Source organism: Strigops habroptila, chromosome 18 (genome assembly GCF_004027225.2).
Source record: "Strigops habroptila isolate Jane chromosome 18, bStrHab1.2.pri, whole genome shotgun sequence".
Lineage (NCBI taxonomy): Eukaryota > Metazoa > Chordata > Aves > Psittaciformes > Psittacidae > Strigops > Strigops habroptila.
Genome location: NC_044294.2, coordinates 3969814 through 4025597, shown reverse-complemented (window position 1 = coordinate 4025597; position 55784 = coordinate 3969814). Strand labels below are relative to the sequence as shown.

Sequence of the window (55784 nt, the reverse complement as noted above, 5' to 3'; positions counted from 1 at the left end):
CGCCCGCCTCGGGCGGGGTGTCTCATCAGCGAGGAGCCGCGTCAGCCACGGGCCCCCTCAGCCGAGTTCCCCCTCAGTCAAGTTCCCCCCTCAGCCAAATTCCCCCTCAGGCAAGATCTCTCCTCAGCCAGTGCCCGCCTGGACCAGGACCTCTGGTCAGCCAAGATCTCCCCTCAGCCCGGAGTCCCTCTCAGGAGGTTCCTGACTCAGTGCCTGCCTGAGGCAGGGTCTCAGAGAAGAGCCCCCTCAGCCAAGCTCCCCCCTCAGCCAGAATCTCCTCTCAGTCAGTGCCCACCTCAGGCAGGGTTCTCTTATCAATCAGGAGCACCCATTCAGTCAGGATCTCCTCTGTCGGTGCCCAACTGGGGCCATGCTGTGCCGTGCTGCATGGCGGCGCTCTGCAGACCCTTCGCTGTGGGGATGGCTGCCCGCCTTCCCCTGCCGCTGTGCAGGTACCTCCCTGCACCAGCCCCGGTGCTCCTCACCGTCCTCCCCTCAGTCCCTCGGCGGGGTGTGCATGCACCTCTCCCTGCTGCCTCCCGTATCGGCATTCACTGCCTGCACAACACAACAGGCGCAATGGCCGCTCGCCACATGGCCCCCATCACTGGAGCCAGATGATTCAAAGCTAGCTGGAGCACCTTGGGCCAAAGAAGAGGTCAAAGTGATGGCTACAATTTAGATATGCCCATGAAAACCTTTCTTTTTGGACTGGAAAGCACAACTCCAACACATTTGCTCTCCACACGAGCTTTTTTATTTAGCTGTGTATCAAAGATTTCAGTGTAGCGATTAGCTCATGCCAGGTACAGATATTACACGCCAGGTATGTGCTATGAAAACCATGGCGTTTGGGAGCATAGCACAGCTGTTAAACAAATGAAACACTAAAAACTACTAACCACAGGAAAGTTCACTCCAAGTCAGTCACTGCTGTAAAAGCTGAAAATTAATCACAGAATCACAGACCGGTTTGGGTTAGAAGGGACCTTAAAGCTCAACCAGTTCCAACCCCCTGCCACGGGCAGGGACACCTTCCACTAGACTGGGTTGCTCCAAGCCTCATCCACCCTGGCCTTGAACACTTCCAATCCTTCAAAAGCTTTACAGTTCGAATTGCAAATTTCTCTGGCCAGGCCACATATATTGGTTTTCTCTTACTCAGAGGCTGAATTTCTACTGCAAAGTTATTTTGGACAGTGTTTTAGGAGTATCTCGAATGCTCCAGCTGTGCCATGTGGGCTGAAGTCCTCACTGAGCTGCAACAAAACCGGAGCCCTGAGAAGGTACAGAACTGATGTTGTTTGCAAATAAAGAGGTGTGACTTTGCATAACTCACATACTTTCCATAGGAGGAAGTGAAGAAGCCGGTATCTGCAGAGTCCAAAGAATGTTTGCTGAGCTGTGAAACAATGGATTTTTGTTGCCATTGTGTCCCTGTGTTCACCTCAGTTTGCACAACAGAGCAGGTTAGAAAGATCACATTTCAACACAGAATGTTTTGCAATGGTAAACAGCAGCAAGTGGTTAATTTCTGCCTAGTCCAGAAACCACTAAAACCTACTCATAACAAATACCGATAACTTCTGCTACTGGATATTTCCACGTTCTTACAGATTCCTCTGCCTTTAAGGCCTGTTAGTCTGTGACTTACACAGTAGCTGTTACCAAAAAAGCTAGAATGATTCCAAAGAAGTTAGAAGAACACCAATCATATAACAAAACTGTGCTTGCTGGGGTAAAACAATGTAATCTAAACTTGTCTGGGGACACAAACCAAGTGCTCCCAATACAGCTGAAGTGTAATGCCTCTGGCATTAATGGAGTTGCAACAAGCACAGGTTTAGCTCATTGTGCTTGGTGCTATTTGAGGTACATTGGGCTGTCTGACAACAGGCACGGAAAAAGCTGCTGGAGACAAATTTTCTTTCACACTCGCAGAATGGAAGCAAGGCTGAAAACTGTGTAGCATTCGCGATGTGGACATTACAAGGGATGCTGTCACGTTAATTAAAACCAACCTTCAAAGTTTTACACAGGAATTGTGACACCAGGCATGATCCAAAATGTATGAGCTGCTGACAGTGGCCTGTGCCAGATGTTCCAGAGAATACACACAATCACATGTAGACAGCATGGACATCTCAAGGAGGACGTGAGTGCCCTTTTGGCTCCAATGTTAGCAGGTATTCCATCTCCATAAACAGAAGGCTTGTCTACCCTTGGATTGAGATCCCTGCTGCGTTTACACACCTGAAATGGGTGACAGCTTCACAAATAACACTAGCTAGCTAAGAACACTAATCATAGAATCACAGACTGGTTTGTGTTGGAAGTGACCTTAAAGATCATCTAGTTACAATGACCTTAAAGATCATCTAGTTACAATCTCCTGCCATGGGCAGGGACACCTTCCACTAGCCCTGTTTTGTTATTTTTGTAACAAAAGTAAGTCATGAAGCTGCTGTTCCTTCAGTGAAAGTCCCGTTGTCTTTAACAGAAGTCTTCAGTATAAATTTGAAAGCAAAAAAACCCTTCCTGATCCTTTGTAAATTTTATGAAGCTCCCCCCACCTCCACAATGCAAGTTGTGCAGGTCAGTTGTACAGTGTATGAACGATAATCCTCTTCTGGAGCTGCACGTTTACCTTTCAGCCTCACTGTATTCTGAGAGAGTAAATAGTGCTTTTGAATGTATTTCAAAGCAAACTTCGAAACATGAACAAATTGCTTGGGAACCAACAGACAATTTTAATTCTCATCTATGCCACATGACAACAAGTACGTTCATCCTGCTTTCCTTCCTCCCTTCTGATTACTCATTGCAGCTCAGAAACACGTGAAGTGTCTGCACCGCCTCGCAATGCTCAGAAGGAGCGTGCTCTGCACCACCACCAGCCCCAGCCTACTGAGGTGTTGTGTGTTTACTGAGCACTAGCATTTAAAATCTCAACAAGCTGAAAAGGGCCATCAAAGAGAAATCAGTGCTGCATCTCTGGTTCATCACCCATCATGCCATGGCAGCTGCCATCCCACTCTGCTGTTGGCATCAGCACATATACAGATGCCACAAAAACAGGTTGCTGAGCTCCACCACACCAGAACTAAGGAAATAAACTGCTTCAAGGCACTGAAGCTTCTTGGTAGGCAGGAAAGCAGAGTTTGTTTATCACACTGCCAAAGTTCAAAAGCAATCAAAACAGCAAAAACATGTCAGACTGCTGTTGAATTACGGCATGAAGACACACTTTCTCAGAGAGCACAGAAAGGCAATTGTGGCATTATGTTTGGACCCCTCCAAAGTCCTTCTCTCAGTGCCCGGCACTTGCAATGCAACTGTCTGTGCTACATGCAGTTCATCATTCCTGTGCTCAAAGGGAAGAGACCCAGACAGGAGAAATACTCAGGCAACGCATACACACACACAAGAAGAACAGTTCCATCCTCAGCAAGGACGCAATGAAAGCAAGTTGCACCAATACAGAGATATGTGCAGAGATTTCTATGTGTGGAAGTGTGTTATTTTCAATCCTTCCAGTGACTGGGCACGCAGGAGCTCCGACTGTCTCACAACATTACCTGACCACAATGCTGTTAAAGCTTTTGGGAGAACCAGCAGTGATGGTTGGCTGCACTGCATTAACTGACAACAAAAATAGTTGCCAGGACAGAGCAGTAGGCACAGCATTCCTCCCTAACAGAAGCACTCATCTCAAACACAAATTATTCAGTAAGCTATGTGCCTCTAAGGAAGCATAAACAAATCATGGTTGGATAAAAGTGGTTCAAAGCCAGACACTTGCTATTCTGTGGACAGGCATATCCAGAACTGCCTATTTGAAAACTGTGTGACCCTAAGATACAGTTGTCTGAAGGCAAACTTTTAAACAGGTCATAAATTAACTTGTATAGGAGCAGAAGCTGCCATGGAAGCAGGTCTTACCAGGGAATTTCATCAAGTGCCAAAAAAGCTTAGGGAATAAACCCAGGTCTTAATAAAGATCTGTGTCAACCTGGGCTGACTAATCCCTGGTGTCTGCCCGGACTCCTCACCTGAGAACGGAAAATGTATCAGCCCCAGCAGGCTGTAGATCAGTATCAATGAATGCTTCACCCATACAAAGCCGCTCTATAAATCTGCCTGTATTTAATACACACGTCGCCACAGCATGCAAACAAGAGGCAATGCCAGCACGAACAGCTCTCATGTAGGGTTATGTCCTGCTCCTCTCTCTCTGCTCCCCTTCCACAAACAAAAACCCACCCTTGAGCAATGCAGATACTAGTGATCGGTACATACAACAGGCGTTGAATGTCTCATAAATAATCATGTAAAATTTTCAAACAACAGGAGAGTTGCTCTGGGAATTTACTGTGTTTTGGCCAAGACTTTACAATAAATTAATTCAAGTTGGATCCTCTGTATGCCTCAACTTCCCAGCTGCACATTCAACAATATTTCGCACCTGAACCACCACAAATTCCTTTAAACTAATGCTCATAAAATGAAAGAAGCCTCCATGGAAGGAGGTTGTGTGTAGGCAGATCCCTGCAATGGAGAATATGAAAGAAAAAAAAGAAATTACACCAAATGGTTTGTTTGCTTGACATAAGCATCTGCCAGCAGGTTAAAAGCTTGGACAACTGATGAGTCTGATCTTGACCTGTGTTGCTGTGCTTTGCACAATGACAGCAGTGTTTAGTTATCCTCGAGCTGGGAAAAGAAAAAGAAAATAAAGGAGGGGAGAGAAAAAAACCAAGGCACTGCTTGAAAGAGGGGAAATCATTCCCCTCAGCAGTTGTAATGCAGATAGGTCTGGAGCACACAGTAGTACACTCACAAGCACTTTTCATCTACTTCATTGTTTCCTGTGCAGTGCAGCCTCACGAGTCAAAACTTCCAGAATAAAACAAAACAGTAACTACAGAGGCTGCTCCACATAGCCTGCTACAAGTGTGGTTAGCCGCTGCTGTAGCTTTCTGTATAAGAGTTAACAAGATGAAGAAGACTTGTCAAAGTGAATAAAGCAGCAGCCTATGCAGATACCCCCCAGCCACCCGCTCTGGGATGCACATGAAACGTCTGCAGTGTGATGTGATCGAGCACTGCAGATGCCAGTGAGTGCACAGTGGGCATAAAGGCCCAGTCAAACAGTGAACTGAGAGTCATGCAGACGTATTGAATCACAGCTAAGCATGGGTTTGAAGTCTAAATGCTGGATTTAGAGCCTGAAAATAGTAATGGAGCATTTAAGTCTAGATCTAGAGCTTAGTGCTTTGCAGAAAAATCAAGGATGGAGAAAAACAGTGGGATGCTCTGACATGACTCGGGAAGGCAAAGAGGGCTGAGGGCTTCAGACAGCAAGGGCACAAGTGAGAGAACTGGCCTGATTTCTGCTGGTCCCACTATTTGGTGCTTTGGTGCTCTTCTACATCACTGAGGGGAGATGCCTCCACTTTACCATGCCGAGGCACTGGGACCGCTTCACAGGTAGCTACAGTGCTTTTCTGCTGCAGCAGAAGTCCTGTTCACCTTCTTGTGCAGAGGATGGATCACTGCTACTGAATTCATTAACTGGAAATTGCCTGTGCTGACAGTAGGATGCAACCCTGGTTAGTGGGTGCCACAGGCCATCTCTCCTTCGCATCAGAGACTTACTATCAAAGGACCTGTGTGCCCTCAGACATGAACACGTCCAAAGTCTGATACTTGCTGGGGTTATTGAGGCAAATCTTTACTTGTTACAGCACTTCCATATGCTGTATTGTTTAGGCTACTGCCAGCTCAGGAAGCACCTTTTGACTTGAACGAGGCAGCTTAGGAATTGAGAAAAAGGGTTGGTTTCTTGCTTTTTCAAGCTAGGCTTGTTTGTTTGTCTGCTGGAGGGAGGGCTTTTTGTCTGTGAATCCACGGTCACTCAGAGGAACAGAATTACCTGTTGCAAATGATTCCTCTTGAGAGCTTATCTAAACCAAATCAAATTCAACCACACTTGGAACTACTACTCCTGGTACACTCTTTAGATTGTTTATCAGAAACAGCAGAAGGTATTGGTTTGATGATGTTTTACTGTCATCAATGGTAATGAATGGATGATGTTCATCCATTCAACTATTTCTCTACGTTTGGGTGTGTTTCTGATCATCACTCTCTAAAATCCCCTGCTTGAACCTTCTCCCTGGTGTCAGCCTACTTCACCAACAGCCAAGTTAGCATCTATAAGTGGTTCAGCCGTGTCAGTGGTTTAACATCTTTAATAGGATCTGAAATATCTATAGCAGCCTTGTCAAGTTTTACAGCCCCGTTCACAGCGATTTGGGATAGATTACATGGTCCAAAAGTCTGTCCTAGTCTTTGCCTGATAAATGTCATCCCCAGCTCCTCTCTGATTCCTGCTCCTTTTCTCTTTCCTGACCAGGTATCAGCCGTGTGAGCAGCTGGGAAAACAAGGTGGAGTAGACTGAGCTCATGGAGCACTCTGTTAGCACTCTGTGTCCATACACACTCAAACTGCCCTGGAGAACACAGAAGAAAAATCCAGTTTCTCGAGAGCAGATGCCCACTCCTGTAAGTCATTGCCCCCCAGTTCTCCGAGAGTCCTACCGTTATTTGCAGTCTCCTGTTGTCTTTCAGAGACAAACTGTGTCTATCTCAGCAATGAAGGTGGATTTGAACCACTGATAGAGGGTGAGGTGCTGTCCTGCCCTCTCCAGTTACACCGATCCCGCTGAAAGAGGAGCCATCAGGGAGGGGAGGGGGCTTGACCTGCAACAACACGCTGACAGTTTTCTTTTTCTCTAGAAAAGAGGATGAAGGACGAGCAGTGGAGTGTTGGGACCAGAAAAAACATGTCTCATTCCCCTCCTTTGGAAGGAGAACTTACTGTTGGCCTCTGCGAGCTGCAGCGGGGTTGGTCCCTGATGTCTGAGGTGCCATTCCAGTCCAACACAACCAGCCTTTGTTTTGCTGCTATTGTAGATGTAGCTGGCTTTGTCACTTCGAGGAGCTCTTCCAACTGCACTAGCATTTGGGAAAGTTTCCTTTTGGCAAATAAACTTTGCCCAGCTGAAGAAGAATGGCTGATTTAGTTATTCTTAGCAACAGGATAATTCGTATCTGGTTACACTACTCTGTACAAAGCTATATGATTAATATGTTTCTCATCTTCCCATGATTAGTTTTTAAGCAGCAGCAATGACATGGAAGGGTTTTATCAGACTTATTAGAAAAGACTGTCCCCATTCTTCCTTTTTTAATGTTAATACTGTAGTTACAGTCTCAGTAGATCTGTCATAAAAAATGTTATCAAAGGAACCAAGATAAGTGCAGAATTATTTGCTGTTTGTAAAATCCAGACACATCACAGAAAGCAATAATAACACAAAATAACTTTGATAAAAGTTTTAAAGAAAGCTTTTTTACAGCCCCAGCAGTAATTACAGCTCATATTAAAATAAGCTTCTTACAGTGGGTTTAAGTTAATTTATATTTTAATACAAAAAAACAAAGAACAGTCTAACAGAACAGACTTCACCCCAAGGGAAGGGTTCATCCAGGTATTGCTACTTGGAAAAAACATACCCAGGGTCCAGAGAGCTGTAGGGAGACTTCTGGCTCCTCTGTTCTGCTCCTCAGCAAATGGCAGGCGTATAAGCTGGTGGAATGGTGACCCCAAGGATTACACCAGTAAAGCCCTCTCCTTTGGGGTTCTCGGGGATCCGGGGCACCCCCTCCCTAGCTGCCTCCAGGTGGGGCTGTGCGAGACTGCTGCTGCAGCTCCCCAGACCTCCCTGCACTCAAGACATAAAGGTCACGGGATCTTTCATGGCTACCACAGCGATCTTGCTGTGGGTACAGCGGCTGAGCATCCACTGACCGAGAAGTAGTCATCTTCCCACTGCGCCATGTGCAGCTCCTGGATCAGGTTTCTCCATTTGCCCCGAGGTTCTCAGCACATTTCAGAGGCTGTCTCAGAATCAGAGGCCATTTACAAATGTCACTGTTCCTTGAAGACCACTGGCAAGACACTTTCCCTAAGTTGGGTTTTTATTCCCTTCCTCCCTATGCCCAGTCATATTGGCCAGACAAAAATACCACCACTACATTATGACATCCATAACTCTGGAAGTTTTTAAATTATTGCTTTAACCACAGTGCGACTGGTTTTCTGGATTCTTTTTTCTGGCAGTGTTTATACAGCAATACATGCCACTATAGACCAAGACTTGATTAGTACTTCTAGATTTTGTTATCAAATTAATAGCAAAGGACTTTTTTAGAGTAAATGGGATACAATAGAAGCTACATAGGATTGCCATTACACTTCACCATTATCCTTTAGAGCTAGTTTCTTTTGTAGTTGTTAATGAATAATGACAATATAATGATCTTCAAAGCTCACTATTCCAGCACCAACTTTTCCTCTGATTATAATTAAGATGTCAAAATTAATTTCCCTCTCAGAAAGCAGGAACTTTTCTTTCTTTGCTGATGGATCTATTTTACAGATGCCAGTTCTCAGCCTCCACAGCTCAGCAAGACCTCACTGTGAAGGACAGTGTGGTAGAGTACATGGTACTGCCTTTTTCAGTGTCAGCCCTCAAAACCAGTTTCACTAAGAAAGGAAAGAAAGACCTGGTGGTAGATGGCCCCTGCAGGCTTGGGCACTATCTGTCAGGATCATAAAATCATTTAGAATCATTTAGGTTGGAAAACATCTTTAACATCAAGTCCAACCGCTAGGGTCTTTTTCTGGTCGCCAGAGCATGATATGGTGCCTTTCATTTTGAGGTGAATGAAATAAGATGTAGCAAGGACATGCAGGAGCAGCTCAAGGGCTCACAAAAGATATGAAGACAAGGAGCACACTGTCGAGGCGGTGCAGGCGCTGCAAGGCTGCAGAGCTGTGCCTCAGAGACACTGTGAGGGCTGCACATGTGTCAGTGTGTCTGACACACTCGTGAGCGCTCCTGCTCTCCACACATGCTGGCCCAGCCTAAGAGCAGGGATGTGGGTATCCTGGAGGATGCCCTCACCCAATTAAACATTCATGTCCTCTTGCTTCTTCTCATGTATTTGTATTACTAACAGGTTTCTCAGCTGATAACACACCAGCAAATACATTATTCAGCCTGGCTCACTGACTGCACTGCTGGCTGCCTCCAATACACTGATATTGTTCAACACTTACGAACTGGGAACTCAGGATTCACTGTGCTGCATGTGAGTGCCCCAGCAGAGCACGGCCAGTGCTGCAGAGGCAGAGCAGGCTGCAGCAGCGGGATGGGGTCAGAGCTAGGGATCCCAGTCCTGGCTCAGCACAGCATGGGATCACACAGCCCAGCTCCTCCAGCTCCCTGTCAGCCCCAGGAGAACTAGGTGAGGCAAGATGGGCCTCTCGGGGCTGAAGTAGCACTTGTGCTTCTGCCGTTACATTGCAGAGCCTCTACTGCCACGGCAAATCCCTTCCTCTCTTTTCCCACATGCACCATAAGCAGAGCAGTTACCTTTGCATCTCACAGGGGGGCTGTGAAGTTTAACTAATTTGTGGGTTTCGACACTTTGTGTTCTCAAAATGTAGTGTGTTTAATTCCTCCATTACTTCACAGTTAATAGCATTATTTATTTGAGTAAGGATGGTCCCACAAAGCCTGTTTGATGCCAGGTTCCCGATGCTGTACGGTGCATGGGCAGTGGGAGGAGTGGCCCCAGCACAGGGGATCAGGGTGGGCTTGGGATGGATGGGTGGTTCCCCCAGCACATCCAGCTGCAGCTTGAGGAGTGAAGCCATAAGGCAGCACTTGGCCCTGCAGGGTTAATGCCCTCCTTTGGTAAGCTCAGGGGTCCCCCGTGCTCTCTCTTGAGAGGACATCCCTGCCTGTCCCATCACAGTTCCCCATGCTCCCTGGGTACTCACTGGCACTGGCACCACACCTCATCACTGAAGGCACACGTGCCTGCTTCGACCATGAGCCAGCATCTCTGTGGCAGGGATGGGCCCTGGCCAGGCAGAGGATCCCCATTGTGGATGGGCCTGTGGGCCTGGGGCAGACCCTCCCCTGGTGGGTCTCTGTCTGTGCATGCCTACGAGCCACGGGGTGAGGAGAAGCCACAGCAGCACGGTCCCTGATGCCTGCACGTGCTGTCATCCATTGGGGAAGAGCATATCCGTGTGTGATGAGTGGGGTGGTACAAGGGGGATGCAGTGAACAGAAGTGAAGCTCAACCCCAGCTTATCACAATGGAGCCTTCGTGCTCAGCTGCTTATAGACCTAGCAAGAAAAAAATTAACCAGGCCATTAAGCAGCACTCCAGTGGATTAACGTTAGTCTGTCTCCCTTACACTGCAGGATTTCAAAATCCCTTTGAAGTTTGCATATTAGAAAATCACTTTCCAAGCCACATAACTTGGAGCTTTAGATGTTTCCTAACAGTTCTGTGGTTGAGGAACAGCTGACTAATCCTTTAGGATTTAATGAGGTTAACTAACATGCACGGCTTTGTAGGGGAGCTGTAGTCAGTATTTTGGGAGCAAACATGAGAAACAATGACAGTAAGTAGTGTGCTGGAAAGAACCATTATGGGAGCACAGCATCATTTCAGTAACTTTTGCCAAAGCTTCTTTTCCCTTCAAGAAGCACAGGTAGGGATTCTCGTCTTGTCTAGTGAACAGCACTATCTGTTTGTAACATTCACTGAAGTCAACAGGATTACACGTTTTTGTTCTCTGGGTTAATTTCTGGGTTTGTAGCTTGTTCTCTGGCTGTCCAGGGAACCCTTTCCACGTGTTGGTAGGGCACCAGCAGCCAGTAGCTGTTAGCAGCCAGGGTAGCTGGCAGAGGCTGGGCAGCATAGGGCTGGGACTGGAGCCCATGTCCTGCTGTTTGCCCAGCAGAGCCCAAATCTGTCCCTGGCAAGGTCTGGCACCGAGCCCTCCTTTTGAATGAGCACTTAGGACCAGGATGAGTCCACTGAGGAGCCTAAGCCACCTCAGTGCTCAGACGTGATGGGCTTTTTGTGCTGTTTATACTTCCCACACATTTACATGGCTGCTCTAGGTTTGTTCATCGAGGTGGCTGTGCCCGGCCTGGGGCTGGGGCATTGCCAAGGAGCAGGACAGCAGCAACAGCTCCACATCCTTCTCGTATCATGAGCATCGGGTGCTTCGGGTGCTGGAGGCTGAATGATGAACTCAATTTGGTATTTACAGAACATGCCAAAGTTGCACGTAACAAGTTGACACATAAATTCATTAGGATGCAATTACAGCGATCAGAACTTAGGCTACTCAGTTATTTTTAGTAAGAACATGGAATTAACTGCAGATTCACATCAAATGCTGCCTGGTGCCGAGAATCAGGTTCGGAGGATTGGCTTGCATGGGAAAATGCAGCAGTGTTAGATGGGGCTTGGAGCAACCTGCTCTAGTGGAAGGTGTCCCTGCCCGTGGCAGGGGCTTGGAAGTGGATGAGCTTTAAGGTCCCTTCCAACCCAAACCAGTCTGGGATTCTATGACCCATCAGTGTCCCCAGGACGTTCCTCCTGCCCAGCCCACACTTGCTCTTGCTCTTGCTCTCACACATTATAGTCTTACTCCAAGCACTCCCACACCCACTTGTAAGCTGTGGGAAGGACAAGGACAAGGACAAGGACAAGGAGCAGGAAAGCAGGAGAGTCTCCTGTGCAGGACAAGGAACAGACTTGTCCTGGCTGCATCAGGGATGTGAGCCCAGCACATCAAAACCACATCAGGTACTATTGCTTCTGCACCACTGCTGCACCACCATTAATATATATGAGTTATTATAGCTGCTTTAGAAAGATCTGCCTGTTATGGCTCATAGATCACAGTGGTGCAGGAAGAAAAAAATCCTATGCAAAACCGCTTGCCTGCTGCTTATTTGTAACTCTTTCCTTCAGCTCACAGGAGCCTGGAGCCAGTGGCCATGGCTGTTCCGGAGAAGCAGTTCCATCACCACCTCTTCCACTTGTCAATTGTTTCATGGGAAGAGTTCTTCTAATTACAAGATGGAAAATTCAGTGTGTCAATATCTTGGTCACCCTCAGGCCTTCACAGTCCCTGAAAAATACACATTACACAGGTAAAACCCCCCTAGAGAGCAGTAGCCAGGCAGCTGGCTGTTTAGGGGCTGTATGCGAAAAGAAGGAAGGAAAAAAAGAAAGCAAATCTTTCAGGATTTACTGGGTGCATGAAGCAGGAGAGTAACGTGGGTGTGAGTGGTGTAACAGGACCTGGGAGATGTGGCAGAGTCCTGTATGTTACTGACGTTAATTTGGTTAATTGTGGTCCCTCAGGCTCCCAGGGCAGTGCCTTGGGGTGCAGGAGTCCTCTCCCTGCTCCTGCCTCATCCTTTCAGGAAGAAGGCTTCTGCAAAGAGACCAATCTTCCCACATCTCATTTGCAACTGGACTTTTAGCAGACTCCTACTGTCTGCCAAATAATAAATAAGAAGCCTTTACTCTGCAACATTCAGCTTATTGCTTAAAGCCTAAGTAGCAGCTGATTTAAGAAATGGGGTTGGGGAGGCAGCACTGCTGCTCGCTGCAGCATGTGGGTGAGCCCCTGCAGGAACGCACAGGCAAATCCTCAAACACAAAATCTATTTCCAGGCTTGAAGCCATCACTGGAGAGCTTTTCATGTGTGCTGATGAAGTGAAGATATCTGAAGCATTACAAAAAATGCTTTATTACAGCAAAATCTGGACTTTATCGTTTACCTCTGGTTGGGTGGCACGGCAAGGACAGCACCTGCGTTCTGCTCCGGCATGGAGCCGCGGGGCAGCCGTGCCCTTCCCAGTGCAGAGCAGAGCCAGACATGCCCACGGAGTTCACAGGCCAGCGCCTGGGAACCACGAGGCACCAAACCGGAGCAGGATCCCGTGCTCCGACTTGCAGCAGCCAGAGCTGGGCTGGCAGAGGCAGGAGCATCGCGGGGTTCGTGGCAGCTTGGCACGGTGCACCCACGGGCACTGGTGCTGCTGAGCCCTTTACACACCTCTAACTCATGTACTTCCCTGCTGCATAATTCATACCTTTTTAGCAGAAGATAAAAACTTCACAAGTGTTAACGTGCGAGTGTTTATTAACGTGGTGGCTGCCAGACAGACCTCGACCTCGGATTTGGAAGGAGCTCTTGAGAAAAGAGCCAAAGTCTGTCCTCTGTATGCAGATTTTTCTTGAAAGTGACTGCCTCGTAGGTAACAGGCTCCAAGCGATTCTCTGGTGGCTGCTGAGCTGCTGCTTCATCTTGGGGCCCCTGAAGAACTTGGAGCATTGTAGAAGCAGAAAAAAATAAATAGATCATTTCCTTTACATGAGGCTGGGTGCTGGATGTGCCATATTGTGTGTGTTCCTCTCCTGCACAGAGCACTAAACCAAGCACAGAACCAAGCAAAGACAGGAGATAAGAGCATTCATTCCCACGAGAAACATGGATAGGATGAAAAACAAGTTTTAAGTCATGTTCCGTGCAAGGTTGTTTATAATGCCTGTAACTATTTTTAAATCTAGGAAATGAAGGGCTGCTATAGCTGCAGAGAGCTCTTGAGGGTAGGTGCATTGTGTTATATACCACTGTCAGGTGAACAGGAACGGACACCCTGTACCCAGCAGCTGGCACAGGGACATCGGTGACACCATCCCTCTCCATCCCCAGCAGGAGCTTGGCTACAGGCACTGCCCAGGCACCTGCTGTTGGGGTGACACCAACCTTCACAGGGACAATGTTACTGCAAAAAACCTTCCCAAAGTCACTGCTGGGGATAAAAAGGCAGTTTCTGGGTGTAGAGGAGGAGCATGGCAAAGCTTGCTGTGTGGTGCTGCCTGTTTGCATGGCCCAGGATGGAGGCACGCTTGGGCAGGACGGCTTTGGAAGCATGAGGCTGGAGGCAGGATGAGGGCAGCTCCCTGCCAGGCTGGCCTTGGGTGCTGGGGATGGAGAGCAGGGTGGGAAACACTGTGAGATGCTCCAGATCCTTCGCAGGAGAAGAGGAGGGCAGGACAGGCAGCCAGCCCCTTCTCACCGCCCGCCCCATCGCCAGTGTGCCAGCACACATTAACTCTTCGATGCTGACAGCAGCTATTTTGAATAGCCTCTGACACGGTAAAGTGAGAAATGAATTCTCAGAGCTAGAATTTCTCTCTCTAGAGCTTTGGAGAGATCTAAAGCCACCCAAGCTCATGCCGTAGGGTATCACCACAGTGCCTTTACTGAACTGTACCTTTGCAAAGAGCCTTCCAGGTTGGACGGGGCTTGGAGCAAGCTGCTCTAGTGGAAGGTGTCCCTGCCTGTGGCAGGGGGTTGGAACTGGATGAAATTTAAGGTCCCTTCCAACCCAAACCAGTCTGTGATTCTATGATTTCCATGGCCCCTGTAAGGCTGATCCCAATGCTTTGCCATGCCATGGCTCAGCTCCCCAACAGCTCAGTCTTGGCTTTCCTCAGGATACACTCTGTCATTTCCCAGAGGTTTGGTGTTCATCAAATCGAAAGGGATTAAAAAAGAAATGAATATCATCAATACACTAAATGAGTTGGATTTATAAACGCTTCCCTGGCACCACTAGCTCACTGTAACATTATTTAAATAATAAGTTAACAACTTTCGCCTGTAAATTAAAGTATCTTACTGAAATATATGCTGATTACAAGGCAAATACCTTTGTTCTAATTATCTTAATTATGGGGGTTTAATGGCAAGAAGCTGTAGAAATAAAAACACAACTAAATGGCAGCTTATAATGGTGATCACTGCACCTGCCAGCACTTCTCCTGTGTTGTCAGAGTAATTAATGCTTTGGTTCCTGTTGAAGGCGAGGAGAGTAGTGGGTTTGCAGGAAGGCTGCCCAAGGAACATGTACATACACGCCTGTAGCAGGATGTGATAGTGACACGCTCAGTTCAACATCCCTGTTTGTACAGCACCCACCACATGGGGACAAAATGGGGCTTTGCTGCGGTGAGCAGCTGCTTTTATAAAATCATAGATCCACAGGCTGGTTTGTGTTGGAAGGGACCTTAAAGCTCATCCAGCTCCAACCCCCTGCCACGGGCAGGGACACCTTCCACTAGAGCAGGTTGCTCCAAGCCCCTGTGTCCAACCTGGCCTTGAACACTGCCAGGGATGGGGCAGCCACAGCTTCTCTGGGCACCCTGTGCCAGCGCCTCAGCACCCTCACAGGGAAGAGCTTCTGCCTCAGAGCTCATCTCAATCTCCCCTCTGGCAGGTCAAAGCCATTCCCCTTGGCCTGTCCCTACAGGCCCTTGTCCAAAGCCCCTCTCCAGGTTTCCTGGAGCCCCTTTAGGCACTGGAGCTGCTCTAAGGTCTCCTCTTCAGGAGCCTTCTCTTCTCCAGGCTGCCCCAGCCCAGCTCTCTCAGCCTGGCTCCAGAGCAGAGCTGCTCCAGCCCTCGCAGCAGCACCGTGGCCTCCTCTGGATTTGCTCAGTCAGGTCCCTTTGGAGGGAGGGGAGCATGTGCCAGAGTGATCTGATGAGCACTGCAGTACATTGATATCGTCATCAGCCCATGCTCTCCGTGCTTGCCTGCCTGTGCCCCACTGCAGCCCCATGCTCATCCAGGCAAACCCCTCAGACTGCAGCAGAGACAACTCCTGCCAGCCCGGGTGATGACCAGCTCGGTGCTGCAGCATACTTAGTCCATTCATTTCTCATCATTTTGTCCTACCTGGCTGGAGCACTGATGTGAGTGCAGCATCCCTGGAGGAGGGTTTGCTGCGGACCAGCTTGGAGGGAATCCCTTCTGCTGTGCCCGCTCCTCCGTCAGGTCCAGCAGTGCTGGGGCAGAGCGTTCCTGGAGTTGAGTCCATCAGGACTGGCAGGCCGGAATGGGCAGGGCCATTTCCAAGCAGGGGACTGGAGCAGGTCTCTGCTTCACAGTGGATGGGCACCAGCTCCCTCTTCTGCAAAGACATGCAGAGAAGGAGAATTAATTTCCATTTGCTCTGGTTCAGGACTAGCAATTGCATTCAACCTTTTGAGCTCCTGACTCTACTCCATTACCTGTGCCTGACAAACTAATGAATTTCTGTTGATTACTTGTCTGCTCTGCCTCTCCTACCTTTATTCTATTCTCATTTTAGCTCCTTATCTTTCTTCACACTCATTTAACTTCAGCCTGTGAATGGCTTCATCCTTTCTAAGTGGGACTCCATGCCTCTCACAGGCTCTTTCTTATCTCTGAGAGCACAAGAAGTAATTACCCACTTGGTTCTATTGCTGGATGCCACAAAGCCCTCTCAGAGGCCGGACTGAACCCACTGGAGAATAATACCTGGATGATTAGTGGCTAAAAAAGCCCCAGCAATAGAAGCCCAAGCTGAGGGCTGATGTCTGCAGGCCTTCCTCACTGCATCACCATCCTCAGCAGCACCAAGTGAGTGGGAGAATACTGCATGGGAAACCATGCATGGGCAGCAAGAGAGCCACACACATGCAGGGACACAGGATTCACTCTGGCACTCATCTGTAGCCACACGAATAAATGCAGAGGTGCTGGGGCAGAGGCTCTGCAGGAGCAGCACAGGACAAACGACCCCATCTCTCCCTGCCGTAAACTGTGATTATGCAAAGCATAAACCAAAAATAGAACAGAATCAGGTTTTATTTACTCTCACATTTACGCAGGCATGACAGTTTTTGCTCTCCAGCTGTGCATTAACCTGCATAGCCTGGGAACATGAAGTCGTGCCCAAACAATAGAGATGGTGCAATTTCAGACTGGATTCCTGGTCTCATGGCTGCATGGTATGAGACTCCAATCTTCTCCAGCATTTGCTGGGTAACCTGCTGTCCTGGCCAAGCTTAGGTTTATTCTTGAATTACCAAAAGTACTTAATATATAAAATTCAGAAAATCTCAGCACTATCTGTTTACACTCAGCTGAACCAGGACAGTATTTTTCCTGGTAAGATATTTGAGAAGTGCATGAAATCAAACATGCAAAAGGTTAAGTCTATTATTCAGAAAGAAAACCCCAAACCAAACCCCAAACCCCACTGTGTGGTAACAAATGCAGCAACACTCAGCCTGGGGAGCCACTGAATTTTGTCCTCAAGATGAATATCACAAACCTTTTAGAGGCTCCTACAGGTCATTTTTTAACATCACATCCTAGGGAAGAGCTTCCCCAGCACTTTTCCTTGAGCTCTTTAGCTGCACTGCTGGCAGCAGGAGCAGGGCTGGTGCTGGGGTCCAGGATGGTGTTGGCTGTACATTCACAGAATCATAGAATGGTTTGGGTTGGAAGGGACCTGAAAGCTTATCCAATTCCAACCCCACCGTCCACTAGAGCAGGTTGCTCCAAGCCCCTGTGTCCAACCTGGCCTTGAACACTGCCGGGGATGGGGCAGCCACAACTCATTTACTTGGCTGAGACATACTTGCGGTGACTAAACCTTCACCTATGAAATATTGTAAGCTTGCAAAACGTTATTTATTACCCTAAACCCAGGATTTCTGAAATATCACAGGAAATTTCCATGTTCCTTTCACAAGTAAAGCCAGAAGTCAGTTTTTATTAGTGAGACCCCAGCACTGACTTCCTGTGTATCCATGATATTTTGCTCTGTCATCTTGTTCATTTGGATGGTGAGTGTCCTGCCTGGTCCTCAGCACATCGTGGTGCTCATTTGTTCCATCTGCCTGCAGAAATGCCTCCTGAAAAGGGTCTCTCCTTTGCACACAGCCTTGCAGTGCATTTTGAAGAAAGCCAGTGCATTGTAAGAGCAGACTAACAGGCAGATTTCAGGTTGTTTTTCTTTCCTCTCTGGACATATGGCTACAGGAAATCTTTGAAGACCTTGAGGAGAAAAAGTGCCTCCCTTTGAATTCCTAAACCACCGGCATCTCTAAGAATAGCCTCCGAAGGGAAAGGGAAGATGAATGACATGAGGAATTCAGCACCTTTTCTTACTGTGCAATCTTCTTGAAATGTAAAAAGTAAAATACCACATAGACTGAAGAGGAAGGGGAATAGCCAGTCACGCTGAGGACATTTGGAGGAATGTGCTATTATGTAAAGTGAGCCAGGGAAAGGTTAGCAAATACCACTCCTTCCCCGGGGAGCCCTTCTCTTGCAGGAGTCATTAGTGCCTTGGCAGGATAACAGATCCTTTCCACTAATTCTCTAGTTCATAAGCAAATTAAGACAGAAAAGCTGATCCTCTATCAATGTACATTAGGCTGAGCCGAGCGGCTCACCTGCCTGGGAGCTGCTTTATACTGAAAGGTCAGGACTGGAAATATGAAAGTCTTGTCATTAAATCAAGCACATTTTCTTCTTAGCTCAGCTATGCTGGGCAAAGGGGCGCTGTGGGATTACAGGGCTGCAGGATCAGGCTGCTCACAGCACACCTTCGGGTGGGAGCACTGCACCGGGTGTTCGATTCCCCATGCTCCAGGACTTCCACTGGCACCACTTCCCCCTTCTGAGAAAGTCCATGACTGTGGGCTTGCTCAAGAACTTGATCCTAGCTCACGCTAGTGCAGGTTGGGATTTGGGAAGGGACAGACCAGGAAAACATTGTTCATAGGGCGTTGGAAACTCCATCCCCCAGCAAGAGCGGGTGAAGGAGGGGGGCAGAGGCTTCCCTGGGAGCAGCCCAGGTCTCTCCCCGCGTGGGTGCAAAGTGCTTTTAATAACCTACAATGTAAACTGCTTGGTGAGATTAAAGCAACCCACTCATGGGGGGAATTAAGCACTGGTCTGGAGCTTCTGCCTTGCATGGACACAGCACTCCATGGATGAGTTTCCTGGGCACAGCGGTGTGCAGGGAGAGCCATCTCCTCCACCAGAGTCATCCATGGGAATCACCTCTAGTGTGAACACCAGACGAGACCCAGGTCTCTGCAGGGATTCAGCTTTCCGTGGTGTGCTGATGGACTGTCACCAGGCTGGTTCAGCAGAAGGGAGGTTTGGTCTCTGCCTGCTCCTGTTGCCCTTGCCCCTTCCCATAGAAGCGCTTCGCTCCAAGAGCTGTGCCCAGACTTTGGGCCACCGGCTGTCTGGGCCTCTTGCTGTGTCTCAGACCTTGTGCCACAGGGTGAGCAGGGAGCTGACAGCCCCGAAAGCATCCTGCTGCCGTCTCCCATCTGCCCTCCGACCACCACCGACCCACCCGCAGCACCCAGGGGCTGTGGCTGTGGGATCACAGGGAGCTGCACCCCGAGAGCACTCAGACCTCCTGTGCATGGGCACCCCCAGGGGTCAGCAGGCACTGGCGACTCCTTGCCTCCCCCTGGCAGCACAGTGGCCTTTTGGGGTCCCGGTTGGGAGGTGGCACTGGACAAGCTTCATGCAAGAGCTTTGCTGAATGGCTGCTTTCATGAGGAAACGCATTCTCTTCTTACTTTCAGCTCCATGAGTCATCTTGTGTTCAAGCTGCAGGAGGGCACAGCACAGGTGCAGCAAACCTGGTGGAGCAGCAGAGCCAACTTCAAACAGAAACGCTGCCTGTGAAACCTCCAAAGTCATATCTGCAGTGAACAAAAGCACCCACCCACAACACAGTGTTTCAAATCCTGCCTTTAATCTCAGGTTTCAGTAACAACCTTCTTCCCATCCAATTCCTTGTCTTACAGTTGACATTGCAAGATTAAATTCCTAAGAACTAATGTGCTTTGAAAATATAACCTACTTTATAGCAGACAAGATTTACAGTGGAAGTATTTACTTTCTAGGTCTTGACGCTATCGACGTCACTGATGCCTGATTAGCAGCACCTTGAAAGAGGCCTCCAGACACACGGTTGGGTTGGCATTTGCTGGGCACCATTTGCAGGCTAAAGCCCTGATGATGGTGGGCAACCTTCCAGAAGTTCCTGTCGTCTCAGCCTTTGGTGTTGGGTTTGGCTGGGCTGCAATTTCAGCACTCAAACTGCAGAAAATGCCTTTGCATTGCAGGGAGAGGAGGTCGATCAGCTGTCCTTTGGAAGGGAGTAACAGCAAGACCTGCAGTGGGGCAACAGCTAAGTGCCTGGGTACAATTTGTCCAGCCAAACAGTCTGAAAGTAAAGCACAATTAGCCACACGTTAGGCAAATGCTGCCAGAGCAGGTGAGTCGACCAGTACATATCACTACACAGTGACCTGTCTCAGAGGAGGACCCCGTGGTGCTGACCCCACCACCCCACAGCAACGTCCAGCCCTTTCTGCTTCTTCAGTGGTACCAAAGCAGGTCCTGGCTGAGCCCCTCAGGCTGTGCGGCAGCTGACAGCCTCATCACCACCCCCTATAGAGCTGCTGGTTCTGTTGATTCTGAAACGCTTCCAGTGCCTAAAGGGGCTACAAGAAACCTGGAGAGGGGTTTTGGACGAGGGCCTGTAGGGACAGGCCAAGGGGAATGGCTTTAACCTGCCAGAGGGGAGACTGAGATGAGCTCTGAGGCAGAAGCTCTTCCCTGTGAGGGTGCTGAGGCGCTGGCACAGGGTGCCCAGAGAAGCTGTGGCTGCCCCATCCCTGGCAGTGTTCAAGGCCAGGTTGGACACAGGGGCTTGGAGCAACCTGCTCTAGTGGAAGGTGTCCCTGCCTGTGGCAGGGGGTTGGAACTGGATGAGCTTTGAGGTCTCTTCCAACACAAACCATTCTATGGTTCTATGAAACCACGTGCAGCTGTGGTGCCCTTGACACCCTTCTCCTGCTGCCACTCGCAGACACCAGTGCAGCTGCGGGGTCTGATCCACACTCCTCCAGCCACTGCCCGAGGTGCAGAGGCTGCTGCACGCGGCTTTAGCACTGTGGGATCATTGCTGCACAGCTGGAGCATCCAGGAGCAGCTCAAACGTAAAATGGGAAATCTTTCCACCGCTGCAAGCAGCAAGGTTCAAGCCAGGCAGGCAGCAGGGCTCCTGGTACACATTTCTGCCTGGCCTCATCCCTAATCATAAATTGCTGTGCTAACCTAAATGGAGAGGCATTAACCTCCACTCCTGAAACAAGGTGCAATTAGTTGGACATAAAAGAACACTGAATTGATGCTAATTACCCTCTAAAAGACGAATAGAGTTAAGTTAGAGAAGCAGAAAATCACCTTTGTGGGAAATCAGCTTCAGAGTTTAAACCAAACCAGAAGTGGTGGCTGGACAGGCACCACGAAGTTCAGTGCTGCTTCTCCTCCTGCCCATCTCCAGATGGGTCACAAGCCCTCATGCTGGCTGGGCAGGACCCGGGGCACCACGGCGGGGTCTCCATCCCAATCCATCACCCTTTAGCCATGGGCATGGCCGTGGCCACCTGCTATAGGACAATGCAGCAAGAGGATGCTGTGCAGCTGCAGCTGCCTCATCTCAACCCCCAAAATGAATAACCTGCCTTTTAACAACAGTTAACAAGCACCTTGACTATCCCATTTGGTTTAATTCCTAGAAACTATCCGGATTTTTATTAGCCTTTACCTATTCCCTGCTCATTTAGCAGTATTCCAGGAACCTGCTCCTTTCCCATCTATCCCGCAGGTTCCTCCATGCAACTACCAGCAACTACCTCATGGCACTCTGCTGATCAGTAACTGCTTCTGATAACAGCATGTAATTCATCACCGACAAACTCCCCATTGCAGCCTGCTCGGAGGTGGGCAGCAGCTCTGTGGATGGGCTGAAATCCTGCTACCAGCCTTCATGGAAAGATACAGCTCCTCCAGATTTGCCACCAAACCACCGACCCCAGCCCATGTCCCAACCCTGCTCCATGGGGTGCTCCTGCTGCGTGAAGGGTCCCCAGCACACATGATGGTGACAGGACTCACAAAACAAACTGGGATCTGCCTCAGGTTTACTCTCTTGCAGCCATGAAGAAATCTGTCTATAGGGCAGCATGCCAGCCACTCAAGTCCAAGCCGCTTTCTGACTTCAAACCCTTCACTTGCAGAGGTCTGCTCTGCCCAAAGCAACCTGGAGCATCTGCTGGGTGCTAGAAACCAAACAGGGCAGCCTCAGGGCTTTCTGTGACCAACACGTGTGGCAGAGACGTGCCACGGACACCTCCGGTGGCAGCCCTCTGTGCAAGTGCTTTATGCAACTTTCAAGGCTGAGCAGCCAAGGTGAGGTGATGCTCTTGCACTTCAGATCGAGGCTGGTAGCTGCATCCAGGACAGGCCTCCCCAGCACACCCAATTCAGGGCTGGGTTTCCCCCAGAAAAAGCTGGGGGTTGCAGAGGGGTTTGTCCTGTGCAAAACCATCTGCATCTGAGACCTTGAGCAGCTTCAACCCCATCTGTTCCACACAGCCCTGTGTAGCCCCTGGGACTCTTAATAGTAATTTACAATCTGTTTTACCCAAATCTCACTGATGAGAGGCTAGGGGAAGCTGTCTGCTGGGGTCTGGAGGAAGGCACCTACCGGGATGGCTCTGACATGGATGCAAACGCTCCTGAAAAGTGAGACCCAAGGGCTGATACCTCCAGAGCCTCCTGCTTTCTCTACTGCTGAGTTCATACATACAAACCATTGAAGCTACTCCTGGATTTATGCTTATGGGAAAAGCTCATGGAATATGTTGTGGGAACTAAAGGTTTAAAAAGGCAATCTGAAAAGCAGTCCAGGAGCAATCTGCTTCCATGTACTGCTGCCACTTGCTCTCCCTGCTGCACAGGACTTGCTGTACCTGCAGCACAGGCTGTTTGTTCCAGCCGGGGTTTGAATGCTCTTTCTATTCAGAAGATGCATTATTTACCAGTCTGACATGCAGCTAATTTAGAAACAAGATTTATCAGCAAAAAAGTACCGCTTGCTCTGGTGGCTTCCGACAACACAGTAGTTTAGCTTGGCTCATGCTGAATCTGCAGATTCCTGCCCAATCCGTCACCAAAGGGTGCTGATCCTGCAGCCTCAGCCCTATCCCAGCTTGCGGAGCTTTGCTCCCACTGCCACCTGGATGCGGCCCACACTGGACTTTGGATTTCAAGAGACAAACCAAGGCGGAGGAGGCCCACACCAAGGGAATGACCTTCACAGCATCGCAGCGAGTTCGGTGCAAGCAAAGAGCCTGGATCACACAACCAAAGCCTTTTTGGATGATGCTCCCAAGCGATGTCAGCCCATCCTGCTCCACCTCACCGGCTGGGGATCTCTGTGTGGCTGCCTTGGAGAGAGGCTGAGAGAAGGGATGAGCATTGGCCATGTCCTTACCTGACAAGGGAGGGTATGAAATGTGCACAGGAAGATACAGGCACTTCCTGCAAAGCCTGTATCCCATCGGTACTCCCTGCCTGGATCCCTCTGGCTGGCCGAGCTGCTGCTTCCCACACTAGGAGCTAGGTCTGTCCTGCTCCTCTGTCCAGCTAGGCCAGTGATGGCCAAGCAGTGCCTGGTCCTTTGTGTGGCACTTTGTGGTTAGAAACAGCTCCCTTCAGCTGAACAAAGCCGGAGGAGCCACGCTGGTGCCAAGGAATTTTTAGCAAGCCGTGGGAAGTGTCAGTTGCTCTGCAAAGGGGCGACTGTTCATAGAGCAAAGAGTAACTGGAGCTCATCGGCAGATCAAGATCTGCCCCGGAAATGGGATATCAGCTCTCAGAGGACCAGTGTCCTCACCCCTTCCCAAGCAGCACCTCCTACCCTGCTCTTCCACCTCAGTTCCCAGGACCACTTACCCCGTTGGGCCGTTAACCAGTATTAACCAGTGCTACTCTGGGGCAGGGGCAAACTTCATCATGGCTGAGACCCTCTGAACACAGTCATGGGTCAGGGACACCCGTGTCTGACTCCAAAAATCACCAAAGAGCTGTTGTCACCTCCATCACACCTGCACCTTCAGTCCCAGACACGTGCACACGCACACGCTGCTCCTGGAACTGCTGCCCCTCCTCTGCAGCCGGGAGCTGGAACACGCTCTAAACACAGAGAAATATTTCATGTTCAGAGCGAGAGTTTTTGCCATGACCTAGATTTCTTTCCCCCAGACACTGTGTTGGGACCTAAGGGGATTGTGTGGGGCAGGAGCGTGGCCACTGACATGAACAACGCCCCTGGTGCTCATAGCAGCCCCAAGCCCAAATAAGCCAGGACAGCATATATTCACTGCCTAGTGCCTGGTCCTCTCAGGACCTCAGTTTCTGCCTTGGCTCTATTTGAGCTATAGATACATGCCTGTGGATGTCACGCTACTGCTCTGTGATGGGAAGGTGGGAAGTGGATACCCCATTTCCCTCTGAGGTGCAGGAGGAGCAGCTGGGATGCTCCAGGCAGGATCAGCCCCTTCCCTGCAGCAGGCAGCTATGTGGTGCCCACCAAGAGCATCCCAGCCACAGCACCCACCTCGACCTTCTCCCCAGGGGCAGGGTGACCTGCCTGGGAGCACCCACCAGCACCAGCAGGGCTGCCGGTGCTGCTCTGCTGCTCCAGCACGGGACAAGGTCGCATCCTCCAAAGGCAGCGCTGCCTTATCAATAATAAAAGGCAATTTCCCCAGACAGCGCCAGGAGCTTACGCAGCCCTTCATGCTCCTCATCTGCCTGTGACAGGATGGGAAGAACTTTAATAAGATGCGATTTGACAGTAACACAAAACAACAACAGCATTAAAGGAAGAATAATGGCAAAGGCAGCTGTCAAAAACCTCATGTTCTCTAACCAGGAGAGAGAAATCAAAGCTGTCAGGTCCCGGCAGAGGAGTGAAGGGCAGTTGAAAGGGACGGCAGGACTGAAGCGGGCAGCAGGTACCACTGCTCATGGAGGGACCCCGCCACCACAGGAGCTCAGCTTTGGGCCAGGCGGACAAGGAGGACAAGGGGATCCACTGTGGCATCAACCTGGTGGAGACCTCAGTGCCACCGCAGCCAGCTCAGCACCACACCGATTCCATGGCCAAGGCACCCAGGGGAGAGAGAAGCACCATTGTGCACCAGGAGCGGGCAGGCAAGTAACTCTCCACATCCGTCATGGTGCCCACCGGCCTGCACCACACACAAAGGAGCTGCTGCAGGGATGGGGCCTGTCACCCAGGTGGCTGCAGAGGAGGATGGAGATGGGCCAGACGCTTCTGCATCAATCTCTATGAAAACGAGCCAGAGGACATCTGGTGGGGTTGAAACACAGAGAGATGAAAGGTATCCAGAGGAGCTGGGCTCTATGAGGTTGTGCCACCTCCATGACCTGAGGTCTGTGGGCCAGGAGGTCACAGCAAGAATTCAGGCACCCACAGAAGAGTGGGGACCACCAACCCCATGGAGATGGTACTGACGGGAAGAAGGCACATGTCTCAGGCAGTGCTGAGGTCCCTGGACTCAGCATCGCTGCAAGAGCCAAGCGGGATGCAGCAGTGATTCCTGGTGGCCTGTTTCCAGAGTCCGCTCTCCCCACAGGCTGCATCCAGGGCAGATGCATCCCTGCTCACACCGCCGCAGTGCAGCTACATCATGTGGTTGCACAGCCTCCACCAAAAACTTCTCTGGATCTGGCTGTGCTGGAGCATGCAAGGGCAAGGAGGGCCTGTACCGTGCTACCAGATCCCTGGACCTGCTGTTGGTCCAAAAGCCAGTCAATAAAAATCAGTGAAGGGTTTGATAATGTGTATGCCCAGGAAGACAAACAAACAGGGCTTAATGAAGCCTTTATTTTAAAAATATGGTTTTTAATTTAAATGCAAATTGGGTGCTGTGTTATGTGTAGGTCACCTGCAGTGACACACTGCTTAACTAGCAGGGATGAGCCTCAGGAAGTGTGGGCAGCGAATGGCAGGCCCTTTCCTGGGCATTTGTTTTAAGTTAATTAAAATGTTTCAGGAAGGGATCCTGCTCTGCAGAACAGCTCCTCACTCTGCTCAGCCAGTCCCTTCCTAAGCCAAGCACGCTGCCAGGGATGCTCTCAGCAGGCTATTAGCTATTAATCGAGTAGGGCACATTTATTCCTGTATCCTGCAACCCCCCTTTGGCATGTCACAAATCACAGCCCACCGCTTGATAGATGCGCCTGCAACATCTAGCATCAGGCAAAAGGGTATCAACAGTAAATCTGAGCAAGGACGAGGGAGATTTCTCTAAATGCTGAGGTGAATTACATATATAAGTCTTCAGAAGAGACATTAAACCTAATGTGAAATCGAACCTTCAAAGCGATGAGCAGAGCAGTTATCCCCTGCATTACACACAAGTTATGCACAAGAGGATCTCATTTAGAGAAAATCTGCCTTTGCCAAGAGAGATGAGTTGGAATCCAGAGCCCTGATCCCTGCATCAGGGCTCTGGAGATGGAGCTTTAATTCTTCCCTCAGCACAGCCCTGCCTCGTGCCACTGCTGCCCACTGCACATGGACCCCCCAGCCCGGGCATGGAGCAGGGTCCCCTTGGCCACAAAAGTGATGCTGGTTGTGACCTGGCTGAGTGCAGCACCAGGATCCCCCTCCAGGACTCAGCTCAGTCCCAAAGGGGTGGGAAGATTCTCCCACCCCTGCTCTGCTGCGGACACACTGTGGTTAGTCCATGTGCTTCCCCTCTGCAGGATGAACCGGCTGTCAGCTTGCAATAAAACCCCTGATATGAACCATTATCAGCAGAAAGTGGAAGCAGAGCAGGAGTGACCCTGTGGCAGCGGCCCTCAGGGCCTGTCAATAAACGCTCACAGTTTAATCAGCGTGTGTCCCTCCACAGAGCAAATCGATAGTATCTCACTGGGAGAAAATGAGATAAACAGGAGCCTTAATAGCGCTCCATTTCACCGCAAATGGGAACCCCAGCCCAGGACTACGCCCCAGGCTCAGGGAGAGAAGTCCCTTGATTAAAGGGTTATCCCTTCTCTGGTTCTGTGTTTCATCTCGTTTCCCACCCTGACTGGCTCCAGGCGGCAAGAACGAGCAGACCCAGCAGTAGCTGGGTCAGACACAGGAAGGAAAAGCAGGGTGGTGGGAGCCCAGGGCCTGGCTCTGCCCAGCGTGTGCTGGGTCTCTGGGGAGATGTTCCCCTCCTCCCTCAGGATCTGTACCCAGGTACAATCACCCACCCTCCTAAAAGCATTGAGAACCTTCACTCCAGCACACAGGCAGACACACAATGGGAACCAACAACCATTTGCTCACCTGGGGATGCACAGACAAGCTGTCACGGTGCATCCATGTGGTCAACGCTGCCCACACCAGCAGACATCCATGTGTGGTCTGTGCCACCGGCATCCAGCACTCCCACGACATCTGACTTCCCAGCGTGAGGTACACAGCTTCCTGCTGCTGGTTTTCCCAGTTACCTACTTCAGGGCAAAAGCTGTAAAAATTAGGATTTACAGTTTCTTTGTTCCCTATACTCTTGTCTGCCTACAAGTGCCTCCATTCATTCTGAAAAAGGATCCTGTGCCTCTTCCAGCTTCCTATGTGTACTGAACAGCAGCCCAGAGCTTGGGGTGGGCTCCTGGCACAGGCCTGCCCTGCCAAAGCCCTGCCAAGGCTGGAGCTCTCACAGACCCAAGGGCTGCCTTCTCTCCCCATTTCCACTATTTTCTTATTCTCTTGTTAAGCACATACCCTGAAGGACCTGAAACATCTTGATTTGGTAGATGGCAAAGCCATTACCCCACAAGGAGAGGTGACCTTTCCAAATGGGAGCCTGAAGGCTCTGGAGGGACCCCAGGGACAGAGGGGGCTGTTCCCAGGGGGAGCCCATCACCTGGGCTGTGGCAGCTTGGAGAGCTGGACACAGCCTCAGCTCTCTGCCCCCTTCCCCTGGCTGTCACACTGCGCCACCGAAGCTGTCACAGTGACATGCAGCATCACTCCCGAGCCTGGAGACTCATCTGAAGGAGACACAAACTCCTGAGGGACAGGAGGAGCAGAGGAGAATCTGGCAGGCAGGAGGGAAGGTGGTTTAATAAGGTATCCAGTATGTTAAACCACTGAAGGATTAAAGCAAGGAAGGGATAGGATCTTCCACGAAAACTCAGTCATTAGTGAAGCCTGAGGGTAGATGCAATTGTTTTCTGTTTTTTTCCTCTCTTTGATGACCCAGTTTTTTTAATCTCATCAGTGCCAGGCTTGTGTTAATTTTTAAATATGCTTGGGTAACTGAGAACATTAACTATTCATGATCTTATCTTCAATAGGTGTTTGTTCACTGACACTGAGCCAGGGTTGAGATGTACATAACAAACCAGTGAGCTGAACTTACTGGGGAAGGCAATAGCTGGTTTTTCCTGAGCATCTTGTTGAAATGATCATGGGCTGGGTGAGGTTTCACAACACTCGTGCTCCTGGATAAATCAGGGCTTGTGGGGCAGGCTGGTATCACCAAGGCCATCCCTTGCAATAGCAATGGCTTGAAAAGATATGAGCACACAAAAAACTGAGGGCTGGGGAATGCTGTGGACACTGAGGATGCTTCAGCTGTGGTCCCGTGGGAAACCCCAACTCAGTTTGCAAATCCAAGGGGAGTCTCCGGAGCCGGCTGGAGGTGGCAGCCAGGTACAGCCCAGGCTAGGTATTGGCACTGATCAGAGATGTGAGCTGGTGAATAGATGTAGAGCCCTTGAACTCCTATGGAGGGAGCCAACAGACTTCATGACATTTAGAATCATAGAATGCTTTGGGTTGGAAAGGACTTTCAAGGCTCATCCAGTCCAACCCCCCTGCAATGAGCAGGGACACCTTCCACTAGACCAGGTTGTCCAGAACCACATCCAGCCTGGCCTGGAATGTCTCCAGGGATGGCACATCCACCACCTCTCTGGGCAACCTGTACCGGGGTTTTACCACCCTCATTGTAAAGAATTTCTTCCTCATATCCAGCCTGAATCTCCCTCTTTTAGTTTAAACCCATCACTGCTCATCGTAAGGCCTTCTAAAAAGTCTCTCCTCATCTTTCTTATAGGCCCTCTTAAGTACTGAAAGGCCACAATAAGGTCTCCTTGGAGCCTTCTCATCTCCAGGCTGAACAACCCCAACTCCCTCAGCCATAATTTGCCTGGCTTTGCTTTTTGGGTGTCCCAGTGTAGGTCCTAAGGACATGACACACTCCCCTGGGTGTGGGAGCAACCACAGGCCACAAGGAATTGGGCAGCGCTGCCAAAGTCACCACACGCTGCTGCAGGGAACCAAACACTGACCCAAGGGAAGGCCACCAGGCAGAAGAGCAAAGGTGGGAATATATCTGAGCATGAACCAGCACAGGAATACAGTGATAGAAATAAAGTTATTCAAAGGAATACAAAACTTACACTGGTTTCAGGAGGGCTGGTAGCTGGTGGGGTAGAAGGCACAAACCCCTCCCTGCTTGCAGTGGGTATGTAGGGACATGCTCTCACCAACCCATTTGTGCTGCTAATTTGTTGCTGGAAAGAAAATCTTGGTACTTCCAAGGATCCAACTATCAGGACAGCGATGGGAATGCAGAATCAGGAGTCTCCTGGCCCGGAGTCAGCAGCACCGTGGGAGAAGTAACAGCATCTTCAGGAAAGGGCATAGGGTGTTTCTACTGGAAAACTGAAATAAGAATCACAGAATCAGAGAATGCTTCAGGCTGGAAGGAACCTCTGAGGTCACCTTGTCCAACCTTCTGCTCAAGCAGGGGCACCCACAGCCACCTGCCCAGGAACACATCCAGAAAACAACTTTTACTGTATTTTATCCCCCTATGAAAATTAAATATCACAGAACAAAGATGAATTATTTAACTTGCAACTAACACCGGATGCTCAATGTATATATTGCATTTTATTGACTGAAGGTATATTACAATAGACAAACATATATTACACATGCTATACAAAATATACATTCTTATGTGGAAAAAAAAAATAAATAGACATTAGGCAATAGCAACAGGGCACAAGGGCAGCTTTGCCCACGCTGCCTCGTGAACCCCCAGCGCCCGGACCGTTAGTGCTTTGGCTTTGATTGAAGAAACTGTTTGTGTTTACTGGAAACAGGGGAGGTCCTGTCTGCACCTCCTGCAGAAAAGGGGAAAGGAGAGACCTGATTTCTTCTGCAAGTCTACCCGGGAAGTTTCTCCACAATGCTAAGCACAGCAAAGTGTTCACCTACTTAAAAGCTTCAGCTATTTACAACCAGCTTATGTACTTGAAAGAGATACCATTGCTCATGGGAGGATGCAAATGTCCTAATTCATAACGGTAAGTTTTATAGGCCAGTACCTCACAGAAATCAGTGCAGCTCTGGCTCCTGGTGCAGGCAGCAGGAATTTTAAAGCCTTGGTCCCGGCCAAGCACATCTTACCTACCCAAAGGGAATTCAGTCGCACTAGGGACTCGTGCCCAACGTACACCGGAGGTCCACATCTCCACATCCACAGCTTCAGTGTGACAGATCTGTGTTAGCAACTCCACAGAAGAGAGGGATGAAAGGAAAAGTAACAAACTTTAAAATTTGCCAGAGGGTGACGGGAGACAGAGCAGCAGGAGGGGTGCTGGTGGGGAATCCTGGCTCTGCACATGCTGAGCAGCACTTGGCCGCTGCAGCCTGGGATAATAGCTGGAGAAAGCAGCGAGCAGCCCAATGGATGAGGCTTTTCTGCTGCTGTAGTTTCATGACACGACCTTTCTCATCTGGATTTAAACTGACAGTACTGGGTTCCTGCAAGAGATAACTTTGGATTGAAATAAGCGCTGTGCTGTCTGGAAAGGAAAAGGCTAGAGGAAATAAAAAATAGAAAGGAATTAAGTTAAGATTCTTCTTTTGGCATGTATGTTATTAAAACATTTCAGATGTCAGAGCCCAAAAAGAGTTTAACACACCTCTCTTCTTTATCCAGAGGTCAAGGACAACTGGATCCTCTTCCTACTAAAGCTGCTGGCTATCAAAGCAACCATGGTTGCTTTGAGAGCACGTTAAGAGCCCTTGATAATATTTGCTCATTTGTATAGATCTGACTATTATTCATGGCTGAAGAACTGTGGGAAAATAACCATTATTGCCAGTCTTTCCTCACTTATTTACTCCAATAATCCACAGTCTCACAAGCTTCAGCTGTGATTCTGCGTGACTGCATCTGGTACTCCAGTCATGCCCCCTTCCACTGAGGAATGGATTGGTGCGAAGCCTTACATACCTCTGTTGGGCTGGTCAGAAAAGGGGTTTCTGCCTTTATAAAAATACAAAATACACCATGGGTGTTTTCATTTCAGTACATATCCTCCAGCTTGGACAATTGCAACAATGACTAGGAAGAAAGCTCCTCGCTCTTCAGGAGCGAGTACACGACCTAATGTTGAAGCACCAGCACTGAGCACAACATTCCTGCTGGAACCCATCACTGATGAGTCTTTAACACCTCCTACACAAAGGGGCATTTTTTTCTTTTTCAGGAAGTCTTTATGCAAGAGGAAACAGAAAATCCATAGTATAGTTCACTACGTACTTATCAAATGCTTTTCCAATTTATCTGACACTTTCCATCACAATAGTCTTTTAAAAAGTTCACTTAACTGCCAGCTAGGAAAAATACATGGCGACATCTGCAACATACACAATACAAAGGCTGTTTTTTAGATAAAAGCTTAGAAAAACTTCTGAAACAAACCACTCAGAACTCCCATTTTACCAGGGAACCAGGAGGAGACATGTAGTGCACTGTTCTTTTTGTTTGCTTTTTACAAGAACTTCTGGGAAGCTGGATACTACAGCCAGGAATACATGAAACACTGCTTGTTAATGCAGGGTCTGTTGGGCTTTTTGCTCTACTGGACAAGAGAGGTGCCTCATACAGAGATTTAAGGACTTTCTCATCACTTAAACGGATCCAACTTGGAATTCTGCTAATGTCATGAAATAGAGCAGCTTGCAGTCAGGTCAGCCAGGCTCAATGCATGCAGAGCTGTATAGAACAATGAAATTCATCAATATCACAGTTTCACCACATATCTATAGTAAATTCATTGCTTTCCAAAACAAAGACAGCTCTATCCCCTCACAAACAAGCTTTCAGTCCCACCAAAAACCCCCATATGGCTTGATATACAACTGTCGAGAGTAACAGTATGATACATACTTTGGCATAATAAAAAATATATTTACATTACAGCCAACACATTTATATGCTTAGTGTATACAAAATATTTATAAATGCAAATTCATTTACAACTAGAGCCCATTATTCATCGGAGAAAACAAGACCCAAAGTTAGACTGGTAACAGGGGCCTGCTAACAGTCTAAGGAACAAAAAGCTGGCCAAGAATTTTATGCTTACAGTTACTGGGGAATTCCATGAGGAAGCCCTGAACATTTGTTTTCAAGCAGACAATGCAGTGGGAAATAGCTATGCATTCTTGAGGGATTTTCAAAGCATGCACCAACACAAAGGCTGCTTCCAACATCAGAAAATCCTCGTTTTAATGCTATTGTAGATACCACTAATCATCCATGTGTTCTCTGTTACACATTCCCATTTTCCAGTCCACAGAAACCAAGGGAAAAAGGGCATGTGCCACCTCCTCCTAGAGAGTCTGACTGTTTAGCCAGCCTGTGACTGCAGACACACGTACACAAGCATCTTTGGCCTTGGGGTTAGTCCTGAGGTAGTAAATACAACAAGTCAGTTGATACAGATTTGCTTTCAAGACTCCATTTGAGTGTCTTACGTGGTTTCACTATAGTCATGAATGTTGCGTGTCCTGTTAAAATCAAAGCTCCGGTCCCGTCCGCGGGGACAGGGTGCGGGTGGAGCCGCCTGCTCCTGGGTGCTGACAGCAGCGCCCTCGCTGCGGGGAGCCCGCGGGGTCTCCCGGCCTGCCTGCTGATGCAGGAAGTGGGAGTGAGGGAGTGCCACGTCTTTGTTCACTCCCCATAGAGGAAGCTGGAAGGGTTCTGGGGAAGAGAAATTAAGAAATTAGAAGATGAACAGAACTTAGTTCATGATAAACACAGTCAAATTTTAAGACAGATTCACTGAGTCATGCAGCTCAGCAGTAACAGTTTTTCTGAGGTTATTTGCTCTTTTCCAACCCTATCCATTCTATGAGTCTGTGTTTTACTGGATGCTCTCCCTTTTCAGCAACCTGTTACAGGAAGCAGAAAAAGCACAGAGTGTTGTTTCAGTGTGAATTTTTAAAAGGCTACCTGGAAGAAAGTCAACATAACAACAATCAATATACCAAAAAAAAAAGTATCTTTGGGAGTTCTCTGAAAATCAGGCCAGCTCAAACAGAAGGCCCATTTGAATTTCTTAGTGAAGCTCTTGGCTAATAGATGTCCTTGAAGCACATTTAATAGATCACATTCCACAAGCTTTAAGAGATGAACTGCAGCTTAAGAAATACCATCTTTTTAACATCACTCTCTTCAACTGTTGGGTACTGGATGCCAACTGAGGGCTAGTTCTGAGAATATTAAAGACACGAGTTACTCCCAAACTACAGTCACTAGAAGAATTAGCTGTGTGCCAATAGTGAAGGGTAGCACAAGGAAGACCAGAGTTATCAGGGAATATAAAGCAACAAAAGGAATACGAGGACACTCACCATTGATCTGCTGGGAGGAGATTTTCTTTTCACTCATTTTGTCATGGTTGGTAAGGAAGACAGACATGTCTCTGTCAGCTAAGAGATTATCCAAGGTACTGGTTTCATGCTGGGTGCGTGCTGTATACGTTTCCTTAGACATCTGCACCATGAGGTTAGGGAGAGTTTGATCCAGGGGGTCTTCTTCTGCGATGTAGGCATAGGGACAGTACTCTCGTGTCCTGGAGTAGATGTTTGCATTGTCGTAACAGTCTGAGCAGATCACCAATGGTGCTGCACCACCTGATAAATGCAATGAAAAACCAAAATACTCTCAAAGAGGATAAGGATGCTTGATTCCAAGACTCTTTTCATGTCTTAGTATGATCATGTCTGAAGGGTCTTTATACAGTTAACGTGGTAACAGAGTACTCAGCTTGACTGTTAACTGAAGAAGTCACAAGAGAAATACTCTAGGTTCCCCACCACCCAAAGCCTCCACAGCACTGCCCTTCTGAGGTTGACCAGTGGAAAACCATGGACATGAGCGTGAGCAATCTCATGTTTGCTCTCCTGTCCAATGCAGGTCCAACCAGCTTGGGCGTCAGGCTGAAACAGCCCTGGAATCAAACCAGGATACCTATCCACATCAGCTTATGCTCTTGTACCAGACTGGTACCCTGCATGCCCAGATGATAAAGTGGTCACTGAGATGAGATGCTTCTCAGCTCCTTCCTGATAGACTCTAGTGTAGAGTCTAGATCTGAAGGACCACTTTTAAAAGCTGGCCTATATAAAGATTGAACAGATCCTCAGCATTTGGGTGGTAAAAGATAGCATCACTGTAGACTCAATGACACAAATACCCTGAAATCATCCAGCTAAAGTGCAGACCCTTTAGTTATGATTGTAACAAGCAGACTATGTCAGGCAGAGGCAATAATTTTATGCCAAGGACAAATGGTACAGCAAGTCGTCTTCCAAACAAACTATTTCTACTTCTATTGCCTGGACTCTTGAGATGCCCAAAGAAAGAAATAGCATAAAAATGTACCTTGACATTTAACCTAGGAATTCTCTAATGGCATCCCCACCTTGCTGAACAGATCACAAACCATGAGGCAAAGAGTCTCTGGAGGGAACTGTATTACTCTGGCACCTGAAGAACAGCAGTCATGACACCTACATGCAAAGGCACTCATAGCAGATGCGAGCCCAGGTGTTGCTGGACCAAAGATTAAACAGCACACATGGAATGCAGAAGTGCCTTGACAGCAGAATATTAACAAACACTAGAAGAAAATGAGACACCTCAAACTCAGGATGGAAATTTTCAGATCAACCTGAGCTTTTCTCTAGGAAAAGTCACCTTTCGTGTTAATAATGCAGTACTACAGAGTGTTGTGCAATACTGCTGCCAGCTGTGAGGACAAGACCGTGCACTGGCATCCTGCTGGAACACAAGTAATACATGTGAGGGCTCTGCTTACCATCTGTGCCTTTATGCACGTAGCTACCAGCTGCAGGCATAAGCTGCTGATGGCTTCCTGCCTCTGAGTTACTGTAGCCTTCCTGAGGCTCTGACAGAGTTCCTTGGGAGGACAGATAGCTGGGAATGTCTGCCGGTAGGTTCATCTCCTCTGCAATGCAGAATTAACACTGATGACATTAACAGCTAAGTGTGAAGATTTCAAAGTAGTACCAACACCATTATGCACGTAAAGAAAACTGTCACTCAGAAGTTCAACTCACAGTTATCTTTTTTCTGCCTCAGTTAAATATCTGTATCATTAGTTCAAAACTAATAGGGACAGAATGAAAATTTACACACATTATCCCAGGCCCTGAAAACATTTTTAAGTTTATTCAAGTATTTATTTCCAAAACTTTACTGCTTTCCCTCTATGCAGAACAAATCTAGTGTATAAAGAACAAAATTAACACTTGATATTAAAAAAATCCAAACAACTCTAAAATGAAGGAATTTGAGCGAATCCCTGAAGAGATTTTAGAAGAAACCCCTCATTTCTTCAATCTTATCCATCCCTAATGATTCCAGACATTTCACCCCTCTTAAGTGTTTTGTACTAAAAACAGGGCTGAAGGCTGTTGCTTTTGCACCTTACCTGTGTTAGTGATGCTGTAATCTTCACTCTTCCTTCTCATGTGGTAGATCACGATAACCCATACCAGAGAGGTTCCCACAACACAGCACACCACGACGATAATCACAATGCCCACTGTTGTCCAGCCATCCTCCTCATGGACAATGCCACTCTGGGAAGAATCACAGTTTGGAGAAGCCAGGACATTTAGGTAAATATGGCCACGTTCAGTGCCCAGTGTGTTGGACATAATGCACGTGTACTTCCCAGCATCCTCTAACCCAGCATCCACGATGATAAGGAGTTGATTTGCTGCAGCAAAAAAATGCCTTTCTGTGACTGTCAAAGGGCCATCATCCTTTGTCCAGTTGAGGCGTGGGGCAGGGCTGCCACCAGCTATGCACTGCAAGACAGCAGTTTCACCTCGGGTTACAGTTCTGTCTTCCAGAGGCCTCACAAAGGAAGGAGTTTCTGTGATCGTGAAGGAAAAAGGGCAATAAATCGTCAGGGAAGTTCATTGTGTGACACCAGTGTGTACTGCATGGTATTTAGAAACCTGATCTTACAACCTGAACCTAAACTTGGGCAGTCAAAGACAGGATTCAGGAAGTCCTACGAGTTCAGCTCTCCTATGGATCACTGCAGCCAAAGGGGTACAGCAAACATCCCCCAAATTACATGCTAGCCACAGTCTGCTTTATGTATTCAATTCTAAATTTGCTTATGACCATAATGGTAAAAGTCAGTGTCCTCAAACATTCTGCACTCCAGAGGAACTGTCCTTCCATTATTACTCAACATAGTTCATGTTACTTGCAACAGGATTTGTTGTGAGGCAACACAAATTATCCAGTCGACGCTGCTGGACTGTGGTATGTCCCTCAGCTCTTCTGCAAAGATCATACTGACTTCACCAGTCAGCACTGTAGCTAAAGCTTCACTGTTCAAAAACCATGTCAAGTGCTGCTCTTTGTGTTTTAACTTCATTCTTTAGGACTTAAGCTTACAGCTACGCTACACTGCAGAGGTGAAGGGCTCCACATGGAAGCACAGATTAGCACACCACTTACCTAACACAGTCAGCGTGGCATTTGCTGACAAACCACCTGCAATGTTTTGTGCCATACAGCTGTAGATTCCCATGTCTTCTATTTTCACATTTGCAATAAAGAACACATCATCCTCAGGCATGACATGCATCCTTCTCTCTCTTGCAGCAGGGAAGTCTGTGCCACCATCTTTCTGCCAGGAGATCTGTGGAGTAGGGTGACCCTCTGCAGCACACTCCAGTCGGGCCATTGCTCCGGTGCGGATAGTAAGATCCATGGGGGTTTTCAGGAAAGAAGGTAGCTCTGGAGCAAAGGAGACTAGATTCAGTGGTTTCAGTACCAGTGAAAAAGCAGCAAAAGCTCCACAGCAGAGAATATCTGAAAACAAATTTGAAACATCCTCTAGTTTTCCCTGAGAGGGGCAGATTCTCCTAAGAACTGCACAAATTTCCAGTGGTGATTTCTAACAGCCTATCCTCAAATTTAAACACAGTATCTATAGTGCTCATTTAAGATGATCTGAAGGACACTTCTCATGAGGGAAAGACAGGGAAAAGGTTTAGCCTTCACAAGCCCTTTGGCACACTTTTTCTTCCCTCGTAAAAGGGAAGGTGAACTTCCACCTCATCAGTCCAAGTCTGCATTATCTGTTCTGGACAAGCAAAAGCAGCACAAGGCACCTCTGCTCCCAAATACAATGGGGATCAGTGGTCTACTGACTGACGTGAGCATTGTCTTCTTATTTCCTTTCCCTCAAGCCAAAATAAAAAGAATCATGATCTCTAAAAACAAAGGACTTCAGAACTGATTTTTCAGACTCTGCTTCCAGTCCCACCGTTCAATTTTCCCTGAATCCTCTCTAGCTTAACACATGGGAAAAGGTGCTTAGTTCTGAAGAGACAGCAGAGGGAGCTTTTAGTTTAAGAGACTTCCACCTCCATTTAACCAGATGAACAACCAATTGTGTTGTAACGAAAGCATGGGATGTATCTGCCCCTTTTGAAAGTGAACACAAGTTTTTTCACCCACGCAGAAAAAAAATCTTTCCTGCTTTATAAAACGATATTTAATACAACTAAATACCGGTGAGACAGTCTTGCAAGACTATTTTGGGCCAGCTCTAGTGAAAAATAGACTTGAAGCTATTTAAATAAAACGTTAGGTTTCAAGTGTTTCTCCTTTGTTACCATTATTGCTTACCATTGACAGTCAGCTTGGCTTTGTTGGAATAATTGGAGCCGAAGTGATTGGTGACGATGCACTGATACTTTCCTTCATCAGTGAAATTCACATTGAAAAGGTGCAGGACAGTGGTATATTCGACCACCTCACCACCCTGCTGCTGGTATCTGGCAAAATTCTCAACCTCTGCATCATACAACACCTCGCTGTCTTTACGCCAAGCAGTGGACATGGGTGAATCACTGCTGCTCACAGCAGTGCAAGTCAGAGTCACATTCATGCCTCGCAGAGCAACTCTGGTCTCAGGATGCACTCTTATCTGGGGCTTAGGGAAGTTATCTGGAAATAAAAGCACTGAGATTAGCTACTTCCTCTTCAACTTGCAATTAATATTGTAAGAAAACTCACTGTAAAGACAATGTAAGCAGAGTGCAAGCTTTGGGAACAGATGTCCTGCTTGAGGTGCACATACTCAGCTGTTTCCAGCTGGAAATCAAGCTGTGAGAGAGGATTAGAACCACAGGTAGTTACCAGAATAAGGGTTGAAAACAATCAGCAGAGAAGCATGGTCTTGAGCAGCACCCTGCATTTTGTACAACTGTATGGACCTTGCTATACTTAGATCACACACAAAAGCTGTGCTCAGCTGAAGAGCCAGGCTATTTTACGAAGGACTGAGACTTATTCTCAGGTAATTTAAATATCTTGAAGAGCCTTTAAGTTCTACAAAACAAAGCAGAGCAAGCTGGAAGTTCACTCTTATCCCACTCAATGGGAGCTATTTCAATACCCATTATTGCAGCAAAGACATTCTCATAGGCACATGCAGCACCCAGTGTCAAGGCACCACGGTGGTGGTATCAGAATGGAGAAGTGGGTGCTTGCACCTACATGATGATTATTGTAGCCTTTGCCACCAAAAGGATGAAAGAACTGTGTACACAGAAGTTACACTTAGCAGATTGCTCACCCAGAAAAGAACACCAGACTACTTTCAGGCTTTCCACAGACTTCACACATGACTCTGGGCAAAGAGACTCTCAGTTTTCCATCTCACCGTTCAGTTACAAAAATAAACAGGCTTTTGTCTGAAACTGTGGTGGCAGAGACCAGATAAACATCACAGCTATAGAGCGTGAGAAGATGTGCCAGAGTATTAATGACTCTGGTCTTGCTGGTACGGACAAGAACCAATATGGAAGTGTCAAACAGCCCTTCCCAAGCTAAAGGCATTCATAAGCAGGGGGAATGGAAGCATTACCAGTTTTTAACAGTAACCTACATGAAAACCAACGCACTCTCACAGAATTACTCCCTCAAGTTAGCTTCAGTGCTCAAACACGACAAATCAAAAAGAAACAGAAGTATAACCCAAACTCCAAAGCAGACCCAGTGATGTACAGAGGCCCAAGTGCGCACCATGGCCAAGTCCAAACACCTCCAGCAATGCCACAGCCTGATTTCGGAAAGGTACCTGCACAGATTTGTGTTACCATGTTTTTATATCAAAAGTCATTAAAAATACAAACCACAGACAAAGTCATCAGGGTCCACACTGAGAAGGCTTTGTCCTGCTAACCACTCTGGATGAGCACAGCTAACATTTACAGCCTGCTGTAAATGGCTGTCAGTGAGCCACTGTGGCAGCCATTTCAACTGGCAATCACAAAGCAAGCTGCTAGTGTTCAAAATTCTGCAGAGACAAGGCAAAACAAAAGTGGGATTAAAGTTTATGTATTTCCTACATGTGATTTCATGCAGCAAAACAACTTAAAGCATATATGTTCAGAAATGTCAAGATTCATAGTATTCTTTTATGCCTATGGGTATTTATTACAAAACATTAGCTATATATGCTATAAACAATCCAGAAAACCTTTCCCTCTATGTCAGCACTAAAATCTTACACTTCTTTTTAATTCTGAAGAAAACCACCTTGGATTTTCAACTTCTAAAAGACATACTAAGCCTGTCTTTACAATTATCCCATTCCTCTTAAAAGCAATTAAAAGGAACATAACACTTCAGAGCAGCAGTGTCTCAAACTCAACACACTCGCCATTATGAACATAACACTTCAGAGCAGCAGTGTCTCAAACTCAACACACTCACCATTATGAAATGAGTATAAGCCTCAAAACTCATTTTCATGCCAGCCAATAAATATTTAAGAACGAAAGCGATTTGTTTCATACTGGTATCTACTGCAGGTTGTTTTCTCTACTCCAAAGAAAAACTGTAAGCTGGAAACAATGTTGGGTCACTTTTTCCCCACCACCTGCTTTCAAAGCTTCCTAACTGTTATGTATCAGTATGACTGACTGGGGAAAGTCCAACATTTCAACAAGAAGTGATCTGCCACGAGATGAATCCAGCAGTAACCAAGGAGAGGCACACAGACAAGCCAGGATTCCATCCTGCTCTTTGCCCATGCATGCCAACAATTCCTCACTTTTAAGACACATTAGAGAAGGCAATGAAAGTCTTATGTTTTAGGTGTCTCCTCAATCTGGCAGATCTTGCAGACTAAGTTCATCTGGCCAAGATTAACTAATTGAGTAACAGATTTAAAACAGATTACATGATATTCAAAGACTTTATCTCATAGAGATGACTGAGTTGCAGTAGGATTAGTCTTTGGTGTGAAGGTCACTTCACATTATACTACTTTAAACGTGTGAAGATCACTAAGGGGCTCTCGCAGCTTAAGCGTCTGCTAAGTAAGTAAAAATTCTTGTCTACTTGTGAATTTTAAAGCCAAATTTCCCCAAAATGAAAGACGATGAATTATTTCTTTTATTCACCGTCTCCATCCTAGCATGTGCTGAGCTTGCTGCAAAACCATAAGATATGAAAAACTTAATGGTTCAGCACTGCAAGAAAAAAGTACTTTCCAGTTGCAATCAAGGAGATGGAGCTGCACATTTTATCAAACCTTAAATCTAAGGATACTGCTACCAATTTTGAGGCGATAATTTATCAGCATTGCTTGAAATATTTCATGATGAAAGCAGACACACTTCAGTTGATCCTACAGTGGCTGAAGGATTTGAAGGATTTTAGCTTTATCTACGAGGTATGACTTGTAAAGAATCTGTAAAATAATTGTTATAAACTTACAGCTCCTTCAGGTGAGCCTGGGCAAATGCATTTTCTTGAATGGACATTACTGCATTGTTGCTTAAATCTCTAGAAGTTAAGCAAAGAGAACAATAATAGGTAAGTGTGATTTCATATGCTACCTTCAGTCAGATTCTTAAATATTTGACAGGTAACACAAGACTGAAGTTGACAAATAATTAGAAATTTTACAAAGTAAAGTACTTACAGATGTTCAAGTCCTTCAAGACCAGAGAATGCTTTTTTGGTAATTGACTTAATCTGGTTTCCTTGCAAGATTCTGAAAGACAAAGCCCCCAAGCCCCAGAAACGAGTTTGAACGTCAGTACGAGTTCACAAGTAAGACCCGAAAAAGCTCCCTATGATATTTAACTATGTTTTTTCTAATTATAGCTGAGCTAAAAGATCAAATACTACTTTTTGAGCTTAAAGCTCAACCAGTTTTCTCAAGAAGAGGGTTTCCATTCCATTCTTAACTTAGAGATTTGGGTTAGAGATGTGTCAGAAGGTAATTTAAGTCAGCAGAAAGAAACAGTGCTAAGCAGAAGTGGAGTGCTTGGGAGTGGAGCAATAACTTCCTAATGCCAATCTGTCACAATCACATTAGTTCCTGAGACTGCACCCTCACACCAAGCTATTTGTTATAAACAATGCCTGTAGCTCTGCAGGATGCAGCTTCCTACAAAGCACATGGCACTGGATGAAAAATGCACAGTCTAAGTACTGAAAAGCTGTTAATTCAACAGTGTTTCATATTTGGTAAAAAATACTTCATGTTGTGTTTTGGTTTGTTTGGGGTTTTTTAATAAGCAGTAACTTATACCCAAACTACAGCAGCACAAAAAGTGACAATCACCACACAGCAGGACCAGGCTATTCAGTAATACATGCAATCAAGTACTTATGCTTAATTTGTTCAAACTGGTGCTGCAAGGTGACTCAGCGCTACAGATGCTCCTGAACATGGAACTCAAGCCTGTATCAAGAGGCTGGAGCACACAAGTGGAAACATACTGAATACAGCTGCCAACTAGAAAAGCTTTCTGCCTCGTGTCATTGATTTACAATTACTTCGTATTTTGCACTCTCCCTCTACTCTGCATGCCCGGGAAGTGCTGCCATCTCAACAGTTTGTAATACATACAGTTTATCCAGCCTGCTGAGTCCCACGAATGCTTCATTTGCATCTTCTATGGCCCAGGATATCTCATTGTTCCGCAAGTCCCTGCAGGAGAAAAGCTTTCTCATAAAGAAGCCTTGTAACATCATCATGACCACTGCTAGTGGCCAGCTAGGGAAAAGAATTTACTGTTGTACAAGCCAGCTCTGGTGTTCTGGCACAGCGTCACCTGGAAGGTCTCAGATCTTTTATAAAGATTAGTTTTATAAAACTAAGCTTGTCAGAAGATGAAGATCTCATTTCAGAGATGCAAGGGAAAATAGAACTGCTTAAGATCAGTGCCGCAGACAGAACCACAAACAAATTCTGCAGCACAACTTCTTGATGTGGTATTTAAGGAAAGACCCAGTCTGACTAGCGCTGGTCATGTGATGGACTATTTACCAGAAGCTGGGAGAGGCTCCTGAAGCAAGTTGGTTCATGTAAGTGAATTTACTAATACACCAGCAGCGTTAATCTTCCCCAGTAACAGGCTTATAGTAGCCTTAGCATATTAAGAGATTACACACAGGTTACAGTGTAAAGGCTGCCAGGCACAAAGTAGTAGATTTTCAAATGGAGTTGATATTCTGTTCACAAATCTTGTTACCAGCTAATGGCATTTCTGTTTGACCTCTGCACAGCACTTTGGTCCCTCACATAGAAGAGCGGTAAAAACAGAAAAAACAATATAGCAATATGGTTTGGAGTGGATTAAATGCTTTTTAGAGACAAGAAGAAATAAATTAAGTTGCAGTTTTAGGCTGAATGGGATGGATTGAACCAAGAGTTTCTCTCAAAGCCAGAGTTTTTCTGTTTTGATACCAAAACAAGTTTCCAAACAAGTCAACTGACAGAGAGCTACATATACAGGCAATTGTATATCTCACAAACCCCTCATTCCTTGTGCTAATGGTGGAAAAATGAATTTACTTTCTCTTGGGTGAGACTGTAAATTGTGTAGAATAGCATCTTGGAAGAGATCGGGATCAACGTCCAGGACACTGTCAGTGGTAACACATTGTTTTCTTATTTTTCTTACTTTGAAATACGGAAGTCTTGTTCTGAACACCACACAGTAGTCATTTCCACAATTAACAGATATACATTTTAATGTTTAGGACAAAAAGAGAATGATTCATGCATCAAAAGGTCTTAACAAATATGGCCTTGATACTTGCTCACATTAAGTATTTTCCTCTCTGAAAATTTCTCAGGTATTCCACGTGGATGTGATCTAATAAGAATGACTAGATGAAGAATATGTCCAATTTATTACCAAGTTGCTAATTCTTGTGATTTGAAACTTGCTCCTACATTTATCTCCAGGTCTGCTTCAAAATTTTAGATTGTGAATGCTGGAGGGGTATCAATGCCAAGTTACTCACAACAGTATGAAGTAAATAACACAGTAAGATGTAAAACTTCAAAACTTCAATGTTACTTTTAGACAGACCTTTAATCCTACCTTGCTTGTACTACCTTGTGGTTAATATACAGTTTTATAGTTTATTCTTGCTAATTAAAGCCACATTGCAGAAAAGAGGCAGAAGCTGAGCATAGAGAGAAATATTTACATCAGCCTTAGCATTGAAGCAACCAGTGTACAAACAACAATGGAACTAATCCGACAGCAGCAAGGCATCTCCAGTTGTTTGAAGTACTTTTACACTCCACTACGCAGACCACTTAGCAAAATGAGTGAGCAACCCAAAAAGAAAAGCCCCTCATTGTGTGAGCTGGGGAGTTGGCTCCTCATGCTTGGCTGGGCACGAATGCCTGGAGCCTTGTTAATCACCACTGCCCTGCTCCTGCACATTCCAAACCCGAAGCAAATGGCCAACCTCTCAGCTGCTGAGCCGTGAGGAGCCCAGGAAAACCTACTAATTAATCTGCTCTTGTTCTTTTTCATGCTACTCTAAATCTAAGAAATTAGTTTTAATTATTTCATTAAAAGGTTGCATTCAGGTTAACAGAATCTGACCGCTTACATAAATCTCTCTAGTGAGTTTGCTTATTTAAGCATTTATTTAATGAACTGACAGAGGGGTTATAAACTTTCACTCCTTTCTCTACTATCATTGTTTAGGGTGATTCCAACTGCTCAGATCTACTTGGGACACTATTTTGGTTTTTTTTCAATTAAGACTCAGGATTGAGTCTTTTCTTGTCAGAAATATCAAACAGCTGCAGATGCTACAAAAGGTCCTGGCAAGAGCAGAGCTGTGCCTCTGCCAGCAAGAAGTAACCCCACACTCCTCCTAAATGCTATGCCTATGACTTCAGCACACAAGCAGGGTGGGCTAAACCTTACCTTCTGCAAGCAGAAGGGTTCATCACTTTGTTTCTGAGGTTCCAACTCTTACAAAACCCTCCGGAATAAAAAGAGGTCTGGGTTGACCATTTGCTCCACAACTGGCATTTACACAAGCTGATTATCCACACCTCCTCAGAACCAGTATGACATGTAATTGGGCACTCGAGGTTACCAAGTCTCTGTTTCTTATCACCACTAAAATTAACTGGTTGGTTTGTTTTAGCGGGGCCAGAATTCTGTTATCTTGGCAGACCAAAAGATTATCAGCCCCACCACACCGGCAGGGCAGCACACACCAACGCCAAAACACTGATCTCAGCCTTACACAGGGTGATATTCATTATCTTTATTTCCAAAAGCTTCACTGATCAAGCTGAGATTTCATCTAGAAGCTTTGTGTACTTACAAGGTTCGAAGATTCACCAGACCTCGAAAGACACCATCAGCAATGTGACTGATGCGATTGTCACCCAGGTTTAGTTTCTCCAACACACCAAGTCCCATGAAGGCAGACTCCCTGAGGCGAGTTAGTTGGTTGTACGACAAGTCTCTAAAAGCATTTAAAGGCAAGTAGAGGGGGTTTAATTATGAAGACACTATCAAACTTGATTAACTAGTGGGTTTGATTAATTTCTCTAACAGAACACTTACAAATATAAGTAAAATACAGAGCATTACCATGGGCCTAACAAGGGAATCCAGTACTTCCTTTGTAATTCATTCTTGCTACATATGTGCCATCCAATCTGTTACTGCAACATTGCAAAACCCCCGGTGAAAAGCATCCCAGGACTTACAGCTCAGAAAGCCTTTGGCAGAACTCCCATGCATCTGGACTGATCCTGTTAATGGCATTCTGGCTAACATAGAGTTGTTGCAATGTCCGCAGACCATACAGCCAGCCCTTGTTTACTTCTGTCAAGTTATTGTGTTCCAGTTCTCTAAGGAATTAGAAAGAAAAACATTTGCCAAATAGATAATCAATGAAACATATATTTACAAAATTTCACCTTGTGGATTGCAAAACGATTTACTAATGTTAAGCCTTAGGCCACCTGAAATGCATGATTATATTAACCTGAAACCAAGAGTGAACTGAAGTGAATGAGGAACTGAGTAACCACAACAGCTGCAGTGATCCAGTGGCAGAAGCACAACTGTAATCTCTGTTCGCAAAGATTACTTCTTTTTTGAAAGTCTTCTGCTAACACTGCATGGCACACCCTTGTGCTATCTCCGTCCAACAGTCACACAGCAAAGAACCATCCCATGTTATGGAGAGAGCAAATGACACCCAACAAAAAGCAACCTACAAAGTATTCTTGTTCAGCAAGTGGGAACAACTGGGGAGAGAGCCAAGATTTTTCCACCTTGAAGTAACCAGACATGGTATCAAAATAATGGGAAAATATAGATCTGTAAACTCATTTCCTGGGATGCTCATCGATATCTTGGCACAACCTTGATGTAATGGAAGCTGTACAGGACACAACCCTCCACAGCTAAAATCCCTAAAAGAAATTCCATGACCAGGCATACTCACAGTTCTTCTATATTACCCAGGCCAAAGAATGCTCCATCCATTAGTCTGCTAATCCCATTGCGCTGCATTTTCAAGGATTTTAAGGATTCCAGTCCTTGGAATGTCAGACTTTCCACTATTTTAATCCGGTTCCTTTTCAGTTCCCTTTAATAAAGATGACATTCAAATATTAAGACATATTTTGATAAGCACCACTTTGTGCAAGTCGAGAACACATACTGAGATGAACAACACAGCTGTAAACACTGTGGTTTTAAGCTTTCAAGACTGCTACTTACAGAAACTGCACGTGAGGCAGTTTGAAGATCTTTGGTGGAATCACACTAATCCTATTCCTGTTCAGCTTTACCACCATTAGTGAGCTAGATAAGTTATCAAGACAGCCTGCTTCTAGAGTAGTTATTCTGTTGTTACTCAGATTCCTAGGAGAGGAAGAGGGAAAGAGGCCTTTCAGAACATGGAGAATTTTATGAACACAACTGCACAAGCACTTCAGAGCGACCACTTGCTAATAGAACTCAAGTTCTTTGTGAAGTCAAACATCACGAATCTGAATTCTGGTATACCAAACTAAATCATTTTTCCCAAAGGAATCAGTGCTAGGAGCTAATTTTTACTGCATGCCCCTATTTTGGTTAGACATGGTTAAGACAATGTCAACAGTGATCTACACAAACTGGGCAGAAACCATTCCATGTCTCTGCTGGCTGAAGTACCTGCATTTTGACAACAGCAGTTACTGTTTTCCATACCATCTGAGAAAACGCAATACAGATTGGTATGAAAAGCGTTTTCAAGTACATTTGTAGCTACATTAAGCACTGCCACCAGTTCAAAACCACACAAGGTTGCCTGCTTTAAGACAGCAATCTGGAGTAGATGAGGTCTTCAACATTATTGTTGTAGAGCCAGGAATCCGAAACATAACAGATCACTCTTACTTACAGGTACTTCAGTTGCATCCGTGGAAAAGAAGAAGCTTTAATTTCTGAGATCAGATTAGAACTAAGATCTAGATTTTCCAGTGAAAGGTAAACTTGGAGTTGCTCAGCATTTATTTCTGGAATGGTATTGTGTACCCTGAAAAACACAAGTAACAAATATGATTATCAAAACATCTCATCCTTCAAGCTGAACGGCTGAAACAGCTTAGGATTTGTGTATCAACGTTATTAGCAAGCTTCTTAAACAGGACACGTACCACACACTTCAAAGTGTCAATTCCTCAAGCGATACTGAAAATCCAAGAGCTGTTTGCCACCTTGACATATGAATAGATTCAAATTCTGGGGCCTGTAGCTGGACTGTTCCTTGTGGGAACTGTCATTCCTAGACTGAATCCCTCCCCTTCAAAGCTGCCTGCCTTGGTTGACTGCATCTTATTGGTAATTTAGGGTGACTTGATTGTCTAACTGATTTGTATTTATTTAAAGAGTGCTTACATATTCCCTAAAGCACTTTAGATGAGTAGTATTGCAAGACAAAAGAAGCTGTGTTTTCATACAACTTGATAGCAGAACTCTAATACAATTCTCCCATTTGTTAAGAATGAGGCAGAAAAGCAATCACTTACAATGAGAGAAGAGTTATATTAGAAGTTGTTTCTCCAAAATACGGAATTTCACTCAGCTCGTTGTAATTCATTTTCCTTTAATAAAGAAAAAAGAGGAAAAAATATTACTGGCACTTCAAAGAAAAGTAAATCCCTTCTGTACCCAGCAGAAGGAGTTCATCACAGAATGCATTTAAAAATTTTGTTAAGAATACTTAGTAGTTGACCAAAAAGGATTCTCTAAAAGCTTAAATAACAATCTGAACAATTTAATAGAAAAGCATGCTTTTTTAACCATTTTCATGGGTACTGTTACTTCTCTTCAACTTAGCTATAGTCAAAACAAACACGTCTCATTTCTTTTTTAAACAATGGTCTTCCAATCTTTTATGAAGAAGTTTTCTGCTCACAAAGTATCAGTTTTATATATAAAATGTGCTGCCAACATAGAGCATCCATTTTTAATTAACTGGCACTGAACATTTCTACAAGTCAGACCAGATATCAAGACATGCAATGAAATGTGCTAAATAGAATTAGGTAGGCTATCTCAGAGTTTATCCTCATAAAAACCAACTTACACTTCTTGTAGTGTATGAACAGATAAATCAATGCTCCAGTTAGATGACAATAAATGATTATGACTTAAATCCCTAGAGAACAGAGAGAAAAGTTATTCCTGCTCCTGGAATAAAAACCACCAAACATGTTTTATGCAACCTCAATGTTTTAAACCATATTTACGATACACACAGTTCCTCCTTCACCAGAGGAAGGAGAGATTCCTCCTAGCTTGTTCCCATGGTCGCTCACAGTAAGAGTTTAGACAGTTCTGTTTCTCTGTTTGAATCAAATCACTTCTTGTTTAAAAAGAACTTGCAAGAAAGATCAGACCTGACCAGAGCATTTTTCCTTTAAATCAGAGCTTTATAGACAATACTTTACATACATTAATCATAAAAAAGAAAAACTTTCCAGAGATATGGAAACAATTTCTTACAAAATGCCTGTTATTGAACTGGTTTCTGTAGCATGATCCCCATTTTCTCAGCCTGCCCAGCTTTTCAAACACACTGACTAGTCAAGGCAGGCTTATTTTAAAGGAACAACATACACACAATTACCAAACAAGCTGGAGGGGAGAGAAACATGAGGCTGGGAAGCTTATAGAAGCATGCTTTCGTGCCAGTTGGTTTTGCTTATAGGAAACAAATGCAGGAGTTGGATTGTTTCAATGGGCAAGAGAGTAGTCAGATCTGTTTTTAATGCCCATACTGGATGTTGATGCTATTCCCTTTCCTTTAAAGCAGTACTTTTGCCTTGGACTTATTGCATAAAATGGTACAGTGTGGGGGGAAATGGATCCACCTCTGAAAGCTAACTCACTCTCTGGGCACAGACTATTTTTGTGACGAGCCAAAGCATGACCAAAAACCCCAGGTCTGTGATGGCAATCTAGTTCTAGCTGTACCAGTGAGGAGAGACAGACATCACACTGAACTGTGACTGCATCAGCTTTTTGACACCTTTCTAGCACAAGTCCACACAGAGATGAACCCCTGGCACTGCCACCAAGCTTGTGAAACACAACTGAGATCCTCCCCACAGTCGGAAAACTGTTGAGAGGTGCATTTATAACTGGATGTTGCCTATTAAATCAAGAAGTCTGCCTCTGCCAACTAGTTGTGCCTGCCTGTCAGCAAGGCATCATGCCTCTCACTCCATTTCCAACTCCAACATCAAGCATAGAGCTCTAACAAGCTATTTTCAGCAAAAGCTGTTCATCTCCTGATAAGTTCCTCTGATAAGGTCCTGTATCACTGATTCCCTTTCATCTATCACATGATTCTCTTTCAAGTAACACAGTACTTATTTATTACAGCTAGTTTTAAGGCTATCAGGCAGGCTGCAGCTATGCTGACACGGGAGACAAAATTATTCTTTAAGAACAAAACTACCATGTATCAGTTAAAAAGAATATTACAATGCAGTTGATCACAGTTAAAAATATTCCCATTGACAATCAGGCTTGGGCAGTTGCAGCACCTTGTCTACTCTTGCAATAGCTTTGGGCCTGTGCTTGACTTCAAGTACGCTGAGGGTCGAGCCTGTGCAGACACAAAGATGCCCAAAACCCATGTCTAGGGGAAGAAAAGAAACTGTTCTGGTGCCCCTGCTGAAGGAGGACTCAACCCTCACTGAGTACCAGTACAGGTGCTTACTGCTGGGTGTTAATTCTGTCACAAGAACCCTCCTCCACACAGGGAAGACTGCTAACCAGAAGACAATCTGAGCAGGACCTGGGTTTATTCACCCTGGCACTTTAGTTCTGTAGGACCAGACTCTATTGGGAGAGAGCAAGGACTTGAGAGATGAGTCGTTAACTTCAGGCTCAGCAATAAAGATACCGCTCTAGCAATGAATTATTAAAATCCTGGGTGTCGTGGCAAGTCCATGCTGTTAATGTATTCATTTAATTACATCAAGATGTAAATTATACAGATACAGCAGCAAACAGGTTTGCAAACAATTATTCAATTCTATAATTAAAAAAGAATTGAGACGCTGGAGAAGAAGCCAACACTGCTCTGCCTTCAGTGTATCCCTGAACACCAGGATATCAGGCCTGATCCCTCCATATGCATAGTAATTAACAGTAACACAAAACTAACTGAGTATGAACTGCTCCTACAGCACTGCAGCCACCCTTCCAGGCTGCCTGGATCCCCCTGTCCGGTGCTGCTGGGGCTCTGTGGCTCTGGGCATGCCAAAGGAGCCATCAGACACACAGGGAGATGATTCCCAAAACCCAGAGTCAGCCTCTTTCTTGGATCTTTCAAACACGCAGGCACCCAGCCTGTGCTGAGGAGACTTATCTTGGTAGCAGTGGGTTTAACCAGACCCCAAGTACTAAACCACGCCATTTCCAAAGGACCTGAGCACAACCCATGGTGGAAGGATGAGACAATGGGCACAGAAGATAACAACACACTCCTCAAGGTGTCCACATACTACACTGATGAGCAAAACCATGCCATGGGTGCTGAGCCAGACCAACCTGTGGTTCAGGCACGGTTAGCGGGCACTGACAAAGATCTTGGGAGTCAGATTAACATGCAAAGAAAACAGCAACTTGATTTTTCAAGGCTTTCAAGAAGAATATCATAGAATAAAATATTTCAGTTGGAAGGGACCCCCAGTACACCCAGGCTGGTACAGGAAGAATTTCTGTTTGAATCTTCCTTCTTAAGAAAAGTCAGAGCTTCTTTAGGCATGTCTCCATAGCTAAAATATTTTCAGAGGGTAGTTCATGCTCATGGTGGACATTTGGCTTTTTAACCAAATGCAGAAGTAGCAGTCATTTTGAGTGATCTTTTAAGTACTTGTTGACCTATGACTTCTGAATTATTTCTTGAATTATATTGGAATTACATTATCATAAGGGTGCTGAGGCGCTGGCACAGGGTGCCCAGAGAAGCTGTGGCTGCCCCATCCCTGGCAGTGTTCAAGGCCAGGTTGGACACAGGGGCTTGGAGCAACCTGCTCTAGTGGAAGGTGTCCCTGCCCGTGGCAGGGGGTTGGAACTGGAGGAGCTTTAAGGTCCCTTCCAACACAAACCAGTCTGGGATTCTATGATTCTACAACAATCATCTAGACCAATCCCCTGACTCCTTGCCCCAGAAGCCCCCTGCCTTACTACCACTTTAGAAATTAAGATTTTAATTTAGAAAGCCCAGGAAAATATTTTTCTATTATTACTCAAATTTGGACTACCACACAGTTATTATTAATGGCAAGTCCTCTTTCAAGAAATTTGGTATAGGTCATACTTAAAAGAATTCTGACACTATTTACATCCAGTTACTATTGCTGATGCTTTTCTTTTTGAAATAGACTGATCACTAAATACAAATTGAAATACACTGTCTGATTTTTTGTGTTTACAGATCACTCAATCACACAGCTAAGAATTCTGCTATCATGCAGAACCAGATATAATCCCCTTGCTCTGACGAAGCCCAAACCAAAGAATCCATCACTTGAGAAGCACTTAAATTTTTACTGTGAGGCCCATGTTATGCAAGATACAGAGCAAACATGCAAAACTCGTATATTAGAGATTCATCTGGGATTGTATATAAAATCAGCTAAACATTCATTCCAAACTGAAGCAGTATTCATCTCTTGAGTAAACAAAACAGAACCCACACATCAAATTGATTACCGTATCCTCAGTCCTGGAGAATGATCTTAATTCAGCCCAAGTGAGCACACCTGCCTCCTGCCTGTGGCCCTGTGCTGGTAAAGGTGTTGCCATTTGAGCTGAAAATGCTTTTATTCACCATCTCCCTCGGTGCCAGCTTATCTAAACATGCTTTCAGGCACTAGTATAGGACTGGAAGACAGCGACCACCAGCACTGTGCTTCCTTTTCTCCCTACAGATGACTGCCTTACAAACAGGACTTGCATTCCTCCTGTTAAAGAATGTAAAGATGCAGACATGTAGAAAAACATTCACTCATTGACTTCCCTACCCTTTTCATCATCTGCCAGGTTATCCACAAAACATGTAATCTAGCAGGAAAAATTAAGTTACAGTTGCCTGAATACTTCTGTCATGAAAAAGTTCTAAAGGTGCTCTCCTGGCCTCATTAAAACAAAAAAAAAAAACCCCAAAACAAACCCCCAACCCCCCCCACTGGAAGCATCACCTGCAAGTAGTCTGAAAGAGTTAGGAAAACCAAGAATTGTTAGTCCTTAAAGTTAGGTGAGATAGTATCACAGAACTAAGAGAGAAAAGCACATCTGGGACTTCTTCATGCAGGAAAAATTAATCTTTGATTAATTTTAAACAGCTTGTATGCATTATTAGCTCCTTTAGACTGAGAACTGCTAGAGTAGTCCTAGTGAAGAAACAATGTCAACCCCACACACACACTGTGTGGCAAAATCCCAAAAGCCACAACAGAGAACATACTGTCAAGCCCTAGAGAGGGGCTTTGGACAAGGGCCTGTAGGGACAGGACAAGGGGAATGGCTTTAACCTGCCAGAGGGGAGACTGAGATGAGCTCTGAGGCAGAAGTTCTTCCCTGTGAGGGTGCTGAGGTGCTGGCACAGGGTGCCCAGAGAAGCTGTGGCTGCCCCATCCCTGGCAGTGTTCAAGGCCAGGTTGGACACAGGGGCTTGGAGCAACCTGCTCTAGTGGAAGGTGTCCCTGCCCGTGGCAGCGGGTTGGAACTGGAGGAGCTTTAAGGTGCCTTCCAACCCAAACCATTCTATGGTTCTGATTCTACAATACACTTACTTACGCAGGATATGTCAGATTGCATAATGTAGCACAGTGCCAGCACCTCTTCTTCCCACTGCATTTTGTGCCAAGTCGGTTTAAACACACCCTTTATCGGCTTGGAGAAAGATACAAGTATTTGTTGAAACTTGAAAACTTGCTCTCCAAACAGCATGGATATCATTTTGCTTATTAGCCTCCTGATGCGCTGCCAACTCACTTTTCCAGGCACTGACACCCTCCCTGACAAGTGCTAATGTTAAGATATCCTTGTACCTTTCGAAACACAAAAGGTTCCACAAGCTAGTTGTATTTCTATGCTGAAATGTACATTTTCTCTTAAACATTTCCCATTGCTTACAGTGCAGGGAAAGAAGAGAACTACAGAAGCACATGGGAGCAAGGAGGTGACAAGCTTCCTTAGACATGTTTTTAATACCAATTGGACTCTCAAGTCCTGTTAAAGGAATTCCTGGAGTTAACTGCACGGCAGTTTGTATATTTATATTCTATTCTAAACAGACTTTTTTCCCTTGGCCTGGAATAACATTATTTCTATTAACCAGGATACATGATCACTCCAAGAGGCCTCTGTGCACAAAAGCAGGCTTATATATCCCTCGTCCTTCAGGACTTCTTCTCCCCATCCCGAGTACACTGTAGACAAAGGTGACAAATGCAATGGTGACTATGACAGTAAAGGCCAAGGAAGGATGAAGGCATACTGCACTCAGCCCCATATGAACACTACAGAGCACACTCGCTAATTAAACTCTTGGGAGCAGAGCCCAACGGTAGCCCTTAATAGTTCTGAGGTTTTCTTAGGAAAAACAATGGCAGCAGATATTAAGGGGAGTCCACGGTGGTTTTCTTGAGGGAAAAGGAGGGAATCACTGAGCTGCAAAGGAGCAGAGGGATGCAGAAGAAATGAGAAGCAGCAGGAACTGTCACAGAACACAGCTTAAGTCAGGGTCTGGAAGGAGTATTCCCAAGCACAATCCCAAGGCACTGTGTCCTACAGCCTGACCTGAAACAACGTAAAGTCCTGGCTTGACTGGCGTTACCAAAAGCCTTATAAACCTGCTTCACGCTCTTCTCAAACGGTCCAGTCACACAGCAGGACAAGGCATGCATGCAACCTGCGCCCTGCCGACCCAAGTACGGAGCCTTCCTTCGAGCGGCCGCTGCTGCAGCTCCCAGGGCCGTTCTCCGCCGAGAAGTGCCACTGCCCTGCGAGCCCGGCTCCAGAGCGGCGCGGCTCTCCCGTCCTCCCCACCGCCGAAGCGCTCCCGGGCTCCGCAACCCACGGACACCTAGCACGGCCCGCCGCGCCCGCCCGAGAGCCAGACCGCGTTCAGCCGCCTCCGCCGGGCCCGGCCCCGCACACAACCCCCGCCACCTCCCGTTAGGCCGCGGCCTGCGCACACCCTGCCGCCCGTTAGGCCCCGCGGCCCCGCCGCCGCCCGCCGCGCTCACTCACAGGCCCGTGGTGCCGGCGGGAAGCGGCGGGATCCTCCGCGGGCCCGGCCCGCCGGGCAGGCGGTGCCGGCTGCAGTCCAGCAGGCCGCGGCGGCAGGAACAGGGCGCGGCGCAGGGCTCGGCAGCGGCGGCCGCCCGCACCCACAGCAGCACCGCCGCCGCCAGCAGCGTCCGCGGCAGCGCCCCGCGGGCGGCCCGCACGCCCAGCGCCGCTCCCCGCATCCCCCGGCCCAGCGCGGCCCGGCCCGGCCCGGCCCGGCCCCGCGCCGCGCCGCCCGCCCCGGCCCGGCCGCCACGCCCCGCCCCGCCCCGCCACACCACCTCAGCGCGCAGGCGGCGAGGGGCGGGGCTGGGATGGAGCTGTGCCCCTTCGCGTCCAGCATCACGACGGCCGCGGGTGCCGCATCGGCGGCTTCAGGCGCTGGGGCCGGGCCGTCAGCCGGAGAGACGCTTCCTCCGGGCAGTGTGGGGCTCACAGTGGGCGCCTCTGGTGCCCCTGCGAGCTGAGTGTTTGTACACGGGTGTTTGTGCCTACCCACACGCCTGTCCTGGACTGTTGGTTGCACATGTTGCTGCCTGCGCTGAGCAGTAGAATCGTAGAATCGACCAGGTTGGAAAAGACCTTTAAGTCCAACCATTCCCCAGCACTGCCAAGGCCACCACTAACCCATGGCACTGAGGCCTCGGCTACATGGTGTGTGAACACTTGCAGGGCCGGTGACTCCAGCCCTGCCCTGGGCAGCCTGTTCCAATGCCTGAGCACCCTCTGGGGAAGGAATTGTTCCTCAGCTCCATCTAAACCTCCCCTGGTGCAGCTTGAGACTGTTTCGTCTTGTCCTGCCACTTGTTACTTGGGAGAAGAAACAGACCCCACCTCACTACAACCTCCCATCAGGTAGTTGTAGAGCAATAAGGTCCCTCTGCCCAGCTACCAACATGGCCACAGCCTGCAGCAGCCAAACCACCTACAGCCTGTCGCTGGGTGCTCTCCACAACCCATCCATCCCCTTTCATGTCCCACTGAAGGGCTTGGGCTACCCCCACTCCCTCCACCCAGAGGTGGCAGCTCACTGCCATGGCCACAGCCCCATGCCAAGCCACCAAGGACGGCCAGAGCTCTGGGGAGCAGCACTGCAGGCACCCAGCAGGTACACGCAGAGTTCATGAGTGCAGGGTCCTGCACCTGGGATGGAGGACCCCCAGTATCAACACAGGCTGGGGGATGAAGGGATTGAGAGTACCCCTGGGAGGAAGGATGTGGGGGTTCTGGTGGATGAAAGATTGGACATGACCTGGCTTCAGTGTGTGCTTGGGCCCAGAACCCCCCATATCTTGGGCTGCACCCCCAGAGTGTGAGCAGCAGGTCAAGGGAGGGGATTCTCCCCCTCTTGTTGCACCCTGGGGAGACCCCCCCGAGTGCATCCAGCTCTGGAGTCCTCAGGACAGGAAAGACATGGACCTGTTGGAGACAATCCAGAGAAGGGCCACAAAAATGATCAGATGGATGGAGCACCTCTCCTGTGAGGAAAGGCTGAGAGAGTTGGGGTTGTTCAGCCTGGAAAAGAGGAGACTCTGGGGAGACCTTATTGC

The 55784-nt window shown here is 46.9% G+C and overlaps 1 protein-coding gene across 6 annotated transcripts; it reads right to left on the bottom strand.

Annotated features, from left to right (window-relative positions):
• Positions 1-28890: 28890 nt before the first annotated feature.
• Positions 28891-54498, bottom strand: LRIG2 (leucine rich repeats and immunoglobulin like domains 2). 6 transcript variants are annotated; one of them, XR_003989643.1, is made up of 19 exons: positions 54196-54498; positions 48008-48079; positions 47448-47522; positions 46820-46954; positions 46153-46296; positions 45875-46018; positions 45129-45272; positions 44738-44881; positions 42000-42080; positions 41064-41135; positions 40856-40924; positions 39265-39428; positions 37754-38074; positions 36575-36856; positions 35526-35975; positions 34890-35039; positions 33421-33702; positions 32151-32767; positions 29639-31777 (listed from the first exon to the last, which is right to left on the bottom strand). XR_003989643.1 is itself a non-coding variant. In XM_030473270.1 (18 exons), the coding sequence occupies exons 1-18, from the start codon at positions 54414-54416 to the stop codon at positions 29417-29419; spliced, it is 2961 nt and encodes a 986-aa protein (XP_030329130.1). In that variant the 5' UTR covers positions 54417-54498; the 3' UTR covers positions 28891-29416. The 6 variants fall into 6 exon arrangements, 5 of the variants coding, with proteins under 5 accessions (XP_030329130.1, XP_030329129.1, XP_030329131.1 ...); XM_030473270.1 differs by lacking the exons at positions 29639-31777; positions 32151-32767 and adding an exon at positions 28891-29427; XM_030473269.1 differs by having other exon boundaries at positions 29639-32767.
• Between the last annotated feature and the right edge of the window lie 1286 nt (positions 54499-55784).

Coding starts and splice junctions, on each gene's coding strand:
- LRIG2 (XM_030473269.1), bottom strand. CDS start 54,416: ATGCGGGGAGCGGCGCTGGGCGTGCGGGCCGCCCGCGGGGCGCTGCCG. Junction 47,523..48,007: donor GTTCATACACTACAAGAAGT/GTAAGTTGGTTT, acceptor TCTTTATTAAAG/GAAAATGAATTACAACGAGC. Junction 33,703..34,889: donor CGTGCATAAAGGCACAGATG/GTAAGCAGAGCC, acceptor TGCATTTATCAG/GTGGTGCAGCACCATTGGTG.